Consider the following 64,178-nt stretch of genomic DNA (forward strand, 5'->3'; position numbering starts at 1 on the left):
AAATGAAGAGGCCACTGTCACTAAAAAGGTTATTTTTTAACTTACGTTTTTTGGGCGGTGGGGGATGTTCTCGGTCACATGTTTTATATATATATATATATATATATATATTGTGTCTTAAACTACAAAGCTATTAGAGACTGGAAACAGTTTAATGCTTCCCACATTGTGCCACTAATGCCATTGGAACAAAACCTTCAGGCAGATGGTCACCGTCTGTCTGGTCTGAGGTCTCAGTCACCCCCCCAAACAATACATCAACAATGCAACAATGGGGGAAACAAATGCAAGGAAACCATGATGTGTAGGGTGTTGATTCTGACAAAATAGAGATACAAACCTATTGTACTTGTAACAATAGAAACATCTGAGGTAGCGAGGGCTCACACAAAGCTCTCACAATGCCATAAAGAGACTAACTCGATACCATCGTCTCTGAAGAGAGAGAAAGAGCCTGTAATTAGTAAGAGCCAGATGAGTCGACATGAAAACATGATGTAAATATAAATAACTAAATATCAAGTATAAATACATTATATGACAATATTAATAATTACATTTGAAATATTATTAAATTATAATACATGATAAATTATTATGTCAGGATATTATAGCTTCAGGCTATGACTTGAGACTTCTGATACTTCCATGAAAAATCCTGGTGTGCCAGAAGCGCACGCTGTTCCTGTCTGCATCATGCATCCTGCTATTAGGTGCTGGATTGTCTCGGGAGGATCGTCCCTATTGATTTAGAGCTGAGTGCTTGTTCTTGTCCTGCCATGATTAGAGCCTTTGTGCTTTCCATCGGTCCTGCTATTTTAAACCAATTTCCCAAAGTCAGCCATACCAGCTACAGTATCTGGCAGTGGTACATCCCATTGAGAGGTTTGTCTTCCGATGGCACTTCCTAAACTGTTCTGAAAATCTGCTGGCGTGTGAGATAGTCCCTTGGACCTTCAACACCGTGGGCCATGTGTTTTCTGTTTCAATCAGGATGCTTGGACCCTGTCAAAATATAACACAAATATGCCTTTTAATCTTGGTAATTGAATATAGTTTTCAAGGAAAATATTTTTTGATATAACTTAACACAATGTACTAAAATAATGGCAGTGAATCAAACGCATACACAAGGGCATGATATTTTTAGACAATAAATAGTGAAAGTTAAATCCCCATGAAATCAAAACTGATGTTTTTTGATACTTGAATGTTCCCTAACTGTAATCAAGCTACTGTAATCTTTAAGAAAATATAAGCATTAAAAACTTGCAGTTTCTCACTTCTGCCAATATGGATCAGTGATTTTGATGACATCACTCTGCACTTCAGCTTCTCATCAGATGTTCTGTCCAATCAAATGCTCTCTAAAAATCTAAACCGCCCCCAGCATTATGAATAGATGCTGAAGCTGTGGCTGAAATCAGTCACTTTTTTCACACATTTACTATTTTCCATGTGGTGAATGGCACATAGGGGATAGGGAACGGTTCAGACTTCACTAGATTTCACTAATTCCATTCAAAAAGTGAAACTTGTATATTATATTCATTCATGACACAGACTGATATATTTCAAATGTTTATTTCTTTTCATTTTGATGATTATAACCCAAATCCCAAATTCAGTATCTCTGATTATCACTTAAATGGTTAGTTCACCCAAAAAATGAAATTGATGTCATTAATGAATCACCCTAATGTCGTTCCACACCCGTAAGACCTTCGTTCATCTTTGGAACACAGTTTAAGATATTTAATATTTAGTCCAAAAACGTATGGAAGTGTATGCACACTATACTGTCCATGTCCAGAAAGGGAATAAAAACATCATCAAAGTAGTCCATATGTGACATCAGTGGGTTAATTAGAATCTCTTGAAGCATCAAAAATACATTTTGGTCCAAAAATAACAAAAACTACGACTTTATTCAGCATTGTCTTCTCTTCCCTGTTTGTTTTCAATCCTCAAATAAAGATGCAAACGGTTGTGCATCAGCGTATTGATTCATGATTCAGATCACGTGTCAAACTGCCAAACTGCTGAAATCACGTGACATTGGCGATCCGAATCATGAATCAATACGCTGATTCATAACCGTTTGAATCTTTATTTGAGGATTGAAAACAAACAGGGAAGAGAAGACTATGCTGAATAAAGTCATAGTTTTTGTTATGTATTTGTTATGTCGTAGTTCTTTCGAAAATAATTTTTCGAAAGCAGTCCTTTTTGGAGAGACGGTGTTAACATTAAGTGACATGGCATCTGACGCACAGGAGCCAATGGCACATGTCGCGACACACGCAGTGGCACTTCCGGTTCTCATTGGCATATGTCAGTGGATAGTGACATGTGTCACTGACACTGTCACGAAACGCTGACACTGGCAGTGACACTGAGTCGCGGAACATGTTGCTGTATGTGACACTCACTGGCAGATGAGCTGAACAACTATACTCACGTAATTGTGGCACAAAAGCCAAATTTTCGTGACTTTTTTCCCCTCTTAAATAAATGTTAATCTAACTTGTTAAATTTAGTAATATGTGTTAGTTTGTGACAAGCAGTATCTGAGTGGCATGTGTCACTGAATGATTTATGCAATGCCAATATTATTAGTTGTGAAATATTAAAGCCATGACTGAGTAGGCCTAAGTATGCAAAAAATAAATTTGATAATGTATTTACAAATTTGCCTTAACATATCAGACTCTGATTCTATCAGATACTGTTTTTGCTACTGTCAAACTTGCAAACAAAATGTCAAATACACCACCCGTTGATGTTCCTCAACTGTCTTAAGTTATGGTGTATCTTTGCGCTGGCTATACTGACACCTAGAGGAGGTGCAGCATGATGCAATATTAAAGCTTTACTACAGTAACGGATGCGACTGTTAATGCGATATTTGTAGTGACTTATGATGGTTTGAACGTGTTTTCTAGGACGTGCAGTTTGCGTGATCAACAACATTGGCACCAATATTGGCATTGCATAAATCATTCAGTGGCACATGCCACTCAGATACTGCTTGTCACAAACTAACACATATTACTAAATTTAACAAGTTAGATAAACATTTATTTAAGAGGGGGGAAAAGTCACGAAAATAGGATATTTATTTTGGCTTTTGTGCCACAATTACGTGAGTATAGTTGTTCAGCTCATCTGCCAGTGAGTGTCACATACAGCAACATGTTCCGCGACTCAGTGTCACTGCCAGTGTCAGCGTTTCGTGACAGTGTCAGTGACACATGTCACTATCCACTGACATATACCAATGAGAACCGGAAGTCCAACTGCGTGTGTCGCGACACATGTCACTATCCACTGACATATACCAATGAGAACCGGAAGTCCCACTGCGTGTGTCGCGACACATGTCACTATCCACTGACATATGCCAATGAGAGCCGGAAGTCCCACTGCGTGTGTCGCGACACATGTCACTATCCACTGACATATGCTAATGAGAACCGGAAGTGCCACTGCGTGTGTCGCGACACATGTCACTATCCACTGACATATGCCAATGAGAACCGGAAGTCCCACTGCGTGTGTCGCGACACATGTCACTATCCACTGACATATGCCAATGAGAACCGGAAGTGCCACTGCGTGTGTCGCGACATGTGCCATTGGCTCCTGTGCGTCAGATGCCATGTCACTTAATGTTAATACTGCTACTGCCTTTTTGTCTTTAGCCGAGGCGACACGCTTCGGACGCTGTATGTTGCTCAAGAGTGGCCTGACACAAGGAATGCGACAGCTGAAACCCATGTCTTGCATATGTCTGTGCGTAGTGGTTCTTAAAGCACTGACTGCAGCTGCAGTCAACTCTTAATGAATCTCCCCCACAATTTTGAATGGCTTTTTTTTCACAGTCCTCTCCAGGGTGCGGTTCTCCCTTTTGGTAGTACACTTTTTTCTACCACATCTTTTCCTTCCATTTACCTCTCTATTAATGTGCCTGGACACAGAGCTCTGTGAACAGCCAGCCTCTTTTGCAATGACCTTTTGTGTCTTGTCCTCCTTGTGCAAGGTATCAATGGTTGTCTTTTGGACTACTGTCCAGTCAGCAGTCTTCCCCATGATTGTGTAGCAAGCTGAATGGCTCTGGCCGATCTGTGATATAAACAAAACGCTATTGGTTATTTTTAAAAAGGGGAGGAGCTGTTTGATATCGAGCTTAAGTAACTGTTTATGCAATGATTATTATGTTTAAAAAAAATCTTCAAATCATTATATCAGAAGCCTCCGATACGGTTACAAAAACATTTTATGACTTAGTGCCTCTAGTTAAAGCAAATATCTAAACGCCACAGGCTCATCATCAGACATGGTTTGAGCTGTTCATCAACAAAAATAATTCTAATTTGGTTTGTTGGTTCTGCTCCACATGAAATGTTTGAACAAAACAAGTTTATGTCATATTTTATATGGAGACACTACAATATTGTATAGGGGATGCTTTAATAAATAACGCTTCTCAATGCTCACAAATAATGCTTTTCATGAGGTCATAACTTTAAGCAGTAATGTCCCATGAACACAATCAGAGGGTTTATGCCTCTGCAGTCCTCACAGGAAATGATCTCAGACCTGAAACGGACCATTTGATGCTAATATGTAACCTTTTAACTCTTAAATCCTTAATTGATATTTAAAAATCTCACAAGTAATGCTTCAGTTATTGAATTAGCTGGAAAAAAGAAGGTTGATGTGAATAAAATATAATTATAACATGTATTATACAGAATCACAATTATATCATCTCATACATAAAACTTCATAATGTAATGTATCTAGTGGAACTTGATTCTCAACATCCATAATCTTACATTTTTGCTCTTTTCTAAGTGCCCGTAGGCCTCATTAGTAACTGTGTGGTTGCATCCGAAAAATAGTAAAGGCTCTATCCCTCTCTTTCTCTCAGTGTAATCTGATAGCCAGGACACATCTAACCACACTATAAAAACCCTTTCTCTAGCAAAGAAGCCACATACAAGCAAACACAGAGGAGAATCCAAAATGGGTAAGAAAGGGTCTCATCAAAAGCCTCTTCAACTTTTGTGTCATTTGTGTCTGATATTCTCAGCTGTTTCATACAATTGTAGTGTGTTTGAAAGGCAATCGATTTTTTATGCTCCTAGTCCATGATTTTAAGGTGCAGAAATGACACACATCTCCAAAACAGAGTCGAAATCTAGACAGCAGTCATTCGACAGTGTGATGGATGGGGACGAGAGCAACCAGATATCTGCAAATGTGTTTGAGGTACTCCGCTTATCTAAATTCACTCATTTATTCTGCAAGCTTTTGTAATGTCTATAAAAGAAATAATATTTTTGAATGCCTCAACAAAGCTGCAATTATTTGATTTAAAAATGATACAAATTTTATTATTTTATTCTTCTAGACTTCTATTTTAATATTTTTTTAAATGTAATTTATTTCTCTGATGGCAAAGCTGAATTTTCAGCAGCCGTTCTAGTCTTCAGTGTCACATGATCCTTCAGAAATCATTCTGCTCAGGAAAAAATTCTGTGCTGGTTAATACATTTCTTCTTAAAAGAAATCTAAAGATTCTTTTAGCTATTTATTGTGTTCTTGCTGAACTTCTTTTATTTACCTCAACATTTTTAATGGTATAGTGCATACATAAAATGTCACAAAATATTTCATAACTTTTCAGAAAGTGAATATTCTGTGCCATGCATTTCAGTTTAGTTTCCCCTTTTGTATAGCATTGTGAGAAGACAGCTTGTGCAGGTGGTCTAATGTTCCTCATGACTGAATGTTCAACTCTGTTTGTTTCAGTGGGCTAAGCAAGGAAACGCAGTTGCTCTGGAGAAGCACTCCAAGTATTTGGACATACGCGACCACACCGGAGCCAGCCCGCTGCACTACGCCTCATCCAAAGGATACTTCCGCATCATCAGACTTATTACGCAGGCCATCGGACAGCAAGGTAAACATTAAACATTTATTTTCAGTTTGAATTAATGGCAAAATATCTGTTGCTGTAAATAAAATAAATAATTGTTGACTGCAGAGCTCAATGCCAGGGACGAGGAGGGGAACACACCTCTTCACTGGGCCGTGCAGAAGGACCAGCCGGGGAGCTGCTCTGTGCTGCTGACTCTGGGAGCAGATCCTAACATCCTAAATAACAGCCAGCAGTCACCGCTACATATGGCAGTCAGCCTGGGTAAAAATTTTGTGATAGAGGTAAGACATAAGATCTCCAAACACTTAAAGGAAGTCTATGTAAGATTGTGGCCAAAACTAGTACGTCAGGTGTATCCCCTTTCTCCCTCACCCTGACTGGAGGTTGCCAGATTGGCTGCAGAATCCAGCAGGAAAGTTTGTAGCTGCAGCTGTGGTAACCAGAGCAGAGCTGGCAACCCGGAAACACTACTGACTTTGTGATTGGCCGATAGGTGGAGGGCGGAGGGCGGAGGGCGGAGGGCGGAGGGCGGAGGGCGGAGCTTCAGGCCAAAACACAACATGTCAACATCAGTTGAGGGCTGCAACAACAACTTTTAAATGACAATATCCTGGCCGGACTACTGTTGTCAGTGATATAAGTATTTGAAATGAACATGACTTCTTAATGTCTAGTGACATATCAGGGCCATTTTATGATTAATTGAAATACATTTCTTACATACAGTTCCTTTAAGCTTATAGTTGTGTTTTTCATTGGAAGAAACATCATCTCCATGTAACTAACATGATGATTCTTTTGGGTTTACATAGCAACTTGTCTCACATAAACAGACTGATGTGAACCTGGAAGGGGACCTGGGAAACACCCCTGTCATTTTAGCTGCTTCTTTGGATAACCATGAGGCTCTGGTCATATTGGTAAGTTGATTTTGATTTTAAATCAATGGTGGGTGAATACTTCAGTTTCTATTAATTCAATCATTTAATTTAATAGAAATATATTAATTGTACGTACAAACCTAGCATGCCTCAAATCTGTCCACCCACCATTGTGTTTCATTTAAAGTGCCATTATTATGCTATTTAAAATCTCCTACAATATGTTTACAACATGCATCACAGGACAAAAAAACCTTTAATTTTCTCATAATATACATTGCACATCACCATAATTTCAATGATTCTCAAACAAGTCGGATGAATCAGTCTTTCTAAATCCCTCTCAAGAGTTTACTCTGCTCTGATTGGCCAGGCGGCCCAGTCTGTTGTGATTGGTGATTGTTCAGAGCTTGTCAGAAGCTAAAGGGCCATTACCATAACAGAATTTCAGCTCAGGAGGCTTCCTCAATCCTCAGCAATTATACACAGTGTAAAGACAGTAACGATAATGCCGATTTGACCATATCAATTCAAACGCCTGTCCGATGATGAAACATTGGAAGAACTAGTTATTCAACCCGAAGCTCCACTGCAAGGATGACTTGAGCCGGGCGTCATTATGAGATGTTGCAACTGTAATTCCATCCTCACCATCGGCTTTAACAAGTGTACATCCATCAACAAGCCCATGTGTATGTTTCTAATGTATTGCGGTGCACATGCGGGAACTGTATAAATACAACAGCACATATGTTAGCTGAACGCTAACGTGAATGACTGATGTAACATACACATTTGTAAAACAAATCTTGCTCCATCTTTTATTCCAAAAGTTGTAAGAATGACAAAAATCTGCATTAATAGACACAATTGCAGGTAATAGTGGCCCACAGCTGATGAGCAGAAGTACTTTAGTGAGTTAGTTGGTTAGCCCTAAACGTAGCTACACACCATAAAACACAAAACTATGTAGACACCTGGTAGGCTAAAAAAAAAAAAAAAAAAAAAAAATATATATATATATATATATATATATATATATATATATATATATTATATAAAACACAAAACTTTGCGTTCCCTCGCAAAGATATTTGCGTGGGAATGCAAAGTTTTGCGAGGGAATGCAAATGTCTTTGCGAGGGAACGCAAAAGGTTTAGAGAAAAAAAATACCTCCCCACCTAAAAAAAATCCTCCACCACATCCCTTTAGGGGCTCCGTACTTTAGGGGCTCCGTAGATAACACAACATAGGCGGGCATATTGATATGTAATTTCTAGTGACATAGACCATGAGGCAGTGGGATTCGAAATCACGGACAACTCGTGGTTCAGAGTCGATTCTTCCTTTTGGGAGACAATAACTTTATTTGACTTTACAACTTTGTTGAACATTTATATTCGCAAACCGCTGCATTACACACAGCATGAAAGGGGGAGTATTTGAAAAAACATAATAAGGGCACTTTAATTTAATAATAAATATAAAATCATACAATATTATTTTACACACAATCATTGTAATGTAACCTCTCTCCTCCAGTACAAACATGGTGCGAAGTTCTGCCATCAGAACAAACTTGGACTTTTTCCAATTCATGCTGCTGCTTTTTCTGGAGCTAAGAAATCCATGGAGGTCATTCTTCTGAAAGGTGAGATGCTGTATCACTGAACCTGAAACATTATATTAGTACTTTGAGCCTAAATAAATCAAATCAAGTGTCTTGTATTTATAATTTTTCACAGGAGAAGAAGTCGGTCTGTCCATTGACACCCACATAAACTATGTGGATAAATCTTGCAGCAGTCCACTCCACCTGGCTGTCCGTGGAGGGAATCTCGACATCATTAAACTCTGCATTGCATATGGAGCAAAAATTGATCAGCAGCAGGTTAAAGAGGATCTTGTCATAAAAAAACAATCAATTTACAACATTTTATGTGTAACGTATTTTTCTCTTTCCAGTGTGATAAATCCACTGCTCTCCACTTTGCGTGTAGTCAAGGTGCCATTGAGGTTGTTAAAGTCATGCTCTCGTCTTACCATAAAGTGTGTGACCTTATCAACATCACTGATGGGGCCAACCAGACACCTCTACATAAGTACTTCAGCTTCACAGACTAAACAAGACTAAACAAGTCTAAACAAACGCTCATAACTAATATCTTTATTTTTCATTTGCAGAGCAGCGATTTTTGATCACTTTGAACTCTCCGAGTACCTTATATCACAGGTATGGCAACTGCAGTTGTTAAATTAACAAACTATATGCTTACACCTGATTTCCTGACCGTTACTGTAAAGCCAGATATTATTGTTCCAGGGTGCTAACATTGACTTTGTCGACTGCAAAGGTCATTCTCCACTTCTTTTGGCAACAAGTTGCGGAGCATGGAGAACTGTCAATCTGCTCCTCTCCCATGGTAGGTCATCTTAATAAATGAATATTAATAATATTTAATTATAAAAGTAATATTGATAATAATAAGGGTACAAATCTCATGATTTCGATCATGAAATCGAAATCATCGATTAATTGGATTTGTATCAATACAGTAAATGGTAAATTAATGTCAACTGTCAAATAATGCTGTGAAATATTAAATGGTAAATGCTGTTAAAATGAACTGATTTGTATATTATTATTTGTATATGTATCGTTTAATTGACATCTTTCCACGGTTGAAACACTCATTGAGTGCATGAGACATGATACAGATTTTGGTAAGTTGTATCGATTCTTCAACATATCTTCTGATTTTCATTTATGTTTATTTTGTGCTCTAACTGCAACTAGTAAAGCGAACAAGATGATTTGTTTGCCGTTTTGCTTGACATGAGGCTACAACGATCTGTCATGCCACATTAAAAAGTGGCAAAATGGTATTTGTTTGAATTTTGTAACAAATTGGACAGAATTTGAAAGGTGAGACTTTGTTTCATATCAAAGTACAAATGTTATTGCAATTTAGTGGATACAAAGTTTTTTCATTCATCAACGAAAACAGCATAGATAAAAATATTAATTTTTGGTATTTATCAATCATCAAATGAGTTCATCAAAATGAGAGTCAATTAAAATTGAGAAATCTGTATTTTTAACCCAAACCTAAAAATGATTAGCATATTTTATGTGTTATAACAGTGGTTCTCATTTTTCCCTTTCCGACTCCAAGTAGACAACAATATTCCAAGGCCTTACCTTTTCTTTTTAATTTACAGAAATTATAAGGATGTTAAAATAACTCAAATAATTCAAATGTAAAATTCCAGAAATGTGGGGGTCAATTAAAGAAATGTCTTGATTTATATTTGTTTAGCTTATTGTTTTTATCTTATTTTAAAACTTTGTAAGTAATCTACTAGGCCCCATTGGATGTTTGCTGAGATCTAATAGTGGGGCCCGGCCTCTGGTTTAGAAACACTGTCTTACAATATTATTTATTATAATAATCTAAATAAGAATAATACTCACAAACTGATGAATCTGTTTGTTTTTGTAGGGGCTGATCTGAAGAAAAAGGACAAATCTGGATGCAACTTTCTGCATCTGGCCATCCTGCAGCCCAGGGGTCTGAAAAACCTGCCCACAGAGGTACTGCAGGTAAAGCGTACAGGGCTTTAAGAGACTGTACCCATCTTTCACTGTAGTTCTTGTTCCCACAGCTTCCTTCTAGAGATCCTAAAGGAAAAGTCACTGCTGCCATCTACTGTTAGTGTCACTAAAAAGAGCTAAAACTAGAAGACTGTGTGGAGTTCACCCAAAGGCTCTTTTGGTTTATCCACAGCACGAGAGCGTTAAAGAGCTCCTGAATGACGAGGACACTGAGGGCTGTACTCCTCTTCATTACGCCTGTAGACTGGGAATACCAGAGTCTGTGAAGAACATGCTGGGATTAGAGGTCTCGCTGGACCAAAAGTGTAAACAGAAGAAATCTGCACTTCATTTTGCGGCCGAGTAAGTCTGTTGTCATTGTGAAGAAGAGTCAATCTTCTCAACAAATTGAAGGAAAGCTGCATTTACATACAGCAGCCCATTATACTTAATAATAGTTATGTGCATTATTTTTTGTATTTGTTGAGATTTGGGAGGATCAACACATGCCACAGGATCCTGGAGATGGTGACAGACACCAGACTGCTGAATGAGGGCGATGAGAAAGGACTGACACCTCTGCATCTGGCCTCTCGAGGAGGGCACGTTAAAGTAGTGGAGCTTCTGCTACGCAAGGGGGCGCTGTTTCACAGGTACACGTAATTACACAATTCACTGTCTGTCCAGAGTAAAATCGAGTTCAAGAAACAACCACTGATCATTGATTAGCGAAAACAACCCTGCTTAACACAATTTCAACATGATCCTAATGACAACGTCAAACTCCTAGAATCCTAAAGGAGACGTGTATATGTTTGTTTAGTGACTATAGAGGATGGTCATGTCTGCATCATGCTGCATCGGAAGGATACACACAGACCATGGACACTTTGCTGACGTCTAACATTAAACTTCTGAACAAAACCGATGGAGATGGGGTATGTCTGTTTAATTTGCTAAAACACTTATGGCACAACTTGATTTTTTTTTTTACAGGTGCAGTATGCAGTATTTATGAGGATATATTGACAGAAATGCAATATAATATACATAACTATGTTTTTAATGGCGTATAAGACCTTACATAATGAACTGTTATGTTGTTTTACCTTAGAGAATGGGCCATTTCTATCTCCATACACTGCGGGTCCCCTTACAGTGAAGTCGCCATTTGGGCCATGTTACAGTAGCCCTAAAAGGACAAACTTCTCTACAGAGCGCTAGTCACTCTGCTGTCTCAGACAAACTTTTTGTCCGGTGTCGGCCCCCATAGCTTCTCTACGTGCTTTGAAAGGCAGGGGTGAGCAGTAGTAGATGGTTGCAATTCACAACCTCACCACTAGATGCCGCTAAAAATTTACGCAGGGTACATTGGGGTCCAAATATCTGAGGCATTTGCTTAAAAATTACGCATTTTTAAAAATATATATTTTTTTAGTAGTAGTGAATGAGACTGAATCAAAACATTTGAATGAATTTCAGAATATTGTAGTATTTGGTTTGTCCATTTTTATTTCTGGAGGATCAAGTAAATGGAGTAATGGCTTCTGAAAATTCAGCTTTGTCATCACAGAAATAAAATACATTCTAAAAATCTTACCGACCCTGAACATATGCCTATTTTGGGAACACTTACATGTATTATTGACCGTGTTTCTCTGAACACTGATCTCTTTCAGAACACAGCACTGCATCTGGCTGCTAGAGCAGGTCACGTGGCAGCAGTAAGACTTCTGTTATACAAAGGGGCTAAGATCATCCTCAATAAGAATGATGCCTCTTTCTTGCATGAGGCTGTACATAATGGGAGGAAGGAGGTCACCAACACTGTGATTGAAAGTGACAGGTCAGCTTGGCTATTTTTTATAAATGTTATAGTAATGTCTTTTCTAGTTTCTTCATTTATCTCGTCTTTGTTGAATGCAGATGTGTAGAGGCGATGACGTCGTACAAACCAAACTCAACTAAGCGCTGCATTGTCATGGACATGATCGAGTTTCTTCCAGAGTCCTTTAAAGTGAGTTTTTTTTTACTGTTTTACTGCCTGGCATTTAAATGAAAGGTTTAACACTAATCAGCGAAGCAATGTAATCTCCCCAGCATCTTCTAGACACGTGCATAAGGGAATCAGAGGAAGATGTGAACAGCACCGATTACTATGTAAGTTTCCTTTGGTATTGAATGTGCTAAAGTATCTTCTTCACCTAACACCCTGTATGTTCACCAGATTGAGTACAACTTCAGGTGGCTTCAGCATCCACTGCAAAACCTTAAAAAAGCTGGCATGGAAAAAGACACCACCTACAAACCTCTAAGTGCACTAAATGTAGGTCTATATATATCTTTTTTCTTTTCTTTTCTTTCTACTTTATTGTTAATTGTGAATGGGCATGTTCAGAAAAAGTCTCCTCTACAGGCTATGGTGAATTTTAATCGAGTCAGCTTGCTGACGCATCCAGTCTGCAAGAAATATTTGGAGATGAAATGGTGAGTTAACAATTGCTGAAACCTGAATTGGCCATTTTTGATGTCTCAACAGCCTGAGCTTTTGGAACCTTTTTTTCCCCGACAGGAATGCCTACGGGATCAAAGCACATCTGCTCAACATGACTGTGTATGCGCTGGGGGTGTTTCCTCTAACGTATCTCATTGTAAACCTGAAGCCCACATTGGTCACGGCAAGAAATGTCACATCGGTCAACATGGTCTGCACTTCCCTGTACAAGGTACAATAAAGCTAAGACAATTTATTCAAAAAAAAGGTTTAGGATGTTGTGATACTGTATACATCAAGAAAACAAAACTGAAAATTCTCTTTAATTTACACAGCAATCCTATGTAATAACAACATGCATGCTCCTGGTTCTTGCTATGAACATGTATGCGGTTGGGAAAGAGATCCTGCAAATGTTTCAACAGGTTTGTTTACGATGCTCTTAATATTGCCAACCTTACCTATATTTAGCCAAATAAATACATAAATAAATGGTCCTACACAGTTGCAGCCTGTTATGGAATCCATCAGGAAGGCTCATATGTAGATAAATACTGATCAAACCGATAAATGCTTGCAGCCAAATTGATTTTTATTATCATTTTTATCCTGTGCACAGGTGATTTTGAAATTAATAAAGCGTTTTAAACTTGCATCATTACTGTATACAGATTATTGACAATTATTTATAAATAGAGAGCTTTATTTCATTTAACACTCACCTTTGTGAACGCCTAGAATTGCATACTCCATATCATTATGGTAAATTCATATATATAGCTCTCAAGTTTAATCTACGTGTTAACGTGTATTGTTGAGATTCGCAATCTCATTGCTAGATTTTCACATGGCAAGATGTGAAAGTTTCTTTTCACCTGTTGTCGCAATAAAGTGGAATTTACTTAAAGAGGATTTTCTTGACTGGTTACATGTAAATGAATGATTGGTTATGTTACGTGAAAAAAGGCAAATTTCATTTAGCTCCTTTTTCCATTTTGGACTAAGGCAAATGATGCTGCATTATTTGGATATTAACTCTAATTGACTCTCAGACTCGACTGGGCTAACGCATTAAAAATAAAACAGTAAAAATATAATACAATATACCCTAACATATATTTTGAGGAGACTCATCTTCCTTTGACTTCTCTGACTATTTAAATCTCTTCATTTTATCCCTTTGATAAGATTTGCGTCCTGTACCTAATCATTTTACCTGTGGCTTGCTTTTGGAAGCGGTTGAATTATTTGCGAGATCTTTCGAACTACATGGACTGGTCCGCTGCCATCTGTTCTCTGCTGTTCGTGGTGCCGTTGCTGATGAATACGAAGAGTTCCTGGCACTGGCAGGCTGGAGCACTGGCAGCTCTGGCCTCCTGGATAAATCTTCTCCTCTATCTCCAGCGGTATTGGGCCGGATGACAGTGAATACAGCCACAGAACAGAATTATGTAACAGAAGCATTTCATAACATTTTAAGGACTTACCATCTGTATTCTCTCATCGGCTGTAGGTTTGAACGGATTGGCATTTATGTGGTAATGTTTCGGGAGATCTCACGGACTCTGCTGAGCATTATCGTGTTGTTCTTCTACTTGATATTGGGATTTGCTTTGTCCTTCTATGCCTTGATGATTGAACAGGTACGAGGAGCGTTCATAAATGATAGTTAAACGTAAAAACAAGTAATATTACAAATTATGTAACCTGGTTTTATTAAAACTAGATGAATTTATTTTACAGCAACATTTTGGGAGGATGTTCCTGTCACTGCTGCAGACCTTTGTCATGATGGTTGGAGAAATCAACTACCAGGACAATTTCCTGAAACCGTACCTGCATGGGGACCTTCCTTTTCCAAACCTGACATTGGCCATTTTTATTTGGTTCGTCTTACTTGTGCCTATTCTTCTCATGAACCTTCTGGTAAGTCCAAAACAAAATCTGAATAAAATATAAAACAACAGTCCAGTATGTCTTTTGAAACTCATGTATTTTGAGTTTAGATTGGTTTGGCTGTTGGTGACATAGCAGAGGTTCAGACGAACGCATGTTTGAAGAGGATTGCAATGCAGGTGATTCCACACAAACCCCGCTGATATTGTGTCCTATTAAAAACAATAAATCATTTCTCCCGAAAAACAATGGTTTACTGTCAATCTACTCCATAGATTGATCTTCACACTAATCTGGAGGAGAGGCTTCCCTATTGGTTCATGAAGCGGGTGGACCAGGTCTCCATCAGAGAATTCCCCAACAGATGCTTCAATGGGAAGGTCTGACAACATGATAATGATAAGATTATATTGATGTTTCAAAGTGCAAAACAAATCTGATAATTGTGCAGTAATTTCACCTTGGTGAATGCAATTTCCGCCAGCCATTAAAGCTGATTTAATGTGCTTGAGCGCAGAAAAGATGGTTTTTCGCTGGGAATGAGGTGAGGAAGTCCAGGACCCGTCTCAGTCCTACCTTCCACCAGTTAACTCCACTGGAACGGGAGCTAACCAAGCAGAAATACAGGTAACACCAATCAGACAAATAAAAATCAACGCTTAACTGTAGTGTTTTTAATACTTTTAAGACAATTTTTTGAAGGTCTTAGGTTTGTCTCGGACTTAGAGGACACTGGATTTTGTTTCAAGACCACAACTGCTGAGATATTACTAATTTACTAGTGCATTGTCTGATTTATTTATTAACATAATTAATGTGATTGGATGTAAAACTTGCTGTTTCAGCTGCAATCAATAACTTTCTAATTTTATCTATTTATTATGTCAGTCCAGAAATTAATGAGGGAGTGTGTCAAATGCCCACAAATTCCAAGATATTCGTACTTGAGATTTGGATTTGTATATTATAACGTGATATATTTAAACAATATCACGAGAGCAAAGGAGCTGGTTTCAAAAATTTGAGCATGACTGCAAACATGATATTGCTTTTATATAAACATTCAATATTTTATTCTCAACGTTATTTATGCATTTGTAATTAACCAATTCGGATGCATCTTCTATACCACATCTGCTGTGCAAATGATTTTTTTGATAATTATTTATTTTGATTGGTAACATTTCTATACAGTGTCTTATTTTTAATCAATAAATATAATCATATAATCAATAAATAAGAAGTCATCGTTAATCAGGCGATCTTGGTCTTGGGTCTTGACTACACTAATTAACTGAATTTCTTTAGCCAAACCTAAGTCAATGCATTCAAGTTCTGAATTAAACCATGTGATGTGAAATTTCTCAGGTTAAAGGAGATGTCTGAGACTATGGAAAAACAACATAACCTGCTAAAGCTCGTAGTGCAGAAGATGGAGATCAGCTCAGAGGCCGAAGACCATGACGGACCCCCGATCTTTCAGGAGCTGAAAGAGAAGCTCCTCTCCAGGAGCAAATGGGGTCCGCTGCTCAGGGCAGTGACCGCCAGAAGGAAGGGAGTCTGCAGTTTCATAAAAACGTCATGAACACAACATTGTTTCAATGGAATTGTTGTATTTACTCACTGTGATGACAGCTAATATTTCTCAGTATGAGCTTGCTTTTGTACAACAATCAAGGCTAAAACCAAATACCAAGCATCTAGCATTGTGTCTACATTGGGTCATTATTTCTATAAATTCAACCAAAGGTAAAACCTGTTTTATCACTGAAAAAGCAATGTAAACGGTGTTCAATCATTAATAAATAGTGTGGATCATGCGAATAAGAAATGCTCACTTGCACATATTTGCATTAAAACTATTCATCCTTTTTTTTTTATTTGGGTATCAGTCAAGGTTCTTCAGAGCAGTGATCATTTAATGTTTGTAATAATTGATTAGTAGCGGCAGAAAAGAAATTGAAAAAATATATTTAAATTGTAACTTTGCATCCAAAAACAACAACAAATAAAAACAAATAAAAAAACGGAGAGAAAAAAACGCTAGAGTTTTTTCCAACCTCAACACAGAATATCCACAGCTACAGTATGTCAGATTATCAGTACTACGAGTTCACATGCAGCGACAAATTTAGGACTCTTTGGCCTTTTTGGTCTCGCCCTTCACCGTCATTCTCTTCCTCTTGACTCCAGTTTGCTCTGTTGAGATACATAACTTTTAAGTATCACAAGCATATCCTCGAGCTCCAGGAATCTGACACGAAATATGAAATGGGCTTCTGACCTTTGCCTGCAGTTTTATTTTGCTCCTCTCTCTGAGCTGACTGCCTTGCAGAGTGTGAGGAGGAGGAGGAGGAGGAGGAAGAGGAGTCAGGGAGCTCCTTCCTCTGTCTGTGACCCTCCAGCATGCCTATCTCCTGGGCTCTTCCTAGAGAGAGGGGTGCGGTTTAGTTTAGAAACTAATTTAATAAGTGTAATAATATCTGCCTTTAATCTATTACCAGTCAGTTTTTACCAAAACTGTTTTGATGATGATAATTCTGCATTATGCATACCATACCTCTGACATCCAGAGGTAGAGATGCATTTAGAGAGCATAAAACAAGATCACAAAACTTGTTAGTTTTGTTAGCCATGCATTCTGGTAGCACTGCGGCCAGCTTCATTTGGCAGGCGGAAGGCATCGAGGAAAGGCAATAAAGGGCTGAGCTAAGAAATGTTCTTACACATAATAGAGAATTCAAGACAACTTTAATTGGTAACTATCCCTAATATAACAAAAGTTGTCAAACTCTTTACAACATATTTTTTTGAAGAACTCACTTTCACTGATGACTTTTGAGTAATAATATTAATTAATAACTGAATTATAGCAAAGTTTATTAATGTACATTCAAATGAGTTAGAAAGTTAATTTCTTTCATGTTCTCATTTCAGAATGTACATTACCTTACTCTGTACTATCATAACATTTGTGAATGGCTTAATAATTTACGACAAATTGCCCCGTCCGCAGTTTCTTTTTGGAACATATTTGATAAATTTAAGTCCCATAACTGAGTTTAGGTTAACATTATTATCACTAAAGTAGAAAAAGTAGAAGAATCGAATCATATTTTTTGTTATAAAAGAGTGTTAGTTTGAGCAAACAAGCTGCAACACGCTCCCTTAATGATTGGATTTGGAAGAAAATCAAAGATCACTCTCAGTTAAAGCAAAACTACATACACTGCAGAGCTGCCACATCCCCAAAAAGGATGAAACTCATTTATTTAGGTTCAAATTATTTTACAAAGTACACAAAGTTCCTTAAATGGTCATAAATCAGTTATATTATTAACTCCGGTTCTCATCAGGTTATTTAGTAATAACATTACAACTATAAACAACATTTGTGTTCTTACATGCAACAATGAGGGGAAAAAAACATTTCAGTAATTAAAAATAATAGAAATTGCATATCAGTACAATAGATCTAGCACTCTACCAGCATTTACAAATGTTTAACAAACAAATTAGACAAGTTGCCATAAGGTTTGAACAGTAAGTTACACACTCCAAATCCACACTCAGTTGGTAAAGTCATGCACAAAGCACAATTCTCTTTTCCTTTTAGCCCAAAGCACTATTCAAAAGGCAATGTGCAATCATGAGAACACTGCAACACAAAGTGCTAATGGAAAGAAAAAAATAATCTCACATTATGGTCCCAAATAAAAGGAAAATTACACGCATCCTGCGCAAAATACTGACAGTCCCCATATATAAATATATAAACCAAAAAATTGTTCAGTCTAAAAAATTATAAAAGGGGGGGGAAACACAATAAACAAGCAAAAAAACGCAATGTACAGACATCTGAACGACAGTACTAACATTGTTTGAGCTCAAGTTTGTGCTGAAAGGGCTCCATTATCTTACTTGTGTTCCAATCGCAGGAGCTGTTCCTTACCATTTATGGTTAGAGATTTTAACTGTCCATCTTCTTCCACTTCTACCCGTTCCTGTCCATTCTCGACGATTCTACAGAAACAATTAAATAGCACATCTATGAATTATAGGAGATAATTATTTATAGGGTTGGGTATCGTTTGAATTTTAGCGATTGCAATTCTTATCAATTCAGTTTTTTTTGCTTATTTTGTCTTTTTTTTTTTTTAACAAACATTGTTTCAGCTGAATACCATGAACAAAAATATGCAGCCTAAAGAAAACTTACACAAGCAAAAACTACTAGTCTAACTTATACAAATTGCAGAAGTTATTAAATAAAAGTAAACAGTCTGGTACAGAAAATAACACTGCATAGTCTTCCCTTTATAATATATATATATTTTCTAGACTATAAGTCGCTCCAGAGTATGAGTCGCATCAGTCAAAAAATGCATAATGAAGAGGAAAAAAACAAATATAAGTCGCACTGGACTATAAGTCGCATTAGGGCAGAAGCAGTGCGAAGCTCGCGCCCGCTCACTGTGCCTAACCGAGCAGCAGAAAGAAAGTTTGGAGTGAGAGAGAAACTTGAGGGACTGGCGAAAAGCAGAGGTTACTTTACCTATAACGAAGAAAACATAGAAAGCTAATCGCAGACTGAAAGCAAGATGGCCAGAGCTGGAGGAACGAGTCCACAGATGCTTGAACTCTCTGCTGGGAGAGGCTCAGCCGTGCCAGACAAACGCTGTGTGAATCGTTCTCCGCTGCATATTTTACTACATGCAGTTTGTAATTTGCAGAATTGCAGGATTTTCTTTATGGGGGGGCATTTTTGTTTTGTGTTCAGTCTCTCATTTGTTGTCTTTAAGTTAATATTTCAGTTAACAGTTTTTTTTCTCTTCTGTTTTCAGTTAATTTTTTCAGGGGTAGACTACAGGAGCAGCATAGAGCAGCCTCTCACAGCTGTAGACGTAGCTAAATGTTTATTCTTGTCAGTCAGTATGAATTAAATTTGATATATAAGTCGCACCTGACTGTAGGTCGCAGGACCAGCCAAACTATGAAAAAAAGTGCAACTTATAGTCCGGAAAATACGGTAATCCTTATTAAAGTTACAAAAGTTATTCAGTCAAGCAAGTGCTTTTTTTTTCTTTTGTTCTTTGATTAACAATGACAATGAGCGATTTTTGATTCCCAACCCTAATCATTTGAAATGTTGTTTCAGGCTATGTTGCTTATGTAGATGTTTGGATGCTTTTTTTCTTATCTCAAATGCATAATCTCAAAGGTGCCTACCTCTTTGTAGTGATTTTCCTCCCATTGATGAATTTAGTGGAGGTTGACACGGAGCGGAAGCTGCCCATGCCTCCGCCTCCACCTCCGCCACCTCCTCCTCCTCCCCCTCCACCAAATGAAGTTGAAGAGAAGGAAGTAAAGCCTCCTCCGCCCATATGCCCAAAAGGTGTGAAACCTACAGTTAAAAATAAATACAAAATTGTATCCATACTATTTATGTTAGTCAGCAAATCATCTGCACAAAATGCTAAGGAAAAGTGTTTAATGGCGCCAGAAAAACATTTAAAAGAAATAACATTTAAATTTTTGTCCTGATGCACATGAATGTGATTGTAAATATATAAAAGCCTGTGGCAGGATTTTATTAACCCTGATGTTTGATTTGCCTGGCTTTGGTTTTAATTTACAGCAGCCTTGTTTGCATTTGCACTTTTGCCTCAATTGAAAATATTTGTAAATGAAGAGAGGACATTTTTTCCAAATCTGACCTGAATCAAAAGATGAAAACCCTGCGCCAAAAGGTGGGAATCCTCCAAAGCCTCCAAAGAAGGACCCTCCTGTCCGACTCCTGCTCATACCCCGCTGCTGCTGCTGGTGGTGGTGGTGATGCCGCCGACCGCCACCAAAGAAGTCATTTCCAAATGGATCACCACCTAAAAATAAAAATAGAGAGAAAACAAAGATCACTTGCTTGTAGCATTTAAAGAACTGCCAAAAAAACTGCTCCACCAATAAATACTCACAAAAAAACAGCAATGTAATACAAACTCACCAAAGAAGTCTGCAAATGGATCTTGTCCACCAAAGAATTCCCTGAAGACATCTTCTGGATTGCGGAATGTGAATCCAAAGTGGTTGCCATTATAGTGCCCTCTTCCTCCTCCTGCCCAAATGATAAAAAAGTGACAGGTTTAAAGATAGTACACTGACACCATATTGGCATATTATTTATATGCATTTATTTAAGAAGTCTGCTAAATGCATAAATGTAAGTCCAAATTACTGTAGGATGTAATTTACCTCCACCTGGTGTTAAGCCTTCCTTTCCATAGCGATCGTATAAGTTCCTCTTGTTTGCTGAAGGAGAGTAAACCAAGAGTTAAGCAACTATGTTTTGTTCACCAACTCATAGTAGAGCAGAAAATGCCAACATAAAATGAGAGAGACCAAACAGATTATTATTATTGCACAGCAGTTGTTCATAATATAGTAATTATAATACTCGTGCCCCAGACCTGATTCACACCTGGAAATCTCAGAGTGGGACACACTGCGCAGTTGGTGCAGTATCATGAGTCATTAGTCAGAATTTGAGTAAAGTCTGCCATAAAGAACGGCAGTGCAAACCTCTGAACACAACGCCTCCTTCTGAAGGAGTGTCTCAATAGTGCAGAGTCTGTGCAAGGCTGATAAGGCTGGGAGGTTTATAACAGCACAGGGAATGTTTTACATGTTTGCTTTGAACGCAATTTTAGACAATCTGTGTAATCAGCTGTCACGTTTAACTAAAATTAAAAAATTCCCAGCATACTGTTAGCACAGACAGTAGGGTGATAATACATTTTCACCATCTGTGTGGACAAACCTTTTTTTAAAGCTAACACAAAACTAAATATTTTTAATAAAATGCCACATCCAAAGCATATTTATTGTTATTTAAATTTTCATTTTATTATAGGATCTTTTATTTGACTTTGATTTAATTATCCAAATGTGTTTTTAAAAATTATTTATTTTTTTACATTTTTATATTAAGAATTTATTTACTTTTAACTAGACTTTATAGCTGTAAATGACACATCAGGGCTCTCCATACCCAGTGTTGGAGGGCATGTTTTCTCCAGACTTTAGTACCAGTCCCAATTTAACCCACCAGTCTAATTGGCTTATTCTGGTGCGTTTGGTTAGGGTTAGAGCTAAATGCCGCGGGACACTGGTCCTCTAGGACTGAATTAGAAGAGCCATGTTTTACAGCAACATAGTGCCCTAAAGGATAATAAAAAACAAACAAACATGAAATTTAGATGCTGAGTTTCACAAGAACAGAACTTTTGATCTATTATGGACATTGTGAACAGTCTTTGGCCATTGTATCACATGTCACTGTTTGTCAACATTATGATTAGATCCTGGACCTCTCTCACGTGCCCTGAACAACCCTTACTGTTGAACCCTAATTTAGTCTGGTGAATGTTAAAACTTACCATCAGACAGGACTTCATACGCCTCTGAAAGCTCCTTAAACTTTTTCTCTGCCTCCTCCTTATTATCTGGGTTCTTATCTGGATGCCACCTCAGAGCTAGTTTCCTGTAACTGCAAGGGAAATACAGCATGACAAATGAGCCTAGCCAGGGAAATTATCATATTTAAAGCTACACTGTGCAACTTTTTTAGTTTATTCTTAGCTAAAAACACTTAGTTCTTTCAAAAATATATGTGCTCATTAATGTATATTTACTTCTTTCAAGTAATAAAGTATTCTCGTAAGTTTATAATATGCCATTGAAAATGCATACGGGTGAGGGGTTCGAATGCCGGTCGCCATGTTGTCCCTCCATCTTGAAAGTACATTAGCCAAAGAGGGACATACCCATAAATTCAAGCTTCGCCTTTCGCGTTTTAACACTCGATGGCACCGCGTTGAATGTAAAGAGGGGGATTGCCATGTTAATCTTGTTAAGAGTTAAAACGAAATCGGAATTGAGAGGAAGAGAAACTAATATTCACTGGATGGTCATATACCTTTTCACCGCTAGATGGGGGAAAATATCACACAGTGTAGCTTTAACACCACTGGAAAAAAAGTGCTACTATTTTCTAAAGCTGAATTACTCTAATCTTGAATAACATGCATTGTTAAGGATGTAAAAAGGACTAAACTGAGGAAAAAATGAAGCTTACGCTTTTTTGATGTCTTCTGGAGATGCATTTTTCTGCACTCCTAGAACCAGGTAATAGTCATCATCCATGGCCACAAACTACAATGGCTGGCAAACAATTGGGAGGTAAAACAACAAAATAATAATAATTAGTACACATTTTATGCATATCTACAGCCTATTATCAATTATCAACACAATTAAAACTTTACTGAAAAACCTGATGTACACAATCTTCAACATGCCTTTTCCCGCTGATTGATAGTTGTATGTAAGAAATGTATTTCAATTAATCATAAAATGGCCCTGATATGTCACTAGACATTAAGAAATCAAATTTCAAATATTTATATCACTGACAACAGTAGTCCTGCCAGGATATTGTCATGTAAAAGTTGTTGTTGCAGCCCTCAGCTGATGTTGACATGTTGTGTTTTGGCCTGAAGCTCCACCCTCCACCTATCTACCAATCACAAAGTCAGTATTGTTTCGGCATACGGGTTGCCAGATCTGCTCTGGTTACCACAGCTGCAGCTACAAACGTTCCTGCAGCCTATCTGGCAACCTTGAGTCAGGGGGAGGGGGATACACCGCTCTACAGTCATTTGAAAAGGATTGTAGTACCAGTTTTGGCCACACTCACACTTACTTTAAGTACTTCTTAGCCATTTACCATAATTGTAAAAATGTCTACCTTCAGGCTATGGTATATGTGACTTTTTGCTGTGAAATCTTTAAGGGTTGCGAACATAAGAATAGCTTTTATATTATTACTCATGTTTCAAGAGGAACATTTACTACAATTAAAGCACAATTTCATTGTGTTGTATTGAACTGCATAGGTTTTGCTCCCTCTCCATAAAAGCAGATGTGTCCTATATGATACAAAACCAAACTATTTTCATTTATATTCTCTCTTAAAGGCAAAATCAACTTTCAAAAAATTATTTCTCAGACTAAATTTACACATATTTCAGGATGCTCAGATTTTCACAATTCCCTGTAATTGTTCATGACAGAAAATGTGATCAAGTTGTCTAAAAACAAAATGAAAGTAGCTTAAAGTGACAACTGAATGGTGTTTTCTGAATATCAACCACGATAACTTGTCTCTATTTACAGTTAACACATAACATGATGACATTAGGAAAAAAATTTTAACTTCAATTTGACATCCTGTGTGTTACAGTAAATAAATACAATAGATTTCTATAATGCTGAATTAATTTTGATCTCTTAGTAATATAAAAAAAACAATCAATAATTGAATAAATGCTTGGTGGAAACCATCTAGTGAGCATGAGTCTATACAAATAATAAAGTAGCACTCGATTGAATTTTGATTTTGACAGGCCCACATTAGGCCAGTAACAATTCCTCACAGCAGCGCCTGACACTACCAGGCTGTTTTCAATTCAAATCCGAGACAGCAGCATGTGATGCCATGCCACTATTTTGAACCAGAATAGAGCTCAGATCTCATTTATGTATGACAAACACCTTGGGGCAATAACTGAATGGCTAGATGGGTTTGTTTTCTCACAAATAAACCATCAAGGAAACAGTTTTGACTTTTAAGAGCTGGTAAGGATACATGTGCAAAGTAAGAGACAGAGCTGCTATCAAAATTATAAAACATATATTTATGAAAATAAGCAGTATATTTTGATGCAATGCAAATAGACAACTACTATAACACACCCAATACATGTAGTAGATATGTATAGTTTACCTTCAAAAAAAATAAAAATATACTGGCTTTCATGTTGTTCCAAACCTGTACGACTTTATTTCTTAAGTGATAGGTGACCATTCAATTTGACTACATGAACAAAAGATGCAATGCAGGTCAATAGTGAATGGGGGCATCATTCTGAAAAGTGTCTCCTTTCATGTTTCACAGAAGAAATAACATCATCCAGGTTAGGGAAAAAATGAAGGCGATTAAACGAACAAAGACTGTTCATGTTTGGGTGAACTCTCTCTTTAAAGCTACGCTATGTCAACAAGCTAGCCAACCACGGACAATAGTATTAACATATCCCCTTAATGCTCTCTTTATTACTAATTAAAATGTTAATGTGTTTTTACCCACACTTTCAGCAGACCAAAACGTCAGAACAACGATATACCTGGCTGTTGTTCGTGTTTCAACCTGGCAACCTTGTCATCTTTTAGATGAGCTAGCCAGCTAGCAACAAGGCTATGAGCTGGCGAGCCGGAATTAATCATATTTATCTCGTTAAGAAAAGCTCTCATGTAAGCCTGGAAAACATATTGAACGCTTAACCTACCTTGTGTTTTAACTGCCAGAGGCAGGTGCTCTGTTTTTGGTCGACTGACCTCAGTCTGTGGGACGATGTATCGAGCTGATGTGACAAGGAACGAAGCGTCCGGAAACAACACGAATCGTCTGGTATTTTGCGAGGATTTGACGTCACGTCCTGTTTGAGGTATTCAAAGCATTTGCACCTTTGGCTCTAGCTATTTGGATAAAGTGCTCTTTCGTCCGCTGGAATAAAAATACTGAAGATTATTGTTGCTGTATTTCATATCCTATCGTAAAGGAGTTGTCCAACAACATTGTGCAATAATAAACTCTCTCTCTCTCTCTCTCTCTCTCTCTCTCTCTCTCTCTCTCTCTCTCTCTCTCTCTCTCTCTCTCTCTCTCTCTCTCTCTCTCTCTCTCACACACACACACACACACACACACACACACACACACACACACACACACACACAATGAAAGCACTTTACAGCATATATCAATTACATTAATAGCATCTTAAACAAAAAAAAGTGAATTAAACAAGCCATTTCCAAAAACAACAAACCAGAGTCCACGTGGTCACACACACATAAACGATAAATTACTTGAACTCATGGAAAGCTGATATAAAATGCTTTTTATCTCGTATTCTGTATTATTATAATAATTATTATTTGTGTTATTATAATCCAGCGATTAATTGTCGAAAGGCACACTGGGTCCCTCTGCTGGCTTGTCGTTGCATTGAGCTTCGCAGGTGCACAGAGTTCAATTGAGACATTATTATACATTAAAGGGATAGTCCCCCCAAAAATGAACATTACTGTATGGCATTATTTACCGTTATTTACACAACCTTAAGTGTTCCAAACCTGGATTTCTTTCTTCTGCTGAACACAAAGATGACATTTCAAAGAATGTTGGTATCCACATAGTAAACCAAACATAGTACCCCCTCCCCCACATATATTATTTTATTGCAAATCGTCCATAGCAGAGCTTTACGTGTTGATGAGATTTAGGCAAACAAAATACGTCACAGTGTCAATATATTGTATATTGTATATTATACATTATAATAACAAAGTCATGATGATGATCATCATACGAATGATAAACATAAATGTGTGCAAATGTGTTAAAAATGACAATTGTAATCTAGCACAAGGAATAACAGGAAGGGACGTAACCACCTTTAAAAAGTTAAGCTAAATTTTTTAAGCTGGTTTGATTCTAAAAAATAAAAAAGGCATGAAGAAGATAACTGTGAATACTAATGCAATGCTTTTATTTTAATAGTGAGTGCGCATGGTAACTAAACATGCAATATTTGACAACTTTTTTTTATGATAGAAATGTTCAACAACCAACAGTATCCAGTGATGCAAATTACTCAACTTTTTTTTGCAATTGAAATGCTATTATTTAGGCCTACACGATTCATGTAATTCACAAATAATAAAATTGATTAGCCTACTTTATAGACCTTTGTTTTTTTGTTTTTTTACAGTTTTAATACCATAATTAATACCTTTAAATAAAAATACAAACAATGAATATATTGGTGTTGCCTTTGTGCCTTTTCAGACTTTGTAGGCAACGTTTGCGCACAAAGGTATCTCCGAACAGACTTCTGAGACAATGATCTTCAGCAAAATATACAGACCTTGACATTCACTTTTTAGCTCAACAGCCACTGTGGCTATAGCTATGGCAATGACCACTCATACCCAAATCAAGTCAACATGAAATGTATAACATGACATTCATTAAATGTCATTAAATAGCAGGTCATTGCTAGCAGGTTTATGCAAAACCTATTTAGCTCTGATAGGTTGTGTGTAAAGCTCTTTAATCTAGAGAGAGAAACCCCAACCGTTACTTGTCTGAATATTTTTTTTTGTTTTTTTGGTGTAAATTTAATTCTCAAGCAATATTCTCATCATTGGTCTGTCAGCTATGGCATTTAAATCTAGCATATTTTGTGTATGAGCCTGTGAAATACATATTCATTGTGATGTGATTTTACAGTTTATATCTAAGTCTATTATTAATTATCAAAAATCAAAAAGGTGTGCAGCATACCCGACACCCAGATGAACACTTTACACATCATTTTATGTGTAATTCTATTCAAATGCTGTACCAATGTAGGCTAGCCTATTATGTAACTTTAGGGACCTTACATTTGCGAATATCTAACTTCCAATGTGCCAGTCACATGATCAGATGCGCTGTGGTTCTGCCGTGATCTTAAAACAATAATAATAATAAATATAGCTGCAAGCAGCCATTATCGGGGCCAAGCGCAAAGAAGAAGACAAGACATGCCAGCATGGCTGGAAGTCTCAAGCCAACTGCAACAATGAGCCATTAAGGACCTATTAAGTTGATTTTAGGCAAAATAGCAGTCAAATTTTAAATACAGTCAATAATAATGGTTTAATGGTTTATCACTTTCGACCAATAGGTGTCACTGTTACGAAACTGATGTGGTTTAGTCAGATTGAGATGACAATGACACATGCAAAGTTTGGTGTCAATATGTCAAAGCATTGCAGAGATACAGCCTCAAGAGTAATTTTTGCATCATGGCTCAACTCTGTTGCAGTGGTATATGAAAACTGTTTTGTCTATCAATCCGAAATCCATAAGTATTTGTCAGCATGGTCTGAAGACGATACGGATCAATTTTGGTGAAAATCGGACAAACGGTCTAGGATGAGTTTGAAAAAGTAGATTTTTAACAAATAACAAGATGGAGCACAGATATGTTTGCAAAATATGGCAAAATTGGTATCTATCTTCTCGGCATGAGCCAATGAATGTATTATGACCAGTCTCATTACAATAGGCTAATTTAATCAAAAGTTATTAGCATTTTTGTACATTTTATTACAACTTTTGACCACAAGGTGGCGCTGCCCCGAAACTTTTTGAATATCTTCGGGACATAGAGCGGAAGACACATACCGAGTTTTGTAATGATACACTAGTGCATTCTTAAATTATAGCATTAGCATTTTAAACCGTAATACTGCATTGAAGTCAATGGGAATTTCATGTTTTGTTTTATTATAGCGCCACCAAGAGGCACAATCCCACCAATTTTTTTATGTGTCCTCGTAGTGAGCCCATACATATGTGTGTCAAGTTTGGTGAAAATATTTCATTTTGTTTTGGAGTTATAGACATTTATATGAAAAAACACGTAAAAAATGACTGACACCTGACTTTGATTGGATTTTACTACCCCTTACTATCAATATTTTGAGATTTGGGCATTAGCATATAGCTATCGACCTATGTTTCCGAACTTCTGAGGCTGGTTTCGTCTCGATCGGACTAGCGGTTTCGAAGATATCAGCAAATGTTTTTTAAGCACTAAATTACAACTCTGCGCAAACCATATGCCGAAACCTGGCAAGTCTGGTATCGTTGGAGTCGGCAAGGATTCAGGAGACCAAAAAACACACTCCCATCAAAATATGTCAACCACACCCAAAGTTATAAGCGTTTGAAAAAAAAAATTCTCCACTAGGTGGCGCTGTTTCGAAACTTCTCAGGCTACTTCAGGGCATCGTGGTGATGACCCATACCAAGTTTCATAACAATCTGTTCATGCGTTCATAAAATACAGCATTTTTGCACATAATTCAAAATGGCCGACATCCAAAATGGCCGACATGGTAAAATTGGATATCAGTCGACTCGGCATGACGCCCTGAATCTAATGAGACCAATTTTATGATTTTTGGATAAACGGTTCAGAAGTTATAAGCCAAAATAGGCATTTTTCGTATCTCCGGACAGGTAGGTGGCGCTGCGCCGAAACGCTGCATGTTGCTTCAAGTCATGCTTGTGATGACATGTACCAAGGTTGGTTTGAATACGATAAAGCGTTGCGGAGATATAGCCTTTAGTGTGTTTTTGCAACCTCCACGTAAAATTTGTTTGTGCGTTTATTGAAAACGATTGGACGAATCAACTTGAATTCCATAACTTTTTGTCAACATGCTCTGAAGATGATCTGTTTCAATTTTCGTGAAAATCGGAGCAACGGCCTAGGAGGAGTTCGAAAAAGTAGGTTTTTCAGAAAATTCAAAATGGCGGGAAAATTTGCATACCGGAAAATGACATCATAGGGTGAAATCGAATCGGCTTGAGCCAAGGAATCCGATGAAAAAAGAATTTTGTTTCTAGCCCTTAGGGGTCAAAAGTTATAAGCATAAATATGAGTGAAACTTTGGACAGGTGGTGGCGCTAGAGGGATTGAGTTAGAGGCACCAAATTTGCTATAGTGACAGCTCAGACTGGCCTCTATGAGTGTGCCAAATTTCACAACTTTTTACCATACGGTTCTATGGGCTGCCAGAGACTCCTATGGCGGAAGAAGAAAAAGAAGAAGAAGAAGAAGAAGAAGCAGAATAATAAATATAGCTGCAAGCAGCCATTATCGGGGCCAAGCGCAAAGAAGAAGACAAGACATGCCAGCATGGCTGGAAGTCTCAAGCCAACTGCAACAATGAGCCATTAAGGACCTATTAAGTTGATTTTAGGCAAAATAGCAGTCAAATTTTAAATACAGTCAATAATAATGGTTTAATGGTTTATCACTTTCGACCAATAGGTGTCACTGTTACGAAACTGATGTGGTTTAGTCAGATTGAGATGACAATGACACATGCAAAGTTTGGTGTCAATATGTCAAAGCATTGCAGAGATACAGCCTCAAGAGTAATTTTTGCATCATGGCTCAACTCTGTTGCAGTGGTATATGAAAACTGTTTTGTCTATCAATCCGAAATCCATAACTATTTGTCAGCATGGTCTGAAGACGATACGGATCAATTTTGGTGAAAATCGGACAAACGGTCTAGGATGAGTTTGAAAAAGTAGATTTTTAACAAATAACAAGATGGAGCACAGATATGTTTGCAAAATATGGCAAAATTGGTATCTATCTTCTCGGCATGAGCCAATGAATGTATTATGACCAGTCTCATTACAATAGGCTAATTTAATCAAAAGTTATTAGCATTTTTGTACATTTTATTACAACTTTTGAGCACAAGGTGGCGCTGCCCCGAAACTTTTTGAATATCTTCGGGACATAGAGCGGAAGACACATACCGAGTTTTGTAATGATACACTAGTGCATTCTTAAATTATAGCATTAGCATTTTAAACCGTAATACTGCATTGAAGTCAATGGGAATTTCATGTTTTGTTTTATTATAGCGCCACCAAGAGGCACAATCCCACCAATTTTTTTATGTGTCCTCGTAGTGAGCCCATACATATGTGTGTCAAGTTTGGTGAAAATATCTCATTTTGTTTTGGAGTTATAGACATTTATATGAAAAAACACGTAAAAAAGGACTGACACCTGACTTTGATTGGATTTTACTACCCCTTACTATCAATATTTTGAGATTTGGGCATTAGCGTATAGCTATCGACCTATGTTTCCGAACTTCTGAGGCTGGTTTCGTCTCGATCGGACTAGCGGTTTCGAAGATATCAGCAAATGTTTTTTAAGCACTAAATTACAACTCTGCGCAAACCATATGCCGAAACCTGGCAAGTCTGGTATCGTTGGAGTCGGCAAGGATTCAGGAGACCAAAAAACACACTCCCATCAAAATATGTCAACCACACCCAAAGTTATAAGCGTTTGAAAAAAAAAATTCTCCACTAGGTGGCGCTGTTTCGAAACTTCTCAGGCTACTTCAGGGCATCGTGGTGATGACCCATACCAAGTTTCATAACAATCTGTTCATGCGTTCATAAAATACAGCATTTTTGCACATAATTCAAAATGGCCGACATCCAAAATGGCCGACATGGTAAAATTGGATATCAGTCGACTCGGCATGACGCCCTGAATCTAATGAGACCAATTTTATGATTTTTGGATAAACGGTTCAGAAGTTATAAGCCAAAATAGGCATTTTTCGTATCTCCGGACAGGTAGGTGGCGCTGCGCCGAAACGCTGCATGTTGCTTCAAGTCATGCTTGTGATGACATGTACCAAGGTTGGTTTGAATACGATAAAGCGTTGCGGAGATATAGCCTTTAGTGTGTTTTTGCAACCTCCACGTAAAATTTGTTTGTGCGTTTATTGAAAACGATTGGACGAATCAACTTGAATTCCATAACTTTTTGTCAACATGCTCTGAAGATGATCTGTTTCAATTTTCGTGAAAATCGGAGCAACGGCCTAGGAGGAGTTCGAAAAAGTAGGTTTTTCAGAAAATTCAAAATGGCGGGAAAATTTGCATACCGGAAAATGACATCATAGGGTGAAATCGAATCGGCTTGAGCCAAGGAATCCGATGAAAAAAGAATTTTGTTTCTAGCCCTTAGGGGTCAAAAGTTATAAGCATAAATATGAGTGAAACTTTGGACAGGTGGTGGCGCTAGAGGGATTGAGTTAGAGGCACCAAATTTGCTATAGTGACAGCTCAGACTGGCCTCTATGAGTGTGCCAAATTTCACAACTTTTTACCATACGGTTCTATGGGCTGCCAGAGACTCCTATGGCGGAAAAAGAAGAAGAAGAAGAAGCAGAATAATAATAGGAACACTAACAATTTCAATAGGTGCCTCCGCACCTTCGGTGCTTGGCCCCTAAATATAGCTGCAAGCAGCCATTATCGGGGCCAAGCGCAAAGAAGAAGACAAGACATGCCAGCATGGCTGGAAGTCTCAAGCCAACTGCAACAATGAGCCATTAAGGACCTATTAAGTTGATTTTAGGCAAAATAGCAGTCAAATTTTAAATACAGTCAATAATAATGGTTTAATGGTTTATCACTTTCGACCAATAGGTGTCACTGTTACGAAACTGATGTGGTTTAGTCAGATTGAGATGACAATGACACATGCAAAGTTTGGTGTCAATATGTCAAAGCATTGCAGAGATACAGCCTCAAGAGTAATTTTTGCATCATGGCACAACTCTGTTGCAGTGGTATATGAAAACTGTTTTGTCTATCAATCCGAAATCCATAACTATTTGTCAGCATGGTCTGAAGACGATACGGATCAATTTTGGTGAAAATCGGACAAACGGTCTAGGATGAGTTTGAAAAAGTAGATTTTTAACAAATAACAAGATGGAGCACAGATATGTTTGCAAAATATGGCAAAATTGGTATCTATCTTCTCGGCATGAGCCAATGAATGTATTATGACCAGTCTCATTACAATAGGCTAATTTAATCAAAAGTTATTAGCATTTTTGTACATTTTATTACAACTTTTGACCACAAGGTGGCGCTACCCCGAAACTTTTTGAGTATCTTCAGGACATGGAGCGGAAGACACATACCGAGTTTTGTAACGATACACTAGTGCATTCTTAAATTATAGCATTAGCATTTTAAACCGTAATACTGCATTGAAGTCAATGGGAATTTCATGTTTTGTTTTATTATAGCGCCACCAAGAGGCACAATCCCACCAATTTTTTTATGTGTCCTCATAGTGAGCCCATACATATGTGTGTCAAGTTTGGTGAAAATATTTCATTTTGTTTTGGAGTTATAGACATTTATATGAAAAAACACGTAAAAAATGACTGACACCTGACTTTGATTGGATTTTACTACCCCTTACTATCAATATTTTGAGATTTGGGCATTAGCGTATAGCTATCGACCTATGTTTCCGAACTTCTGAGGCTGGTTTCGTCTCGATCGGACTAGCGGTTTCGAAGATATCAGCAAATGTTTTTTAAGCACTAAATTACAACTCTGCGCAAACCATATGCCGAAACCTGGCAAGTCTGGTATCGTTGGAGTCGGCAAGGATTCAGGAGACCAAAAAACACACTCCCATCAAAATATGTCAACCACACCCAAAGTTATAAGCGTTTGGAAAAAAAAATTCTCCACTAGGTGGCGCTGTTTCGAAACTTCTCAGGCTACTTCAGGGCATCGTGGTGATGACCCATACCAAGTTTCATAACAATCTGTTCATGCGTTCATAAAATACAGCATTTTTGCACATAATTCAAAATGGCCGACATCCAAAATGGCCGACATGGTAAAATTGGATATCAGTCGACTCGGCATGACGCCCTGAATCTAATGAGACCAATTTTATGATTTTTGGATAAACGGTTCAGAAGTTATAAGCCAAAATAGGCATTTTTCGTATCTCCGGACAGGTAGGTGGCGCTGCGCCGAAACGCTGCATGTTGCTTCAAGTCATGCTTGTGATGACATGTACCAAGGTTGGTTTGAATACGATAAAGCGTTGCGGAGATATAGCCTTTAGTGTGTTTTTGCAACCTCCACGTAAAATTTGTTTGTGCGTTTATTGAAAACGATTGGACGAATCAACTTGAATTCCATAACTTTTTGTCAACATGCTCTGAAGATGATCTGTTTCAATTTTCGTGAAAATCGGAGCAACGGCCTAGGAGGAGTTCGAAAAAGTAGGTTTTTCAGAAAATTCAAAATGGCGGGAAAATTTGCATACCGGAAAATGACATCATAGGGTGAAATCGAATCGGCTTGAGCCAAGGAATCCGATGAAAAAAGAATTTTGTTTCTAGCCCTTAGGGGTCAAAAGTTATAAGCATAAATATGAGTGAAACTTTGGACAGGTGGTGGCGCTAGAGGGATTGAGTTAGAGGCACCAAATTTGCTATAGTGACAGCTCAGACTGGCCTCTATGAGTGTGCCAAATTTCACAACTTTTTACCATACGGTTCTATGGGCTGCCAGAGACTCCTATGGCGGAAGAAGAAGAAGAAGCAGAATAATAATAGGAACACTAACGATTTCAATAGGTGCCTCCGCACCTTCGGTGCTTGGCCCCTAATAATAGGAACACTAACGATTTCAATAGGTGCCTCCGCACCTTCGGTGCTTGGCCCCTAATAATAGGAACACTAACAATTTCAATAGGTGCCTCCGCACCTTCGGTGCTTGGCCCCTAAATAGCTGCAAGCAGCCATTATCGGGGCCAAGCGCAAAGAAGAAGACAAGACATGCCAGCATGGCTGGAAGTCTCAAGCCAACTGCAACAATGAGCCATTAAGGACCTATTAAGTTGATTTTAGGCAAAATAGCAGTCAAATTTTAAATACAGTCAATAATAATGGTTTAATGGTTTATCACTTTCGACCAATAGGTGTCACTGTTACGAAACTGATGTGGTTTAGTCAGATTGAGATGACAATGACACATGCAAAGTTTGGTGTCAATATGTCAAAGCATTGCAGAGATACAGCCTCAAGAGTAATTTTTGCATCATGGCTCAACTCTGTTGCAGTGGTATATGAAAACTGTTTTGTCTATCAATCCGAAATCCATAAGTATTTGTCAGCATGGTCTGAAGACGATACGGATCAATTTTGGTGAAAATCGGACAAACGGTCTAGGATGAGTTTGAAAAAGTAGATTTTTAACAAATAACAAGATGGAGCACAGATATGTTTGCAAAATATGGCAAAATTGGTATCTATCTTCTCGGCATGAGCCAATGAATGTATTATGACCAGTCTCATTACAATAGGCTAATTTAATCAAAAGTTATTAGCATTTTTGTACATTTTATTACAACTTTTGACCACAAGGTGGCGCTGCCCCGAAACTTTTTGAATATCTTCGGGACATAGAGCGGAAGACACATACCGAGTTTTGTAATGATACACTAGTGCATTCTTAAATTATAGCATTAGCATTTTAAACCGTAATACTGCATTGAAGTCAATGGGAATTTCATGTTTTGTTTTATTATAGCGCCACCAAGAGGCACAATCCCACCAATTTTTTTATGTGTCCTCGTAGTGAGCCCATACATATGTGTGTCAAGTTTGGTGAAAATATTTCATTTTGTTTTGGAGTTATAGACATTTATATGAAAAAACACGTAAAAAATGACTGACACCTGACTTTGATTGGATTTTACTACCCCTTACTATCAATATTTTGAGATTTGGGCATTAGCGTATAGCTATCGACCTATGTTTCCGAACTTCTGAGGCTGGTTTCGTCTCGATCGGACTAGCGGTTTCGAAGATATCAGCAAATGTTTTTTAAGCACTAAATTACAACTCTGCGCAAACCATATGCCGAAACCTGGCAAGTCTGGTATCGTTGGAGTCGGCAAGGATTCAGGAGACCAAAAAACACACTCCCATCAAAATATGTCAACCACACCCAAAGTTATAAGCGTTTGAAAAAAAAAATTCTCCACTAGGTGGCGCTGTTTCGAAACTTCTCAGGCTACTTCAGGGCATCGTGGTGATGACCCATACCAAGTTTCATAACAATCTGTTCATGCGTTCATAAAATACAGCATTTTTGCACATAATTCAAAATGGCCGACATCCAAAATGGCCGACATGGTAAAATTGGATATCAGTCGACTCGGCATGACGCCCTGAATCTAATGAGACCAATTTTATGATTTTTGGATAAACGGTTCAGAAGTTATAAGCCAAAATAGGCATTTTTCGTATCTCCGGACAGGTAGGTGGCGCTGCGCCGAAACGCTGCATGTTGCTTCAAGTCATGCTTGTGATGACATGTACCAAGGTTGGTTTGAATACGATAAAGCGTTGCGGAGATATAGCCTTTAGTGTGTTTTTGCAACCTCCACGTAAAATTTGTTTGTGCGTTTATTGAAAACGATTGGACGAATCAACTTGAATTCCATAACTTTTTGTCAACATGCTCTGAAGATGATCTGTTTCAATTTTCGTGAAAATCGGAGCAACGGCCTAGGAGGAGTTCGAAAAAGTAGGTTTTTCAGAAAATTCAAAATGGCGGGAAAATTTGCATACCGGAAAATGACATCATAGGGTGAAATCGAATCGGCTTGAGCCAAGGAATCCGATGAAAAAAGAATTTTGTTTCTAGCCCTTAGGGGTCAAAAGTTATAAGCATAAATATGAGTGAAACTTTGGACAGGTGGTGGCGCTAGAGGGATTGAGTTAGAGGCACCAAATTTGCTATAGTGACAGCTCAGACTGGCCTCTATGAGTGTGCCAAATTTCACAACTTTTTACCATACGGTTCTATGGGCTGCCAGAGACTCCTATGGCGGAAGAAGAAGAAGAAGAAGAAGAAGAAGAAGAAGAAGAAGAAGAAGAAGCAGAATAATAACAAGCAGCCATTATCGGGGCCAAGCGCAAAGAAGAAGACAAGACATGCCAGCATGGCTGGAAGTCTCAAGCCAACTGCAACAATGAGCCATTAAGGACCTATTAAGTTGATTTTAGGCAAAATAGCAGTCAAATTTTAAATACAGTCAATAATAATGGTTTAATGGTTTATCACTTTCGACCAATAGGTGTCACTGTTACGAAACTGATGTGGTTTAGTCAGATTGAGATGACAATGACACATGCAAAGTTTGGTGTCAATATGTCAAAGCATTGCAGAGATACAGCCTCAAGAGTCATTTTTGCATCATGGCTCAACTCTGTTGCAGTGGTATATGAAAACTGTTTTGTCTATCAACATGAAATCCATAACTATTTGTCGGCATGGTCTAAAGACGATACGGTTCAATTTTGGTGAAAATCGGACAAACGGTCTAGGATGAGTTTGAAAAAGTAGGTTTTTAACAAATAACAAGACGGAGGACAGATAGGTTTGCAAAATATGGCACAATTGGTATCCATGTTCTCGGCATGAGCCATTGACTGTATTATGACCAGTTTCATTACAATGGGTTAATTTAATCAAAAGTTATTCGCATTTCTGTACATTTTATTACAACTTTTGACCACAAGGTGGCGCTACCCCGAAACTTTTTGAGTATCTTCAGGACATGGAGCGGAAGACACATACCGAGTTTTGTAACGATACGCTAATGCATTCGTAAATTATAGCATTAGCATTTTAAACCATAATACTGCATTGAAGTCAATGGGAATTTCATGTTTTGTTTTATTATAGCGCCACCAAGAGGCACAATCCCACCAATTTTTTTATGTGTCCTCATAGTGAGCCCATACATATGTGTGTCAAGTTTGGTGAAAATATCTCATTTTGTTTTGGAGTTATAGACATTTATATGAAAAAACACGTAAAAAAGGACTGACACCTGACTTTGATTGGATTTTACTACCCCTTACTATCAATATTTTGAGATTTGGGCATTAGCGTATAGCTATCGACCTATGTTTCCGAACTTCTGAGGCTGGTTTCGTCTCGATCGGACTAGCGGTTTCGAAGATATCAGCAAATGTTTTTTAAGCACTAAATTACAACTCTGCGCAAACCATATGCCGAAACCTGGCAAGTCTGGTATCGTTGGAGTCGGCAAGGATTCAGGAGACCAAAAAACACACTCCCATCAAAATATGTCAACCACACCCAAAGTTATAAGCGTTTGAAAAAAAAAATTCTCCACTAGGTGGCGCTGTTTCGAAACTTCTCAGGCTACTTCAGGGCATCGTGGTGATGACCCATACCAAGTTTCATAACAATCTGTTCATGCGTTCATAAAATACAGCATTTTTGCACATAATTCAAAATGGCCGACATCCAAAATGGCCGACATGGTAAAATTGGATATCAGTCGACTCGGCATGACGCCCTGAATCTAATGAGACCAATTTTATGATTTTTGGATAAACGGTTCAGAAGTTATAAGCCAAAATATGCATTTTTCGTATCTCCGGACCAGTAGGTGGCGCTGCGCCGAAACGCTGCATGTTGCTTCAGGTCATGCTTGTGATGACATGTACCAAGTTTGGTTTGAATACGATAAAGCGTTGCGGAGATATAGCCTTTAGTGTGTTTTTGCAACCTCCACGTAAAATTTGTTTGTGCGTTTATTGAAAACGATTGGACGAATCAACTTGAATTCCATAACTTTTTGTCAACATGCTCTGAAGATGATCTGTTTCAATTTTCGTGAAAATCGGAGCAACGGCCTAGGAGGAGTTCGAAAAAGTAGGTTTTTCAGAAAATTCAAAATGGCGGGAAAATTTGCATACCGGAAAATGACATCATAGGGTGAAATCGAATCGGCTTGAGCCAAGGAATCCGATGAAAAAAGAATTTTGTTTCTAGCCCTTAGGGGTCAAAAGTTATAAGCATAAATATGAGTGAAACTTTGGACAGGTGGTGGCGCTAGAGGGATTGAGTTAGAGGCACCAAATTTGCTATAGTGACAGCTCAGACTGGCCTCTATGAGTGTGCCAAATTTCACAACTTTTTACCATACGGTTCTATGGGCTGCCAGAGACTCCTATGGCGGAAGAAGCAGAATAATAACAAGCAGCCATTATCGGGGCCAAGCGCAAAGAAGAAGACAAGACATGCCAGCATGGCTGGAAGTCTCAAGCCAACTGCAACAATGAGCCATTAAGGACCTATTAAGTTGATTTTAGGCAAAATAGCAGTCAAATTTTAAATACAGTCAATAATAATGGTTTAATGGTTTATCACTTTCGACCAATAGGTGTCACTGTTACGAAACTGATGTGGTTTAGTCAGATTGAGATGACAATGACACATGCAAAGTTTGGTGTCAATATGTCAAAGCATTGCAGAGATACAGCCTCAAGAGTAATTTTTGCATCATGGCTCAACTCTGTTGCAGTGGTATATGAAAACTGTTTTGTCTATCAATCCGAAATCCATAACTATTTGTCAGCATGGTCTGAAGACGATACGGATCAATTTTGGTGAAAATCGGACAAACGGTCTAGGATGAGTTTGAAAAAGTAGATTTTTAACAAATAACAAGATGGAGCACAGATATGTTTGCAAAATATGGCAAAATTGGTATCTATCTTCTCGGCATGAGCCAATGAATGTATTATGACCAGTCTCATTACAATAGGCTAATTTAATCAAAAGTTATTAGCATTTTTGTACATTTTATTACAACTTTTGACCACAAGGTGGCGCTGCCCCGAAACTTTTTGAATATGTTCGGGACATAGAGCGGAAGACACATACCGAGTTTTGTAATGATACACTAGTGCATTCTTAAATTATAGCATTAGCATTTTAAACCGTAATACTGCATTGAAGTCAATGGGAATTTCATGTTTTGTTTTATTATAGCGCCACCAAGAGGCACAATCCCACCAATTTTTTTATGTGTCCTCGTAGTGAGCCCATACATATGTGTGTCAAGTTTGGTGAAAATATTTCATTTTGTTTTGGAGTTATAGACATTTATATGAAAAAACACGTAAAAAATGACTGACACCTGACTTTGATTGGATTTTACTACCCCTTACTATCAATATTTTGAGATTTGGGCATTAGCGTATAGCTATCGACCTATGTTTCCGAACTTCTGAGGCTGGTTTCGTCTCGATCGGACTAGCGGTTTCGAAGATATCAGCAAATGTTTTTTAAGCACTAAATTACAACTCTGCGCAAACCATATGCCGAAACCTGGCAAGTCTGGTATCGTTGGAGTCGGCAAGGATTCAGGAGACCAAAAAACACACTCCCATCAAAATATGTCAACCACACCCAAAGTTATAAGCGTTTGAAAAAAAAAATTCTCCACTAGGTGGCGCTGTTTCGAAACTTCTCAGGCTACTTCAGGGCATCGTGGTGATGACCCATACCAAGTTTCATAACAATCTGTTCATGCGTTCATAAAATACAGCATTTTTGCACATAATTCAAAATGGCCGACATCCAAAATGGCCGACATGGTAAAATTGGATATCAGTCGACTCGGCATGACGCCCTGAATCTAATGAGACCAATTTTATGATTTTTGGATAAACGGTTCAGAAGTTATAAGCCAAAATAGGCATTTTTCGTATCTCCGGACAGGTAGGTGGCGCTGCGCCGAAACGCTGCATGTTGCTTCAAGTCATGCTTGTGATGACATGTACCAAGGTTGGTTTGAATACGATAAAGCGTTGCGGAGATATAGCCTTTAGTGTGTTTTTGCAACCTCCACGTAAAATTTGTTTGTGCGTTTATTGAAAACGATTGGACGAATCAACTTGAATTCCATAACTTTTTGTCAACATGCTCTGAAGATGATCTGTTTCAATTTTCGTGAAAATCGGAGCAACGGCCTAGGAGGAGTTCGAAAAAGTAGGTTTTTCAGAAAATTCAAAATGGCGGGAAAATTTGCATACCGGAAAATGACATCATAGGGTGAAATCGAATCGGCTTGAGCCAAGGAATCCGATGAAAAAAGAATTTTGTTTCTAGCCCTTAGGGGTCAAAAGTTATAAGCATAAATATGAGTGAAACTTTGGACAGGTGGTGGCGCTAGAGGGATTGAGTTAGAGGCACCAAATTTGCTATAGTGACAGCTCAGACTGGCCTCTATGAGTGTGCCAAATTTCACAACTTTTTACCATACGGTTCTATGGGCTGCCAGAGACTCCTATGGCGGAAAAAGAAGAAGAAGAAGCAGAATAATAATAGGAACACTAACGATTTCAATAGGTGCCTCCGCACCTTCGGTGCTTGGCCCCTAAAAAAATCATCATTGCTGAAATAGAACATAAAAAAGCTGCCAAAAGTAGCTGGGAGCTGTTGCACGCCACAGCTGAAATCCACCCGGTTGGCGGGTGTTTATGTCAAGCCCTGTATATTTACTGTGTATATTTAATGACTACAATAGGAATTTCTTCAAATGACATCAAAAGTGAAAAACACTGGTCAAAAACGTACATTTACACACAAACCGACCACCAACCACAACTTTCAAACGCCATCTTTATTTTTTTTTAGCTCAGTTCAACTGTAACATAAAGGAAAGCACAGGATTGTGGGATATAAAAGGCAGTGAAGGATACATCTTTGGTGCCTTCATAAATTTGATCAGATGAAGGTATTTCAGGAGACAGCAAGCAAAGCTAACATTAGATTTGGATGTGCCTTGATGCCTTTGTACCTTGGGCTGTGGCAGCATTTTTCAGTTTTCAGATGCGGCCGAGTTACAGCCTTGGAAGCAGGTGCAGTTCTTAAGCCTTGTCACTGACATTCACATGTTTCTCATAAAGCTACGCCTGTTAGTAGTTCAACAGCAAGCGCCCTGTCCAGACCCATCAATTAAGAGTCCAGATGCAGCAAGCATGTCAGTGGTTATGCCACTTCATATACAAATGATGGAGTTCCTCTTGGCATTATCCAGTGACAGAGGGATAGGCCTAGACTATCAGAAAATACTTCGACAGTTAATCATCCCATTCAGTGTGTCAATATAATTTACTGCCCTTTTGCATTGATGGCTTAAAGGAAAACAAAGTGGCTGGGTGACAATGCAGTCTTCATTTTGGTATTGATAATTTATTTTATATGCTGCTTTCATAACTATATTTCAGTGTGATTATGGGTGATAATTTATTTTATATGCTGATCATTTATTTTATATGCTGCTTTCATAACTATATTTCAGTGTGATTATGGATGATAGTTTATTTTATATGCTGATCATTTATTTTATATGCTGCTTTCATAACTATATTTCAGTGTGATTATGGGTGATAATTTATTTTACATGCTGATCATTTATTTGATATGCTGCTTTCATAACTATATTTCAGTGTCATTATAGGTGCAGCAGAGGAAACTTAACTCCCTTTTTTAAACGTCTGTCTGTGCCAAGTTTGTTTTCCCCTTGTTGCTGTTTCTGCAATGAGGGGGTGAAATTAAGGAAGTGCTGCTTCACGTTAGCTACACATTCAGGCACTGGTAAATGATGGTGCCCTGCTGTGCAGGATGAAGAAGCTTTACGTTTGGGAAGTTTAGCCTGTTGAGACAACCCTAGGAAGAAACATTGACCTGCTAAATCAGAGTCATGCATTGGACTATCTCTCTTTCCCTTCTCTCTCTGTCCCATTTGTCCCTTCATGATGTCTAATTTTATCCATGGTTATTGAATAACAGTTCATGAGAAGGCAGGCTGAATAATCGATCGTGCCACTCTTGCCGCTATAAATAGAAGTGGGCTAAGTGCTTCATCAGAGGGATGAAGAGGCCTGTGAAAAAGACGAATAAGGCTCAATGCCTTCAAGAGGAAAATCAAGAGATCAGGGCCATCAGGGTCAAAGTTGTAGATTGATGAGTGATATATTGACAATAAAGATTATTTTGAGGAATATCATCACATAGATAGATTCATTGGCTTTAAAGGAGCCAAGTCTATTTAATCTTAAGTGTTTATTGCATGGCAGAGGTGAAAGGTGAGTTTCACTGGCTTGAAAGTCCTTTGCAATTTAACACCTACACTACCTCACCACTTGAGGGCTTCACAACACCTCAGACATCACAGACTCAATCACTCTTATAAATCACTGCACACCCAAGCTTGGCGGGTCTCTTTTTCCAGCACATTCTGATGAACAATATTACCAGAGAGGATTATGCATCTGTGGATTCATCAATAATTGTTACAAGTTTTATTAAAGTTAATAAATGTTCTCAAAAAAAAAAAATGTTTTTTTTATTTATTTAGTTGGTTGGTAAAATATACTTAGAGAATTTGTGTTAATTAATTAATATTAAAGACATACAGTTATCATATTTATTATACTGTTAGTAAAAAAAAAGTTCTTATAAGCCCAGGAAATCAATTACAGGTGGCAATCGTAACAAATTAAACGGATGTAATCAGTAATCTCTAATCTTTGTTTCAGATGCATAACTGTTCCAAAGTTTGGGGTTGATTAAATGTGTTAGCGCTATCTTAGCAAGGTTGCATTTATTTGATCAGAAACAGTAAAACTGTGTTAAATATCTTTACAATTTAAATTATTTTCAAATGTATATTAGCATTTTTCTATTTGAATATATTTTTAAATGTAATTTATTTCTGTGATGGTAAAGCTGTATTTTCAGCATCATTACTCCAGTCTTCAGAGTCACATGATCCTTCAGAAATCATTCGAATATGCTGATTTTGCTCAAGAAACATTTCCAAAATGATTGTGCAAACATCAGAATTATTTGATGAATAGAAAGTTCAAATGACTGAATTTATTTAACTTTTTACTTTAAAAAAACAGGTGTTCATTTTTCAAGTTCATGTGTGTGTTGACAATCCAAATTAAGACTGTATTAACTTGCCTTTATGAATGATTCTCTTTGTCTTTATTCATGATTTTGGGCTCATTCACTCAGGCTGAGGCAGTCGAGCTGAAGGAGGACATGATAAGAGAAGACTGTAAGTTCTGCTGTTAATAGAGACAGCCTCAGATACATGCATTAAATGAACTGCAGTCACATTCACATTTATCAAGCTCTGCTCTGTGAAGGACTAATGAGGACCAGTGGTTGCTTTTTATTCCAGAGAGGAAATGGAAGAAACTGGATTCACTTTTGTTCATTTGAACAATATCTCAAAAGATATCTTTACTTTTCATGTTTACACAAATAGCTGAGGACTAATTCCTGTTTTGTTCCCCGACACAACATTTTAACAAGTAGGAAAGGATAATACAGTTTATGAGCACAAACCATATCTTTATGTGTATTTTATCAGTTAATTAGACAGCGGCCATACATCAACATACCAATGCATGAACTCTGAGCACAGAATGAGATAGAATTCATGAAAAGGCTGCAGCTGCGACTGAATGAAATGGATTAATCAACTATACACAAGATCTTGTGGTGTTCCACAGGAATCCCCTTTTATCTTCACTTGACAAGTCACTACAAGCATGTTCCTTACTGAGAGCTTACAAGACTCAGCTCACAGTTCTCCATTAGTCATTTGCAGTCAAAAATCAAGTGATCTATATGAAGTGATTTCAATGTGAATCTGTGAAACGGTTTTACCTGGTTTCATTTGTGTGTAAACCTGTAAGCAGGGGGATAGTAATATGCGTTGCCTAAAATCTTCAAAGAGTGCAAACCGTTACCTGAATCCATAATTAGGGATCTCCAAACTTTGACAATCTTCTCCTTGGACTTTGGTGCCGCTCACTGTAGCAGGTCTCCTCTTTTGGAGGTGCATTATTGATGGCTCTTTCTCACTCGGTGTTGCTGTTGCTTAGAGAGGGATACAGAGGCACTTAGGAAATTGAACTAGATGCAAACTTCATTGCACCAAACCTTTTAGTGATGTCATTAATTAAACTGCATTGTGAATATGGAGTGTGTTTGGCAGGAGACTGTGACAGCCATCGGCTGCTGGACTGACTGCCTCAACTGAAGCACTTAGACAAACACGCAGAGTGATGTCATCCAGGCAACGCACTGCTGAGAGTTTTGGGAAAAGTAGTTTTTAGTCAGACATTAATTTACTATTGATTTGAAGCCAAAAAATGACTAAAGTTAATGATTAAAAGTTACACCAAAAAAGCTACAGATAGATAAATAGATGAATATATCTAATATATTAAATATATTAATAATTTAATAATTATTAATAACAAAAATGTTCTATATTGTGAACATTTATTTAATTGAAATGTTCAATATGTATATGTAGATATAAATATAAGGCTTTTTTTGTTGCTTTTTTTTTTACGTTTATTGTAAAAATATATACAATGAAATAATATTAAAAATATATGACCGCAAAATAGAAAGAAACAGACAGACAGACAAACAGACAGACAGGTGATAGATAGATGTAATGATAAACAGGACGGAAGCAATTGCAATGCAAAAGACAATGTTTATTGAACAGATACTCAGTAAAGTGATGGAAGATCGTTGCACAGATCCTTCTGTGATGAAGCCGTAGAGCGGGAACACAGACAGCAGGAGATCGTGACGCAGGGACTGAGATGGGATCCTGATGACTGTGTGCAAAGTGAGGATAAGTCCGTGGTGAGTTGGTGAGATCGACAATAGAAGAGTCCAGAGTCCGGTGCACAGGAAACACGAGGAACATGGAACAGGCACGCGACACGGGGAACTCAAACAACGATCTGACAACATGGAGAGGGAGAGAAGACATTAAGTAGGCTGTGATGATCATGAACAGCTGCCGCTGATCAGGCTAACCAGTGACCACGCCCCTCAGAACAAACAACGTAACGAGACACACCCACACAACATACACCTGCACCACATACACACACACAAGACTAGAATGAGACAGCGGATTTACCAACCGTGACAGTACCCTCTCCCCTAGGAACGCCTCCTGGCGTTCCCAGACGACCCTACCTGCCGACGGTAATCATCGATAAGGGAGTGATCCAGTATGTCTCGAGCAGGCACCCAACTCCTCTCCTCTGGACCGTAACCCTCCCAATCCACCAAATACTGGAATCCGCGTCCCCTCCGTCTCGAGTCCAGAATACGATGTACCGAATAAGTAGGTTCCCCATCTACGAGTCGCGGCGGTGGGGGAACCGGGACAGGCGGATTAAGATGTGAATGAAACACGGGCTTGATCTTGGAAACATGAAAGGCGGAATGAATTCTCCTGTACGCCGGAGGAAGGTTGAGGCGGACTGTCACCGGACTAATGATCTTGGTAACAGTGAATGGGCCAATAAATTTGGGAGCAAGTTTATTAGAGACGGAGCGGAGTGGAATGTTCTTGGTAGAAAGCCACACTTTTTGACCCACGACGTATACGGGTGGCTTAGACCGGTGGCGGTCGGCTTTAGCCTTGGTGCGCGCCCCCACTTGGAGTAGAGTCTCGCGGGCTCTAGTCCATGTGCGGCGACACCTCTGGACAAAGGCGTGGGCGGAGGAGACCGCGACCTCGGATTCCAGGCTAGGAAAAATTGGTGGTTGGTACCCTAAACTACACTTAAACGGGGAAAGGCCCGTAGATGACACTGGTAACGAGTTATGAGCGTACTCAACCATAGAAAGTTGTTGACTCCAGGAAGAAGGGTTCTTGGAAACCAAACATCGCAACACCCTTTCAAGATCTTGGTTGGCTCGCTCAGACTGACCGTTGGTCTGGGGATGGTAACCCGAAGACAGACTGACTGTAGCTCCTAATAATCTACAAAACTCAGTCCAAAATTTGGACACAAACTGGGGACCTCTGTCAGAAACCACGTCCATCGGGAGGCCATGTAACCGAAAGACGTGATCAATGACGGTGACCGCTGTCTCCTTGGCTGAAGGTAATTTGGGCAAGGGGATGAAATGAGCCGCCTTCGAGAATCGGTCCACAACAGTCAAAACAACCGTCATACCCTTAGAGGGTGGGAGGGCGGTGACAAAATCTAGCGCAATGTGGGACCAGGGTCTCGAAGGGACTGACAGCGGTTGGAGTAACCCATCTGGAGGTCGGTTAGACGTCTTACCAACCGCGCAAACAGAGCAAGCCAAAACAAAATCATGGACATCGCGAGCCATTAATGGCCACCAAAACCGTTGCTTTACTAAGTGCTTAGTGCGACTTATCCCTGGATGACAGGCCACGTTGGAGCAATGACCCCATCGGATAACGTCGGACCGTAACCCCTCCGGAACAAACAAACGATTCGGTGGGCAACCGGGCGGAGGCGTTACCCCTTCTAGGGCCGTCTTGACCCTCGATTCGACCTCCCATACGAGTGTGGAGATAACTACTTTCTCCGGTAAAATACACTCGGGAGTAACCGGGCGCTCGGATGGATCAAAAATACGAGATAAAGCATCGGGTTTGATGTTCTTGGAACCCGGGCGGTACGAGAGAGTAAAGTCAAAACGTCCGAAAAAAAGTGCCCACCGAGCCTGCCTGGAGTTGAGTCTTTTGGCAGAGCTAATATATTCAAGGTTCTTATGATCGGTCCAGACGATAAAAGGTACCCCCGACCCTTCTAACCAATGACGCCACTCCTCCAACGCTAATTTGACGGCCAACAACTCTCTGTTACCAATGTCATAGTTACGTTCGGCGGGTGATAAACGATGGGAAAAAAACGCGCAGGGGTGCATCTTGTCATCCGAGGAAGCGCGCTGGGAGAGAACTGCACCTACCCCCACCTCTGACGCGTCGACCTCCACCACGAACTGACGTGTGGGATCAGGGGCGACTAAGATGGGAGCCGAAACGAAGCGGCCTTTGAGGTTGGAGAATACAGCCTCAGCTGTATTCGACCACCTGAACGTCGTTCTGGGGGAGGTCAAGGCAGTCAGAGGCGCGGCTAGTTGGCTGAAGTTGCGAATGAAACGCCGATAGAAGTTGGCGAATCCCAGAAACCGCTGTAGGGCCTTACGGGAATCTGGACTTGGCCAATCTATCACAGCCTTCACTTTGTCAGGGTCCATGCGCACTCCCTCGGAAGAGACGATGTAACCTAGGAAGGAAACAGACTGTGCATGAAAATCGCATTTCTCCGCCTTGACAAAAAGCCCATTCTGTAACAGCCTCTGAAGCACTTGTCTGACATGTTGCACATGTTCCTGGAGAGACGAAGAAAAAATCAATATGTCATCCAGGTAAACATATATGAACTGGTCAACCATGTCTCTCAACACGTCATTGACGAGTGCCTGGAAGACCGCTGGGGAGTTGGAAAGGCCGAAAGGCATGACCAAGTATTCAAAGTGCCCCCTGGGGGTGTTAAACGCGGTCTTCCATTCATCCCCCTTCCTGATGCGAACCAAATGATATGCATTGCGTAAATCCAATTTTGTGAATATGGATGCTCCCTGTAACCTCTCAAAAGCTGAAGACATCAGCGGCAAAGGATATGTATTCTTTACCGTGATGTTGTTCAGCTCTCGGTAATCAATACAAGGTCGCAGAGAACCATCCTTCTTACCCACAAAAAAGAACCCCGCCCCCGCTGGAGAAGAGGAAGGTTGGATGAACCCGGCCGCTAGAGAATCAGAAATATATTTCTCCATGGCCTCCCTCTCAGGAACAGAAAGAGAGTAAAGTTTGCCCTTAGGCGGAGATTTACCTGGCACCAAGTCTATAGCACAGTCATAGGGACGATGCGGAGGAAGAGAAGCAGCTCGAGACTTACTGAACACCTCCTTCAGGTCCCGGTACTCCGCGGGCACGTTTGACAAATCCGTCGCCTTCTCCTGAAACACAGAAACAGAAACAGAAGAACAAGCAGAGACAAGACAAGAGCCGTGGCAGGACTCGCTCCACATGGACACAGAATCGGAGCCCCAGTCCACCCGGGGATTGTGCTTAACCAGCCAGGGGTGTCCTAACACAATGGGTGCCACGGGTGAGTGCATGAGGAGGAAGGAGATGGTCTCAGTATGGTTGCCAGAGGTGATGAGGGTTATGGGTCCAGTGGAAAGGGAGATGTTGGGAAGTGGTTGTCCGTTGAGTGCACTGACCGAGATCTGGTGAGGAAGAGATGAGATGGGAAGATGTAACTCGTGCGCCAGTCGAATGTCCAAAAAGTTGCCCTCAGCTCCGGAATCCACCAGTGCCCGTGCGTCGTGAGTCTTGTTGTTCCCCCATCTCAGTCTTACCGGAAGGAGAGTGGATGGTGAGGTCTTCCCGGCGGAGATCCCACCCGATAGTAGCCTCAACTTTACTACCGGGCTTGATCTTTTACCGGGCATGAGTGTAGAAAATGTCCCCGGCCTGCACAGTACAAACATAGTCCTTGGGACCGCCGCCTCTCTCTCTCCTCCCGGGAAAGCCGGGCTCTCCCTACCTGCATGGGCTCGTGATCGATGGGACCGACCGTGTTCTCCTCCAAGCTGCCGCGACCTCTGGCGCCTCCGTGGTCGTGGGTCGATTGAACGTGTCGGCCCAGTCGGCTAATGCGAGCGTCCACCCGCAGTGCCAGATCGATGAGGTCGTTGAGTTGAGGAGGCAGATCCAGCATGTAAATCTCTTGTTGAACACGGTCGGCCAGCCCATGCAGGAACATATCCCACTGTGCCTCCTCGTTCCATTTGCACTCAGCCGCCAGAGTGCGAAACTCGATAGAGTAGTCGGCCACTGAGGAGCTTCCCTGTTTAAGGTCGGCGAGTCTTCTCGCCGCTTCTTTGCCCGCTACCTTCCGGTCGAACACTCTCTTCATTTCGGCGGCTAGTGCATGGAACGAGGCGCAGCATGGTTCCTTATTCTCCCACACCGCCGTTCCCCACAGAGCCGCTTTACCCTTAAGTAAAGTCAGGACGAATGCCACTTTAGACTCCTCTCTCTCGAATGTCATAGGCTGTAGCGAAAAATTCATAGAACATTTGGTTAGAAACGCTCTACAAAACTCAGGCTCACCAGAGTAACTCTCAGGAACGGGTAGGCGTGGTTCAGGATGATGGCTCCTCTCTGGTATGACGGGGGAAACGGCCGGTGTGGGTGGCACAGTGGGAGCGCTCAGGCGTTGGATCTGCTGGGTGAGCCCGGACACCTGCGTCACGAGCGCTTGGACAGCGCGTCCGGTGGAAGAAATGCTCTCCTGCTGCTGATCCATCCTGGCAATGCTATGCTCCACGAAATCCTTCAAGGCAGATGCACTTGCTGCTTCCATGATTGGTCAGATCGTTCTGTAATGATAAACAGGACGGAAGCAATTGCAATGCAAAAGACAATGTTTATTGAACAGATACTCAGTAAAGTGATGGAAGATCGTTGCACAGATCCTTCTGTGATGAAGCCGTAGAGCGGGAACACAGACAGCAGGAGATCGTGACGCAGGGACTGAGATGGGATCCTGATGACTGTGTGCAAAGTGAGGATAAGTCCGTGGTGAGTTGGTGAGATCGACAATAGAAGAGTCCAGAGTCCGGTGCACAGGAAACACGAGGAACATGGAACAGGCACGCGACACGGGGAACTCAAACAACGATCTGACAACATGGAGAGGGAGAGAAGACATTAAGTAGGCTGTGATGATCATGAACAGCTGCCGCTGATCAGGCTAACCAGTGACCACGCCCCTCAGAACAAACAACGTAACGAGACACACCCACACAACATACACCTGCACCACATACACACACACAAGACTAGAATGAGACAGCGGATTTACCAACCGTGACAATAGATAGATAGATAGATAGATAGATAGATAGATAGATAGATAGATAGATAGATAGATAGATAGATAGATAGATAGATAGATAGATAGATAGATAGATAGATAGATAGATAGATAGATAGATAGATAGATAGATAGATAGATAGATAGATAGATAGATAGATAGATAGATAGATAGATACCAAATGGTTTTATGATGCTTTATTATGGATACATTTTTTTATGTACTTAATTTTGTATGGCCAAAGTCATGTAATCTTCTGAACGTTTAATTCCCGTTTGAAGAACTTCAGATTATCAGAGGGACTTTTATTGGCTTCTCTTTGAAGAAGCGTTCCAGTATCGCTCTCACTCGTGGTTTCATGGGAAAGGTGCTTTCGCTGTGGCCTCGGCTGTCACTAAAGGTGTTGGTCAGTTTATAGTCCCATAGCAGGTACCTGTGGAAGGTGTGCTGTCCTCCGCCCTCACATTGACTTGTTTCTCTACACCGTCAGTCTGACAACAGAACTGACACCCTCATAAAGCCCTGAGCTTGTGAACTGGCACTGCTAGAGCTCCATTCTGTACCTCCTTCAATCCCTCCTCTATCTTTCCCTCCCCTTTCTCTCTGACCTTTCTTCAGGCTCTGAATGCCTCATTTGATCTGACCGATGTTTGTTTATGGTCTGCGCAAATACAAATTGAGTTTTCCCCCCTTCCTTTTCACCAAAGATGTGAAAGAGCAGGAAAAGGATGTGCTCTGTTTGGTTTGCATGGTGCCCCATTCATTTGTAAATGGCTGTGGATTGGAGAGGCTTGTCCAGGAGCTGTGACAGTTCAGTGAAAGGACTTATCCACAAAGAAGAGATCCAACTAATAAGCAACTTCAGAAGGACTAATTGCATGAGGAATGCATTCAGCCAGATGAGGTGTGAGGAGGTACGTGTGTGCGCGTATGTGTGCGCTCCATCCATCAATCTGTCCAGTGAAAAGAAAAAAGAAGAGAGAAGCAGCTATTCCGTGTGGGAAATTGCCGTCTTTCAACATTACAATTTTCAAATGTACACATCTGGAATGTTTATTAGTTTAGGGCAAGTGATTTTCAGTGGAACAATGCTGAATGAAGACCCTCTACACCCGCTCACATGGACCATCTCTGAAACCTGGAGAACCACAGTCAACTCGGTACCAAGCCTCCACCCAAAAAACTGTCTAGACGTCTGTTCTATGACCAATTTTCGGTTGGTTTGTCAAGAGCTTTCCGAACAAGGAGGAAAAGCGCAGGATGGCAGGACCACAATGGGCCTGATAAAAGTGTGGAGTGGAGATGCAGCTGTTCAAATAACAAGCATGTTGCATCTAGGCTACGATGAGTCATATAAGCCCCTTATGGGATATCAACAGGTTCTGCCTCCCAGGATTTGCCTGCTGCAGTTGAATAGATGAAAAAAGGGCAAATACCTTAAACAGTTTCCTAAAGCCTCTGTGAAAAGCCTACTTGAGAGAGGAGAGGGTGGTCGGCTGCGTTTTAAGTGTGATGGGAAAGATCCACAAGCCTTCACCGTCGGTCCACATGCATGTGAATTAACTTGTCAAAGGATAAACAGAGAGATATAATTGGTGACAGACAAGCCACCAAGGAAGGAATTCTGGGTTAAATGAGTAGAGTGATTTTTTAATAGTTTTTAACAGCTACATCTGACAATATGTCCAAAAACAGAAAGGTTTTGGTGGGGTGTACGCAAACTGGAAGTCCTTAAATGGGGTTTCACATACCTTATTTGCCACAATATGAGCTTAAACAGCATACACACACTGTAAAAATAAAAATCAAGTGACTGATCACATCTCAATTTTTCAGTTGAATTTCGGTGAATTGATGCAATTTAATTCACACAAATTTTGGCCAACTGAAATTTTTTGATGTGATCAGTCCCTAGAAAAATTTCAATTGGAGACATGAATATTTTTTACAGTGCATTTCGACTGGTGTAGGATTTACTTGGAAACAAAATTAATGGCAACTAGTACACTGAATTAAACATTTAGAAAGACTGAAAACAAGCGCTAATCTTTAATTTACAACTTCAAAAAAATGCACAGTGTACTTTTATGGACCACTTGAAAAAGTAGAGCACCGGTGATCAATTTATTTACGACTAATCCAATGATATTCTTATTTTGAATAACAAAATACATTGTGAGAGAGTTTAAGCAAGAATATTTCGGTAGAAAGAAAGAAAGAAAGAAAGAAAGAAAGAAAGAAAGAAAGAAAGAAAGAAAGAAAGAAAGAAAGAAAGAAAGAAAGAAAGAAAGAAAGAAAGAAAGAAAGAAAGGCTTTAACGAATTACAAATTCAATGTGTTAATTCTGCAAATTCTACCTATACTCTAAAAGCCCAACCACAATGGAAGAAGCTTATCCATCACGGTCAATTCAGATCCTCCAGGGACTCCAATAAACATCTTTGGCTGGTAAAACAATTCAATCAACATCAACTGAAACATTTGTAACTCATTAGAAGAGAAGGTTTCTATGGTGACTGATTGAACTTTTGACTGAATAGGAGTGCTAGACGAGTTTGTTTGAATCCGGCTGGGTGACCCTCTGTTTGCTGTGCAGCTTTACATTCCCACAATCCTTCCCATGCGCCATCCTCCACTTTGATACATCGGCATAGCAACCGCGAGGACTGGCATTTTACTGACAGAGACACAAGAGAGGCAAACACAAGATACAAGAATCTGCTACAGACCATTCTCCCGCTTTCTCTCTTACACCAGATTTTTCCTTTGTCGTTAACTTTCCAAATCTTTAATTCGTCTAAATGGCATTGCAAGCCTTTTTCGCATTTGTGTCCGTAATCACATCCGAACCACAATAATCCATCTCTGAAACTGCCGTTAATAGTTGCAGAAGCTTATTTCATTAAAGATCTATTGATTTTTGCTCTGTGCATAAAATACTGTGGCCATAAATGTTTTATTTGCTATTAATAGTTGTTTCAAAATCTATTAACACTCATTCCTGAGAGGTTAACTTGTCGTAAAAGCCAGATCAATGCTTTCTTGTCTTGCGTGAGGCCAAGGAACCATTAAAACAGGACTGAGTGTTACTTTGTCATAAATCATCTTTACTACTACTTGTGACCTGGTTTCTTCGGCTTCATTGATGACAAATAGTTATTGGCATGACAGAGAAAAAAACATATTGTCATATGTTTATTAATCTGTCATCCTCAATGCTATGAATTCAGATGCATTTGGACGTCCTAACGGCTGCTGCATTGTGCCACCTGCTATTTGCAAATATGTTTCTGTTGGCTAGATATTCTAAAAATGCAAAGTAATGAAAATGACCTCGTTAACACGGCAAAAGGTTCCTTTAAAAAGCCGTACAAGCTTAAATATACATGCTCTCCTCTCTGCTCTGAAAACAGCCCGAGGAGACTGATTCATAAAGACGTTAACCTGGCGATGACAGATAGCAGATCTAAGAGAGAGACACCTAATCCTTACATTCTTCATTTCTGTCTATTCATATTACCATTGCCAGTGTGTAAAAAAAAAATCAGACACAAAAAAACTATGCAGATCACATTTTAGAAAAACACATCTCAATAAAGTAATTGAAAGGTTTATACTTTTTAAATGAACAGGTTTACCCTGCCTGATGCTGCAGAGATCATTCTAATATGCTGATTTCATCAGTGTTGAGCTGCTTAATATTTTGTGGAAACTTTGATACGCTTTTTTTTCAAATTTGGAAAGAACAGCATTTATTTGAAATATAAATCTATGGTAACATTATATCAAAATCTTGACCATTTTGATGCTGAATGAAAGTTTTAATTTCTCTCTTTCTTTAAAAAAACAATCAAACAAAACATCTCGCTGACCCCAAACGTTTGAACAGTAGTGTATCCCAGCTTACACTACTGTTGAAGGTTACAACACCCTCACTATAAAACTCCAATCCTTTATAGGCTGTTATTTTTTTATTACTTTTACTGATCCGAATTGGTTCCCATCCACAAGGTGACCCAAAAAAACCTGACACCTGGATGGCCCTGTGATACGGGCGCAGATGAACTATGAGCGAGTCTTATGAGACACTTCAAATGACTGATGGATCAAGTCAAGTAACTGAGAGACTGGAGCAAGGTATTGTGGGTAATTATCACAATCCATAAAAAGTTAAATATTACATATGTCTGGAGATATTAATCAGGTTCACTATGACTCCAGAATAGAGTAAAATAAAATCCATAGTAAAGTATCAATCTTTTGTGAAATACTACGATAACTGGTAAGACTAAAAGCTGGTCCAAATTCTAAGACATGTCATTTTATCGATACAATATTAAGATGTTAGCATCAATGCTATTGTGATATTCATAAGCTATATAATGAACAGCGAGGCCAGGATCTGAGCCAAAGTTAAGCCTCCATTTCTGTTCCATATGATATGGTATATGACAGTAATGGACAGAAAATGACATAAATGCATTCACAGTTTGTTTCATGATGACAGGACGGAGAGTAAAATACACCGCGAGGGAATAAAGCATGCGCAATTCAAAATGAGATGGATGCCGGCGACCGTACGGAGGTAGGCAGACCAGGTTGAAAGAGTTCAAATGAACAGACGTGATGCGACTTCTGTGAATTAAATACAAATCATAAATTTTAATAGTAGACTTTGGTTTTACTTCATTTACTAAGTGCTGCATTACCTCATGCTCTCGTCCTCACAATGGATTTTCGATAAATCTCAGCACGCTCTAAATGATGGAGGGCTCCACATATCACAAAAATATGACAGCACTTATTAGCCTTTGAGAAGTTATTGATCGGACAGTTTTGATTAATATTTTACGGCCTTCTGTGGCTTTGGTGCCCAGAGACAGTGGTGAGGGCTGGGCAAAGTTGCCAGTCCTTTAGCTTTTGAGACTGAGACTACATTATACACCGCTCTTAAACTCACTCGAGATGACAACTTCTTTATAGGACAGTACTTTTGATGTCATAAGTAGCAGATAATACACTTTGAGTTACTAATCAACAGAGAATTATTGATTTTGACCAGTGACTCCCTAAAAGAATCAACACAAACCTGAAGAACAAAGCTGATGTTGTCTTAGCACATTAAGTGTACTTTAAAACATAACAAAAGAGTTGTATTTTAAATATACCTTTCAAAACCTTTCAAAAGTTTGGGGTCATTAAAAAAAAGAGATTAATACTTTTATTCAGCAATGAAAATTCTGTCATTAAAGCTGCATTCCGTAACTTTTTGGGGTTCAAAATGATCCAAAAATCAAAAATGTCCTTACCTTAGCCCGATTCACAATAATGTGTTATAATTTGAGTGGTACTGGTAGCTTTCCATGGGAAATTCGAGCATGCCGCCGTTCATCTTTGCGTCACATCTCTAAACATAAAGTCCAGCTCGCATGTGAGGATGCTGCAGGTGGCGGAGCATTTATAGCCTTTTCTTACAACAGCTGGAATAATTACATTTATCATTTTGATGGCGGATTGTAATCCAGATAGGTCCAAACGACAATCATCAGTGGACAGCTGGAGATTCACCTGTAGTCAAAAGCAAAAGATTAGACTGTACAGAAATGTAACACTAATACACACTAAATACACATAGTCGCGCAATGCTGATGTTAACATTAACTATTTAAGAACAAAGTAATAATTAAGCAAGTAAATAACAGTAATAATAATTTGCACAGCTTGATGTGATATAATAATAAATTTAATAATAATAATAATAATAATAAATTTTATTTATAATGCACTTTATATTAAACAAAATCTCAAAGTGCTACAGAATAAAAATAAATAAATAAAAAAAACAATCAACAACAATAAATAAATAAAACTGAAAAATAAAATAAAATAAATTAAACAAGTAGCAAGTCAATTAAAAGCTCTGCTAAAAAGGTGGGTTTTAAGACCACGCTTAAAAGTATCAAAAAGTATCTATAGTCTGTGATATGAGCTAAATGATCGTTAGATTTAAATCATCATTGGTGGTGTGGTTTATTGTAATGCTTTTTTTGTCAGTTGGTCAGAACAAAAGTGGCAGACATGTTAGCCTACTTGTTCAGATCCAAGCGGCAACCTCCCGCGATCTCTCTTGAAGCCAATACGGAAGTGATGTAAACTGAAATTCCTCAACTGGCCACTAGGGACATGCTCCAGTAGGGAGCAGAATCTCATTAAACCCCATGTTAAAATTCTCAACTTTAAAGCAGAAAAAAACATGTTTACAGCCTGGTACAAATTGTGGTTTTGGCTTATAAGGCTAATTTTGATCTTCATGACAACTGTGAGGGGGGTTAATTTTTTACAACTCATTCGTTTACGTTATATAAAGCCTTAAAGTTCTGCATAATTAAGGGCGTGGTTACAAGTGGATAGCCATTTATCTGCCGTCTATAGTCATTGCGTCACCTCAGCTCCGCGCACATCCCGCCTTTTTGCCCATTTTCTGTTATTCGGGAGTGACACGCGATGACTCGCTCACAAGATGGCAACGCCCAGCTCGCCCATACTTTAAGCTTCAGAACGGCTTATCGAAATCCTATGGGTGACGTCACGGACACTACGTCCATATTTTTTACAGTCTATGGTTCAGATGCGTCAACAGTGTAAGAGTCTGACACAGGCTAGAAGAAATTTAGTACATTTGTTAAAGTTATAAAGTTGTTGTTTGTTTTTGCACACAAAAAAATATTCTCATCGCTTCATAAAATTAAGATTGAACCACTGGAGTCACATGGACTATTTCAATTATGTCTTCCTTTCTGGGCCCTGAAAGTGTTAATTAAATGGAAGAATCAGAGATCTCTCGATTTCATCAAAAGTATCTTCATTTGTGTTCTGAAGATGAAGGTTTTATGGGTTTGGTATGATATGTGGGTGAGTAACCCTTTAAATTTTATGAAGCGATGCAAATACTTTTTGTGCACAACCACCCCCGTGTGACACAATCCTGAAAAAAATCATAGTTTCCACAAAAAATATTAAGCAGCTCAACTGTTTTCATCATTGATGATAATAGGAAATGTTACTTGAGCACTAAATCATAATATAAGGATCATGTGATGCTGAAGACTGCAGAAATGATGCTGAAAACTCACATGATCACATGAATAAATTAAATTATAAAATGTATTCAAAACAGAAAACTATTACTATTTCACAATATCATTATTTTAACTGTATTTTTGATTAAATAATAATAATAAGAGACTAGTGTACCTGACGTTCTTCAGCTGTTAGTGCTTAACATCCATTCCTCTGTGGAGGTGAGAGGTCATCCAGTTTAGAGTATTTTGTCCTGCACTCTGATCCATGGAAATATGGCTAGAAGAAAAGATTTTGAAATAGAAACAAATCTTATTAGTGATCAGTAAGCAAGAATTAGGACTAATTCTTGTACATGCTTCCCCTAAAATCCTCTTTTGTCAGCCGTTCAGTTCGCACCGCTTCTTTTCACAAGTTATTTTAATGACTTCAAATTCCTGCTGATGTCAGAGCACGCAGTCTAGCGTTGGGCTTCACAGAGCCACTCACACGGTTAACCACAAAGATCAAGCATAATATTTTTGATAACAAGATCAAAAAGTCACATCCAGATCATAAAGTCCAGCTGAAAATGTCATTTTAAAGTCTAAAGCAGAGCTGATTAGCCCAAGTGTGCTTAAAACACACACAACTTCAGCCAAGCTATTGGGAGCATGTTGCAATTATAACTGCGTCTGTGAATGAGGCCTTCTTGTCTAATCACGTTTTAAGTAGCTTTGTACAAAATGTGATCCCAACTAAGCATTACCCTGTAACAATTCGCTATTGTAACATGTTTTAGTGTCATGCATAGTCCCTTCTCTAACAGGCTGAGACAAATCATGCAAATATTACAAAACATTAATGATGTTCAATCCAACTCATGTTGACTCTGTGCATTGTGAAGTTGTAAATCATGCTGGTCAGATTGCAGATTGGCATTCAAACAATAAACGGGGGACATGATCGTGATTCTGACTAATTCAGCAATCATTTTGGAGGCAGGCTCATTTATGTTTCTTAGAAAGAAAGAAGTTTTGAACTGCATTCTTTATCATTTACTACATTCATGTTTTGTAAGCCCTGAGGTCACGTCTCTGAAAACCGCAACCATCGATTCCTTCTTGAACATTGAAAACATCCTTTCTGTATTACATTTTGTTCAGCAGTCTAAACATTAGACACACCCTTTAGGAACTACATTTTGATCCTAAATGATTTTCACCATTGTTCCACATTATTAGCACAGATTGCATCCACTGCTGCAGCATATGACCTAGACCACAATACAATATATCAAGGAAATGTTTCAATATAGTAAAGATGTTTATCGGGAGCGATTGGGAATGAAACATCCCTGACACATCTGTAAACATGCACACTCAGTTTTTCTTTCTGAACCCATATAATAATTATATTTACTTTGCAAATTGTGCATTGCTGTTGTTTTTGTTGGCTTGACTCTGCAAAACAGTAAGTAGCTCACTACCGCATGAAATTATTCCAAGGAAAAGTGATCTCTAGGCAGACATCTCACCTTACATAACCTCATAAGTCAGATTCTCAACCGCCTTGACCTATTGTCCAACACAACCACCCCAAATGTTATGATATACAGGTCCTTCTCCAAAAATTAGCATATTGTGATAAAGTTCATATTGTGATAAATTTTGTGTTTTCATGAGCTGTATGCCAAAATCATCAGTATTAAAAAAATAAAAGACCTGAAATATTTCAGTTGGTGTGCAATGAATCTAAAATATATGAAAGTTTAATTTTTATCATTACATTATGGAAAATAATGAACTTTATCACAATATGCACATTTTTTGAGAAGGACCTGTATAAAATATTTTCAGCATTTCTGCTGCAGTCATGACAAGCCTGCTTCTGTACATCCAAATGTTGCAACGTTCTGCAATAAGAACATTACAAAACGTTAGTAAGGTGGTGGTGGGGAGGAGGGGGGTTGGGGGATATCAATAATATTTTAATATATTGATTTAATATATCTTTAGTCTTTAGTTACTCATTCACTACCATCCTCCTCATTCATGTTTTTCTTAGTATTCCTTAATCAATTTATTATAAACAATATAACAAGAAATAATAATAAATCATGTTTTTCCATTGTATAGGGTCGCTAATGACCCGAGGTGTGTAACAGTTTCTTTTTTTCTCCACAACAATAATTGAATCTTTGATGACTGAATAAGTGCAGTTCACCTTGATTCCACAAGGTTAGACACACAATGATGAAGTGACATTTCTCTCAGTTACAGCATATAGAAAACAAAAGAATACCGTCACTTGCTGGTGGATCTGGTGAAGAAGTCAGACTAAAAATATGATTTTTAATACATTGAAAACAATAGTTTTGAGAATATGTTTGAGATTGGGATTGAGCCAGAGGCTAAATGTACTGATGAGGACAGTGATGATGATGTTATAAAACATCTGCTTAAACTGAACCCTTGCAAGCTCCAAAAGGCAACAAAATCTTCTGTTATTGTTACTGTTTCAGGAAAGTTATAAATTATAGCGGCAGGCAGAGATCCATCCGTGTTAGATGTAGATCCGGGTCGCTAAAGAACCGAATATGTAATAATGATTGGTGAGACATTCATGCATTTCAGGGTTAATTTAAATAGTTTGTTATCCTGAAGCTCCCTGGAAATTTAATGAGGCCCTCTAGGCCCCGGACCCCAGGCTGAGAACCACTGCTGTGAGTGGTGAAAATAGTTTTAATGAAATAATCCTCATTAATAAACACATCAGCTTGTGAATTCAGTAATGGAGGAGAAACCCATGTCCCTTGACTTTTTAACTATCCCTCTTGCCATCTTAAGATAGTTTGACTGTGATTTTTAAAGTTACAATTCAGCTGTATGACCCAGATAGACAAAGGCAAGACTCAACATGGCTCTAAGTTGTGGTGGATGACTATATGTGCGAGCTCTGTTTAAAATCTTTAAATGGAAGTTTCTGACTGTTGCTTCATTTACAGTATTAGCATGTGGTGAAAACCTAAACTGTAGGTTTGTGATGTACAGTAACAGTACGACGAGGCAGGTACTGTTCAATCAAACTGCACAGGGGTAGAATGCATGACATCTTTGCTAACAAACCTCTACTGAATTCACTCTAGCGGTAAAAAAGCTAAAGCTTAACGTGTTGGTTTAACCTCAAACGGTAGAATTTCTAGCATTCCTCCCCCAGTTGTAATCTTCTTTCATAGTTGCTCGTAATTAGACTGAAAATGCAGTATTAATCTGGAGAGGTCAGGAGATCTGTGGCTAGTTTTCTTAGCTAAAAGTAAAAGCATACACCAGGAAAGGTTTTCAACACAAAATGAACACGCACCCTTGCAATGCCATCGATTGGGATTCACTAATATCAGTTCTGTTTTACTGTTCTGGACATGGACAGCATACTGTAAATACATTTTCAATGGAGGAACAGAAAGGTCTCAGACTAAATATAAATATCATATATATATATATATATACATATATATATATACAGTCTTGTTCAAAATAATAGCAGTACAATGTGACTAACCAGAATAATCAAGGTTTTTAGTATATTTTTTATTGCTACGTGGCAAACAAGTTACCAGTAGGTTCAGTAGATTGTCAGAAAACAAATGAGACCCAGCATTCATGATATGCACGCTCTTAAGGCTGTGCAATTGGGCAATTAGTTGAAAGGGGTGTGTTCAAAAAAATAGCAGTGTCTACCTTTGACTGTACAAACTCAAAACTATTTTGTACAAACATTTTTTTTTTTTTCTGGGATTTAGCAATCCTGTGAATCACTAAACTAATATTTAGTTGTATGACCACAGTTTTTTTAAAACTGCTTGACATCTGTGTGGCATGGAGTCAACCAACTTGTGGCACCTCTCAGCTGTTATTCCACTCCATGATTCTTTAACAACATTCCACAATTCATTCACATTTCTTGGTTTTGCTTCAGAAACAGCATTTTTGATATCACCCCACAAGTTCTCAATTGGATTAAGGTCTGGAGATTGGGCTGGCCACTCCATAACATTAATTTTGTTGGTTTGGAACCAAGACTTTGCCCGTTTACTAGTGTGTTTTGGGTCATTGTCTTGTTGAAACAACCATTTCAAGGGCATGTCCTCTTCAGCATAGGGCAACATGACCTCTTCAAGTATTTTAACATATGCAAACTGATCCATGATCCCTGGTATGCGATAAATAGGCCCAACACCATAGTAGGAGAAACATGCCCATATCATGATGCTTGCACCTCCATGCTTCACTGTCTTCACTGTGTACTGTGGCTTGAATTCAGAGTTTGGGAGTCGTCTCACAAACTGCCTGTGGCCCTTGGACCCAAAAAGAACAATTTTACTCTCATCAGTCCACAAAATGTTCCTCCATTTCTCTTTAGGCCAGTTGATGTGTTCTTTGGCAAATTGTAACCTCTTCTGCACATGCCTTTTTTTTAACAGAGGGACTTTGCGGGGGATTCTTGAAAATAGATTAGCTTCACACAGACGTCTTCTAACTGTCACAGTACTTACAGGTAACTCCAGACTGTCTTTGATCATCCTGGAGGTGATCATTGGCTGAGCCTTTGCCATTCTGGTTATTCTTCTATCTATTTTGATGGTTGTCTTCCGTTTTCTTCCACGTCTCTCTGGTTTTGCTCTCCATTTTAAGGCATTGGAGATCATTTTAGCTGAACAGCCTATCATTTTTTGCACCTCTTTATAGGTTTTCCCCTCTCTAATCAACTTTTTAATCAAAGTACGCTGTTCTTCTGAACAATGTCTTGAACGACCCATTTTCCTCAGCTTTCAAATGCATGTTCAACAAGTGTTGGCTTCATCCTTAAATAGGGGCCACCTGATTCACACCTGTTTCTTCACAAAATTGATGACCTCAGTGATTGAATGCCACACTGCTATTTTTTTGAACACACCCCTTTCAACTAATTGCCCAATTGCACAGCCTTAAGAGCGTGCATATCATGAATGCTGGGTCTCATTTGTTTTCTGACAATCTACTGAACCTACTGGTAACTTGTTTGCCACGTAGCAATAAAAAATATACTAAAAACCTTGATTATTCTGGTTAGTCACATTGTACTGCTATTATTTTGAACAAGACTGTATATATATATATATATATATATATATATATATATATATATATATATATATATATATATATATATATATATATATATATATATATATATATATCGGTTCAGAAAAGCTTTTATGTGTTGATTGTTTGTATTATTCTATATTTTTACCTTTTATTCATTTATGTTATTTTTCCCTTTACCATTGTTGTCCATAAATAAACTCTATTATTATTATATATTTTATTATTATATCTTAAACTGTGTTCCGAAGATGAACGGAGGTCGTTTCAGCAGAGCGTTTGAGTGAGTCGCTTGTCAATCGTGTCATATCTGCGTTACCCTCAGTTTTATTCTGCAGAAGCGCTTTTCTCTTAGCAGTGTGAACATGTCACAGCAGCGCCGAGCGAACGCACAGAGTAACGTCATAACATCATTTTAAACACACTTAAATGTATCATATATGATAAACAGAGCTGCTTTACCTTATAATCATGACCGGAAAAAGCGGAAGTGCACGCGCCCTGCGACGGTGTCCTGTCCCGTCATAATAAAAGTCCCGGTACTCGGTGTGTTTGTATAACAATCGCTCCAGCGGCCGTGCTCAGCTCCACAACACTCGGTCCTGCTCTGCTTTACACTACAGTAACGTTAATAACCGCATTCATGAACATGATTTCTGCCCGAGTCCTATTTTCCACCGGCTGTGAGGTGAAGACCACATGTCCCAAGATACTGCGCTCAAACTTGGCGTCATCAAACTACACCTTTGTTTAGAATACGCGCCCTCCAGTGGACGGAAAGTTGCATAGTGCACCTTTAATGATAATCATAAATTTCATTTTTGGGTGAACTTACCCTTTAAGTATTTGAACTTTCTATTCAATCAAAAAATTGTGAACAGAATGCATCACATCTGTTCTCAACATTGATAATAATAATGTTTCTTCAGCATCAAATCAGCAAATTAATGATTTCTGAAGGATGATCAATATCAGAATATTCACAACATTAGATCATTTGCGTTTATTTGTCTACTGTCACAATTTGGAGCAGCTATCCTGAGAGAGTAAGGATTCAGGGCTGGCAGGATTGAGCATTCACACTCATTATCTTGGGCATTATCGATCGTGTCTGCCTTTGCCACCTCACAGGATCCTTCGCCTCACCTTGTGGAATTACCCATCACTTTGTGCCGGTTGCCATAGCGACAGACCATTGATCCACTCCACACCCGAGGTACTGATTGATAAAAATTGCAGCTAATGGAAAGTCTACTCTTCTATAAATGAAACCAACCACTGTTTTTACTTGCCCATCCATCTTATCTGCTCTGTGAATTATAGAAGACCATGGAAGATGACACTCAAAATGAACACTGTCAAATTTAATAGAAGGAACAAGAGAAAAAGTCGATTTAATGAAACTTGTACGTGCCTTTACCACAGAGCGATTCTAGCGAGCTCACCTCTCTGTCTCCATTTCGTGTAGCAAAGGAAGGTCTGAAAGCAAGTGCTGTACAGCCGGCACTGAATGTGAAGGACGCTGTGGTCAAGTTTATTTATCAAAAGGTCCTGATAATTATTGCAGGAAGGGAGCGACAGCATATCCAGAGGAACAAAACCTCTGTTCATTGTTGAGCGTAGAAAAAGACCAAATTTGCGGCAGAGAGGCCTACGGTTTCTTGAGGTTTTCACTCGGTTCACATTCTAAGTATAGATTGTCCGTCGTCTCACCAACTAATTAGGGAGTATTGGACACGTTTGTCTAAAAGGCCACTATGGGCTGCCAAGCAGTGTTCTCAATTACTAAGACATGTGAATATGGTAACCGCTTTCCTGTACAAACCTCAACTCCAGGAACCTCAGGCCTGAGGGATGGGAGAGGAAATTCTCAGATAGCACCTCAATCCTATTAGTATTTGATTGTATTCTTCATTTAATAAACCGTGAAAGGATGGAAACAG

General features: G+C 38.9%; 2 protein-coding genes across 5 annotated transcripts; one reads left to right on the plus strand and one right to left on the minus strand.

Moving 5' to 3' along the window:
• The first annotated feature begins 5,172 nt into the window (after positions 1-5,172).
• On the plus strand, positions 5,173-16,858 carry trpa1a (transient receptor potential cation channel, subfamily A, member 1a). Its single transcript, XM_067453647.1, has 27 exons — positions 5,173-5,277; positions 5,821-5,971; positions 6,056-6,231; positions 6,763-6,870; positions 8,375-8,483; positions 8,578-8,723; positions 8,798-8,934; positions 9,017-9,065; positions 9,156-9,255; positions 10,336-10,436; positions 10,621-10,790; positions 10,916-11,080; positions 11,251-11,365; positions 12,107-12,273; positions 12,354-12,444; positions 12,528-12,587; positions 12,655-12,753; positions 12,844-12,914; positions 13,000-13,153; positions 13,257-13,346; positions 14,158-14,327; positions 14,435-14,564; positions 14,665-14,847; positions 14,928-14,996; positions 15,093-15,197; positions 15,335-15,444; positions 16,186-16,858. The coding sequence occupies exons 1-27, from the start codon at positions 5,176-5,178 to the stop codon at positions 16,400-16,402; spliced, it is 3,345 nt and encodes a 1,114-aa protein (XP_067309748.1). The 5' UTR covers positions 5,173-5,175; the 3' UTR covers positions 16,403-16,858.
• dnajb6a (DnaJ heat shock protein family (Hsp40) member B6a) lies at positions 16,245-25,473 on the minus strand. Of its 4 annotated transcripts, none has more exons than XR_010907814.1 (11): positions 25,270-25,473; positions 22,949-23,034; positions 22,251-22,360; positions 21,067-21,123; positions 20,819-20,929; positions 20,535-20,699; positions 20,047-20,221; positions 18,770-18,840; positions 17,102-17,245; positions 16,878-17,016; positions 16,245-16,377 (listed from the first exon to the last, which is right to left on the minus strand). XR_010907814.1 is itself a non-coding variant. In XM_067453648.1 (10 exons), the coding sequence occupies exons 2-10, from the start codon at positions 23,014-23,016 to the stop codon at positions 16,949-16,951; spliced, it is 969 nt and encodes a 322-aa protein (XP_067309749.1). In that variant the 5' UTR covers positions 23,017-23,034; positions 25,221-25,467; the 3' UTR covers positions 16,665-16,948. The 4 variants fall into 4 exon arrangements, 2 of the variants coding, with proteins under 2 accessions (XP_067309749.1, XP_067309751.1); XR_010907813.1 differs by having other exon boundaries at positions 25,221-25,467; XM_067453648.1 differs by lacking the exon at positions 16,245-16,377 and having other exon boundaries at positions 16,665-17,016; positions 25,221-25,467.
• Positions 25,474-64,178: the final 38,705 nt, after the last annotated feature.

Source organism: Pseudorasbora parva, chromosome 9, assembly GCF_024679245.1.
Source record: "Pseudorasbora parva isolate DD20220531a chromosome 9, ASM2467924v1, whole genome shotgun sequence".
NCBI lineage: Eukaryota > Metazoa > Chordata > Actinopteri > Cypriniformes > Gobionidae > Pseudorasbora > Pseudorasbora parva.

Excerpts from the sequence above, each read along its gene's own strand:
- trpa1a (XM_067453647.1), top strand. The coding sequence starts at position 5,176 with ATGACACACATCTCCAAAACAGAGTCGAAATCTAGACAGCAGTCATTC. Across the intron at positions 8,935-9,016 it reads AACCAGACACCTCTACATAA|AGCAGCGATTTTTGATCACT; the intron begins GTACTTCAGCTT and ends TTTCATTTGCAG. Across the intron at positions 15,445-16,185 it reads CTAACCAAGCAGAAATACAG|GTTAAAGGAGATGTCTGAGA; the intron begins GTAACACCAATC and ends GAAATTTCTCAG.
- dnajb6a (XM_067453648.1), bottom strand. The coding sequence starts at position 23,016 with ATGGATGATGACTATTACCTGGTTCTAGGAGTGCAGAAAAATGCATCT. Across the intron at positions 20,930-21,066 it reads AGGCTTAACACCAGGTGGAG|GAGGAGGAAGAGGGCACTAT; the intron begins GTAAATTACATC and ends TCATTTGGGCAG. Across the intron at positions 20,222-20,534 it reads GTTTTCATCTTTTGATTCAG|GTTTCACACCTTTTGGGCAT; the intron begins GTCAGATTTGGA and ends TTTTAACTGTAG.